This window comes from Lontra canadensis, unplaced genomic scaffold (assembly GCF_010015895.1).
Source record: "Lontra canadensis isolate GAN:19392208 unplaced genomic scaffold, GSC_riverotter_1.0 scaffold1, whole genome shotgun sequence".
NCBI classification, from domain to species: domain Eukaryota; kingdom Metazoa; phylum Chordata; class Mammalia; order Carnivora; family Mustelidae; genus Lontra; species Lontra canadensis.
Window position 1 is genome coordinate 75,633,258 of NW_022630995.1, and position 72,089 is coordinate 75,705,346.

The window sequence follows — 72,089 nt, forward strand, 5'->3', positions numbered from 1 at the left end:
ACGTTAGTCCAAATGGATTTTTTGTAACAAATTTATTAATGATATTGCAGTGAGAGACAGTAAATATCATAGTTTATAAATATCGATTTACAATCTTCTCCAATTAATTATGCATATACTAGCACTTTTAATATAGATATTATTATTGAATATGATTAATATTCAAAGATGAATACATCATAATTGCAAGACTAAGTTCTATCATTAGTGAGATTTAAATACTGAACATCTTGCTACACTTGATTTCACATTGTCCTGATATTTGAGAACATCATAAAACACAATTCAATGAACATGTACTGAGATTCACATGATTCACATTATCAGAATCAATTCATTGGTTTTTCTTTTTTGCAAGTTGTTTACTTGCTGCAGAATGAATTATCACAAGTAGGAAGTGCTGTGAGATCAGAGCCCCTTGCAATTTTGTGTAATATACAGATGCAATTAATTTATTTGTACAACAAGTACTTGAGATTCTTTTATGCATAAAGAAAATATGCATTGATAATGACACTAATACTGTGGAAATCATGGTTTGGTAGGAGATAAAATAAATAGGACCTTATAATTCAAGGCTAGGAAAGAGAAAGTAGTGTTACAGAGGTTAGTTAAGGCAAAGAAAATCTTGGAAATTTTTGTAAAGCAGTTTTTTTTTTTTTTTAAACAGGCTTTAAGAAATAAAATACAGCATGAGAAAAAGGCAATGTAGCAAGGTTATAATCAGCAAAAATACCAGAGAGTATCATAGATGTATAGAAAATGATAGATACCTTATTTTTTTTGTACATATGAGGAAGAAAATTCTGGAAGAAAAACCTGGGAACTAGATTTTCAAGAGTATTTATTTAGTATTTATTATTTTTTTAAACATACTTTTTAACTAGAAGACAAAATGGAATCAGCTTCTCATCAATGTTTCAGCACTTAACAATTGGATCTATAAATCTTGTTTAATATCAATGAAAGATTATTTTTTCAAAATTATTCGTTATTAATAAACAAATAAACAGTAAAGTTCTTCCTTATATGTAAAAGCTCCCTCCCAGGAACATAAAGATACTAGCCACACCCACTTAATACAAAACACTATGAAAAAGCAAAACCAACCATTTGTTAATTCTTTGCTTTTTCCCATCTTGGAGCATGCAAAGCAAGATTGTCTTTCCTGACAATCCTAATCTGTATCTATGTAGGTATCTATATATGTTTTTTAAAGTTTATTTTTTATTATAACTCGCGTTTAATCTTTCAACAACTGTCTATGTAGGTGAAAGGTGGATAGACCATCGACAATACTTGTTTCCCCTTAGCCACGGGAACAAAGGCAGAGTTCAGACTGGGCTTCTGACTCCTGACCCAGACTGACCCCCCTGTACTGAGGTCCTAATCACAGAAGTCACACTGTTGTGGTAACAGGTTCCTGGACAGTCTCCTAACATATTTTCAGTGATTGCATGGCTTCTTTCAGGCTGCTCATCACTATGGTTCAGAGGAAGACACCAGAATGAATATTCTCTCTTTCAAGAGAATTTGTGGTTTCAAGGCTAAGGATCACATTGCCTCCACAACCTTTCCTTCAGGGTTTTGAAGCCAAAATGCGAGTCAGACTTTCGGCACTCTTCCTGGCACCAACGTTTCCCCATGATGGAGATTTCAACGTTGCTCTTGGAGTTGGGTCCTCTCATCCAGAGCAGAATTTTGATCTCCCGTTCGAACCCCGGAAGGAGGACTCTACTTGGACTGAAAATCTTTTCCACCAGCCGTTCTTCCATGTGAAGCACTGATGGTTTCAGAAAGTGCTTAAACCTACACCTGTGACTTTGAGAGTGCACAAGGGGCCAGTTTCTGGAATCGGAATACTTCTTGCTGGCGCCTGGGCTATGTGATCAGTCCAGGGTCTTTACCCTGAAGGGTGCTGTGTGATCAGTGCAGAGTCTTTACCCTGAAGGGTGCCATTAAGCTTTCAGGAGTGTTTAAAGCTAAGCTAAAGTTGGGGGAGCATATATTTGATTTATTCATAGAAGAAATTATATTTTTAGAAGAAAGCATTTGTATATATTAGGTGCAACAGTTCTCTGTCATGGTAAAAAAAAATGAGATTTTCACAAAGCTATCAAAAATGAAAGAATTTTTAATCAAAATGATATTTCTAACAGTAAAATTTGAAAGCATCTTAACTGTTTCCTGTATATGAATGACTAAATGCCACCTATCCATATGGAGCAGTATGTTCTTTTCAAAAATGGCATTTTTCAAGAATAATAATTAATATGGAAAAGTTACCTGATAGAAAACTAAGTCAAAGCAGAATATAAAGTTATATGTAGATGCCTATGGTCAACTGATTTTTGACAAGCATACCAAGACCATTCAACAGGAAAAGAAACAGTCTTTTCAAACAAATGATACTGGATCACTGGATAGCCACATGTAAAAGAATGATATCTGGACCCTACCCTCATACCACATACAAAAATTGACTCAAAAGGGATCACATACCTAATTTAAGAGCAAAGATTGTAAAACTTTTAGAGAGAAAGATATGGGTAAATCTTCACAACCTTGAATTTGGCAAGAGATTCTTAAATATGGCATCAAAAGCATAACAGATGCAAAAATATATAAATTGAACTTCCTCAAAATTTAATACTTTTGTGTTCTAAAAAATACAATTAAGAAACTGAAAAGACAACTCATAGGATAGGAGAAAATATTTGTACATTGCATATCTGAGAAGGGACTTGTATCTAGAATATATAAATGTCTTATAATTCAATAATAAAAAATCAATCAAAAAGTAGGCAAGGAATATGAATAGATATTTTTCCATGGAAGATACACAAATGGTCAATGGGCACATAAAGAGATGTTCAATATTATTGGTCATAAGGGAAATGCAAATAAAAAATTATAGTGAGATGCCACTTCAAACCCACTAAGATGGCTAGAGTCAAAAAGTCACATAACAAAAATGTTGGCAAGAACATGGGAAAAATCAGAACCCGTTTTACACTGCTGGTGAGAACCTAAAATATTGCAACTGTACTGGAAAAGTCTGGCAGTTCCTCAAATGATTAAACATAGATATTACCATATGACTCAATAATTCTGTTAGGCATATATGCAGGGGAAATGAAAGCATATTTCCATTAGAAATTGGTGTGTGAATGCTTATGGTTGCACTCTTCATGATAAGCAAGGAGTAAAGACAGCCATGGTGTCTGTCAAAAGAATGGATAGACAGATGTGGTGTGTCCCTGTATGGAGTATTATTTGTCAATAAAATGGAAAGAAATACTGATACATACTACAACATGGATCAACTTTGAAAAGATTATGCATACTGAAAAAAAGTCACAAAAGACTGATTTAATGATTTAAATTCCCTGACATTCCATAGATTAATATTAACAAATATTGATACATACTACAGCATGGATCACCTTGAAAAGATTATGCACAGTGAAAAAAAGTCACAAAATACGTGTCATCTGACATTCCACAATGGAGACAAAATAAAAACACACTTTCTGTCGCATAAAATTTGAAATTTTAATCATCTCCCAGTTGGTAGTGAGAGGGAATCTCTTTCACCTTAATTCATTCTGTAGACTTATGAATTTGTAAGGGATAGTTTTGGGGTTTTTTTTTGTTTGTTTGTTTGTTTTATTAACCCTTGCTATAAATTTATAACTATCTCTGCAATTTTTCTCTACCTGCTTCCTGATGATATCAGACAACTTCTCCTTGAACATTCTTCATTAGCCCTTTAACATTTCAAACTCCCATTGCAAAAGCTGAGAACTTATAACCAAGACAGAATTAGGTTAACTGGTGCTCTAATACCAATCTATAATTCAAAACATTTTCCCTTGTTTAAAAAGTGTAACATCTTTAGGGGCGTCTGGGTGGCTTAGTGGGTTAAAGCCTCTGCCTTCAGCTCAGGTCATGATCCCAGAGTCCTGGGATCGAGCCCACATCGGGCTCTCTGCTCAGCATGGAGCCTGCTTCCTCCTCTCTCTGCCTGCCTCTTTGCCTACTTGTGATCTCTGTCTGTCAAATAAATAAATAAAATCTTAAAAAAAAATAAAATAAAAGTGGGGGCGCCTGGGTGGCTTAGTGGGTTAAAGCCTCTGCCTTCAGCTCAGGACATGATCCCAGGGTCCTAGGATTGAGCCCCGCATCGGGCTCTCTGCTCAGTGGGGAGCCTGCTTCCTCCTCTCTCTGCCTGCCTCTCTCACTACTTGTGATCTCTCTGTCCTGTCAAAAAAATAAATAAAATCTTAAAAAAAAAAATTAAAAAAAAAGTGTAACATCTTTAAATGAAATTATACTATAAAAATAACTAATGCATATATTTTGTAAATAAAGTTTGTGAAAATTACTTGATCATTTTTCCTTTTAAAACTGTTTTAAGAAAGTATTCAAAAAAGTACTGTAGAAAGTTATATATTAAAATCTTTCTTCATAATATTATGGTTTTATTATATTACTTGGCTGAATATATTGTATTGTTTAGTAGGTGGCTTTATTATTAACCTTGGTGGAGATGGTGGATGGTTATTAGAAAGGAGGTGAAAAGGAGTAAAAGAAAGGAAACAGCTTGCTGAAAGAATAGCTTCTAGCTACCATCTTTATCAATGTATCAATAACATAACCATATGTGAGCTAGCACATTACTCTACATGGTAGTCTGTATCTTTTTTTTTTTTTTTTTAGATTTTATTTATTTATTTGACAGACAGAGATCACAAGTAGGCAGAAAGGCAGGCAGAGAGAGAGGAGGAAGCAGGCTCCCTGCTGAGCAGAGAGCCCGATGTGGGGCTCGATCCCAGGACCCTGGGATCATGACCTGAGCCGAAGGCAGAGGCTTTAACCCACTGAGCCACCCAGGTGCTCCAGTAGTCTGTATCTTGAAATAATATATGTAATACGTAAAATAGTTAATGTCTCTCAAAATTAAATTTTAATTCTGTAAAAAGTAAATATTTTATGCATAAATTTTTATTCCTTTGTAATTGGGCAAAATGAACTGATTTCTCAGTTTGTCCTTGGTTCATACTATGTGAAGAGAATTGTCTTTTTTGTGTAATACAACTAAGTCATTCAACAGCTAAAATATATTTGAACTCAAGTTATTTTAACATATTTGTGGGACTGGTTAAGTCAGTTATATTATCATTTTGGGAGTGCTGTTGATTGTTTTTTCTCAGTCGCCCAAACAACCCTACTTCTTCCTTTGTTGGCACTTTACATATCTGTGTTTGCCAACTCTCTTCTCACTTTGTGTATTTTCCTGTATTTATAGCATTTATATTGCCTGATGGTTCCAAAATTTACATCTTTAGCCAAATCTAATAAAAGTAGAGTTCTGCAAGCCTGTATTGGGTTCAAGAAATTGTGATTTCTGTAGAGGTGCGCGAACCTGGCAAAATTGACAATTTCATGTGGTTCAACCTAAAGAAATACAAAATGTTTATTGAAATTGGCTCTTGTCTCCCAGTACATGTTGAACATTTTAAAAGTACATATTTCTCAAATCTGTTGTGTGTTTTTCTCTATTCCTGCAAATGCTTGAGGAATTACTTTATTGAGATAATGAATTTGGCAATGTATAGTGAAATTAATGAAATTCAAATTCAAAGAAACTTCCAAAAGAGATGTTTGCTTTTGTTTCTATTATTACATATTTTAACCAGAGGAAAGGACTTTGCTTTCATTTTTTAATGTAAAATCGACAATAGTTATACAAACTCAAAGATGAGAAAGTAGAGGCAATCCTTCATCTAGCCAATGAGGAAGAAAAGATAAAAAATACAAGTACTGGCAATAAGCATTTTAGGAGCTACAACCTAATTTAATATTATAATTTTCAAGTTCCTCTGAGTAGTATTTCTGTCTCAGTCATTGAGTCTCTGAATCCTGATCTCATTTCAAGAGGACTTAAAATATTTCCAGCAATATAGGGAGCAATGATTCCTGTTTTTAATGTGTTCTGGTATTTCCCTTTTCAAGTTATTTCTGTTTTCTTAATTCTAGGCATTATTTCAATAAGGTAGACACTAACATATATGTGTCAGTAGCTATTTTCAAATGGCATGTACCAAATGGTAATGAGTTGTTGTTCATTTTTCATCGTGTCATACTTTGGCAAGTACTTTAGTTGATTTTGGGTCAAAATGTTTCAAACTTTCTGAGTGAGAATTGTACCAAGTCTTTCAGGAAATATTATTATTATTTTTTTTTTAACATGGTGCTCCTAATGTCCTCCATGATATTCCTTATGTTCCACAAATAAGTGAAACCATACGATAATTAATTTTCTCTTCTTGACTTATTTCACTTAACATAATCTCCTCCAGTCTCATCCATGTTGATGCAAAAGTTGGGTATTCATCTTTTCTGATGGCTAAATAATATTCCATTGTGCATATGGAGAAAAAAGGGAAAATGAAGGGGGGGACTCAGGTGGGACACAAACCATGATAGGCTATGGACTCTAGGAAACAAGCTGAGAGTTTTAGAAGGGAGGGGGGGCTGGGGGTATAGGTAAGCCTTGTGGTAGTATTAAGGAAGACATGGATTGCATGGAATTCTAGGTGTTATACACAGACAATGAATCATGGAACACTACACCAAAAACTAATGATGTACTATGTGGTGACTAACATAACATAAGGGGGAAAAAATAAGAAGATGAAACACACACACACACACACACACACACACACACACAACATGGTGCCTATAACCATATATCACATGTTAGAATAAGTACAGTATTAAGGAAAAAATTAGATTGTGATTCAGGAGAACCAAGTGTTTTTTGTGCCACTGATTATGTTTTATCAGCTACTTACACACCTTATTTTTCCATATAAGCAATTTCTTTTTAAAGATTTTATTTATTTATTTGTCAGAGAGAGAGAGTGAGCACACAAGCAGGGGGAACAGCAGAGGGAGAGGGAGAAGCAAGCTTCCCGTTGAGCAGGGAGGCTGATGCGGAAATCGATCCCAGGACCCTGAGATCATGACCCGAGCCGAAGGCAGATGCTTAACCGACTGAGACATCCAGGAGTCCCCAAGCAAATTTTCTTAAACCTGAAAAAGAAAGACATTAAGTTAACCCATATTCAAGGTCAACAGATTAGGTAAAAAAAAAAAAAAATAAATAAATTAAAAAAAAAAAATATATATATATATATATATATTATATGTTAGGTGATTAGGTACACTTAACCAAACTGAAATAAAATTTAATTAAAATATCGTGTGTCTAACTATTACATTAACCTGTAAAATATTTGACGGTGCATGATATGCTTTATTTATTTTTCTATCCTCAGTATCTAGTTTAGTACCTGGCTCATAATAATCTCTAGGTATACATCTAATGAATTTAACAAGCACATATAAGAAGGAAAGAAATGGGGTGCCTGGGTGGCTCAGTGGGTTGAGCCTCTGCCTTCAGCTCCGGTCATGATCTCAGGGTCCTGGGATTGAGCCCCACATGGGGCTCTCTGCTCAGTGGGGAGCCTGCTTCCCCCTCTCTCTCTGCCTGCCTCTCTGCCTACTTGTGATCTCTATCTCTCTAATAAAAATAAATTGGAAAAAAAAAAGGAAAGAAGTAAGAAAAAAGAAGTTGAGAAAAATATAGGAATGGATATTGCAAACGTGAAATAATTTGTTTTTTTAATGAAAATATGTCACTAACTCTGTTGTTAGTTGAAAATAATGAGAATAAAATAGGGGATCAAATGAGTGTATTTTATCTCTCATAATCCCTATTTTGAATTTGCCCGTTTCTCCATATCAAGAGTCAACTTCCATGAAAACAAATATTATTTAATTAATTCCTTCATGTGTAAAGAATACTCCCACCAACCATGACTAGACCATAACGTTAATTCACATTTAAAGAAAAGGAATAGAATCTAAGAGATATTCTAGCCGAGACATAGAGTAAAACAAAAAATTATCGTCACTTCTTTATTAGTAGAATTGGGAAGAATTTAGATAAGAAAGGACATCAGAATGCCAGTATCATATCTCTACTAGCTGAATTTTCAGGGGGATGGAGCAGAATTGAATATATTGAGCAAAAGCCAAAAAAGCTTTGTTTGTGTCCCACTCCCTATTTAGAACTCTGGGTGGATAGCATTCTGCAGGGTGGTTTTGATGCAAGCACAAAAAATTTGCAGCATAGGTAAATACTGGTGGCGAACTATGGCAGGCCACAAAGAACCTGCATTTTATCTTTTGAAACCCCTTAGACCTCATTTGGAATGAAAAGAGTGAGACATTTCTAAAGTGCTCAACAGTAGGGGCAAAATGTAACTGAGATGGCATCCTGAAGACCTGCCAAATTTTGCCATAGTGACAGATTCTATAAACTCTACAGAAGCTGTGATGAGAAACAACTAGCTAGAAGGTGGATGGAGAATGTGGCTAGATTCAGTGAGGTCTGCAGAACAAGGGAGGGTAAACATGGAAACAAGACATAAGGAAGACCACCATCTTGTATTTGACAAAAAGAACAGACCACAGTTTCACTAATTGCAGTCTTTGCAATGACACAGAGCAGCCAGACTGCAGCAGGTGCCAGTAATTACCTAACCACTGACGTGAGGCCCTTTCCTCCCACACCTTCTGGCAGAGTTGTTGAAAATTTATCCCACATATCTGAGATATTAGTGGAAGCGTAGGGAACGGATGGAAACCTGAGGCATAGTGAATGCTTTTGAAAGACAGAATTATGCAAATGAACCTGACTTAAATTCAAGATGCCACTAATTCACAACTTTATAAATCCTCAGATTCCCTTTTCTCTACCACCAGCTACTCTCTAGATTAAAAACACAAGAGGCAACACTAGCTCAGTTACTGAAAATAGAGGAGATACCTTGTATAAATATTTTATTCGGCTATGTGTGCTACACATGGACAATATTTTTGTATTTTGAAAACTCTACCCAAACCAGAATTATAATCTCGCTCATTAATATCTTCTCTATTCTCTAAAGTGTCTTTATCATCTTCTTTCCTTGTCACATACACTTTACAACTCAATTCAAGATTATTGATTTGGGCACGGTATGGGATGAATTATGTGCCCCCCAAAGACTCTGAAATACTAATATCCTCAGTGCATGTGAATGTGACTTAATTTGAAGATAGGCTCTTTGCAGATGATCAAATTACAATGAAGTCATTAAAGTGAGGCCTAATCCAATATGACAGTATCCTTATAAAAGGTAATATTTAGGCAAAGAGAGAGACACAGGGAGAATACTATATGAAGACTGGAATTATGCTACCATAAGCCAAAGATCTACCAGAAGCTAGGCAACAGGCCTTGAACACATCTTTTCCCATGCAGAGAAAGCATGGCCCTGACAAACACCTTGATTTCAGAATTTTAGTCTCAAAGAACTGAGCCAATTAACTTCATTTGTTTAGCCACTCAATTTGTGGTATATTGTGACAGGAGCCCCGGGAAACCAATATAGATACTGTACTAAGCTATATCAGTCTATGCAGGGAAACTGGGAATATGAAATGATACATGAGAAACTCTTTACTTTTATTTTTTTTAAGGATATTGATAATTTTCTATTTGTGTATAAATGTTATTTGTTTGTAATAATAATATTTTATTTGTATGATAAAAATAATTGCTAATATATACAGGCATGGAATTAAGGCAAACAATGTGAATATTAATGTTAAAGATATCCTGCACTTCTCTTAACACTCAAATGCTTATCTTCCCTTATATACCATCAAGGTGCTGCAGATGGTGTCTACTACAGTTATCCAGTGCCGTAGTAGCTTTTTGTGACTACTGAAACCAATTACCACAAATTCCATGGTTTAAAACACAGAAATACATTCCTCCAGAATTTTGGAAACCAGAAGTCTGAAATCAAGGTGTCAGTGGGGCCATATTCCTTCCAAAGCAAAGATAGACTATTAGAATTACATCAAAATAAGCTTCTGCACAGTGCAACAAAACTAAAACTAATAAAACTAAAAAGTAACCTACAGAATGGGAGAAGATATTTTCAAATAGCATATCCAATAAAGAGTTAATATCCAAAATATACAAAGAACTGATACAACTCAACACCCAAAAAACAAATAATCCAATTAAAGAATGAGCAGAAAACATAAGCAGACATTTTTCCAAAGAAGATATCAAGGTGGTTAATAGGCACATGAAAAGATGCCCAACATCACTCATCATCTGAGAAATGAAAATCAAAACTACAATGAGATATCATGTTACACCTGTCAGAATGGCCAAAATAAAAAATACAAGAAACAAAAGTGTTGGCAAGGATGTAGAGAAAAGGAACCCTCTTGCACTGTTGGTGGGAAAGCAAACTGGTACAGCCACTGTGGAAAACAGTATGGAGTTTCCTCAAAAAATTAAAAATAGAATTACCCTATAATGCAAAGATTGTGCTTATCCCCAAAATACAAAGCATTAATTCAAAGGGATGCATACACACATATGTTCCTAGCAGTATTATTTACAATGGTCAAATTATGGAAGCAGCCCAAATGTCCACTGATAGGTGTATGAGTAGAGAGGAGGTGAGAAACACACACACACACACACACACACACACACACACACACACACACATCATTCAGCCATAAAAAGAAAGAAATCTTACCATTTTCAATAATGTGGATAGAGCTAGAGAGTATAATGCCAACTGACTCACTTCCTTCAATCATCAAAGGACCAATTATATCCACCGCATTTTCTTGTTTTCTGTATTCTTTCTTTTTTTTCCTGCCCTAGAAAATGAGGCATGTATTCTGTCCTGTAAGCACCTGTTTTCTGTATTTTTGATGCTCTGGCACTTGGGGATTTTATAGACCTGGGAGCTAATCCCTAAAGATACTAACAGCTTGCCTATGGGCAAGCCTTTCATATGCAGACCAACCAATCCTGAGTCTCTAGCTTTAGCCATCTTCTTATCTAACTCTGACACACCAAGCCAATATGTGCCCTGCCCTAAATCATTCCAAGGCCAGGTACCCAGCAACTGGAGACCACTCCTACAGCCCAAAGCACTGGGGAATTATTCTAACTAGCCAATCCCAAGCTGTAAATCCATACACTCTGTCCTGCCTTGCATTCGCACAGAAGCCACAATAATAATTTTGACCTAGGCTTCCCCCTACTCCTGCTTCTGCCTCCTGCTCAAACCTAGTGCATCTCTTGTGGCCCTGCATGGTGTAGCATGCCTCCCTTTCTCAGAAAACATAAGTGATAAAAGCAAATCTTCTTTCAAGGGCATTGGCTTCTCCATGTCATCACTCAGTCACCTTCCTAAATTAAAATCTCATGAGTAGAAATTTTAAGACATCCTTCAATTTTTATTTCTGTGATGCTACCTGTAGTGTCAAATAATAATATACAGAATTCTACAGGACTGTGGAAGAAGATATAATTAAGGGGAGATGAGGGATAATAATAAGAATTAGACTAAACTTGACTAGAATAGGATATTTTAGCCAAAATTTTTAGAATACTTTGTTCTGATATTTGACATATTTTATGCTATGAGAAATATTTTCAAGCTGCTATTTAAATCTAGCCTTTCTCTCCTCTTCCCCAGCCCCCCAACCTTCCTTATCTGTCATTTGAATTGGTGGCCAACTTGGCTTGCTGTCAGGAGAGAAAATCAGGCAGTAGTGTGAGGCTCTACTGGGACTGTCAAAAAGAGAGATAGTGATGAGGATGTCAGGAACTTTTTTTCTCTTCCTTAGAATAATATAATCAAGGGCTTTTCACCTAGAAGATATATAAAGCAATCATAAGGAACAATACTGCATGGAATATTCTCAAAATTCGTCTAGTACAAACTGATAAAACAGTATACTTCAGAGTTGCTCAAAATACCATTTTGAAGGAAACATAAGATAAAGTTAGTAGGAAATGGTTTGGGAGACTAATAATTCAGTGTATTGCCTTGACCTTCCTTATATCTTACAGTAATGACAAGAAATGTAAATGCAGTTGCCTCAGTATATATATATATATATATATATATATGTAAATGTGCTATATTTAGAATTTTATTTCTCTTCACCTATATCTTGAGTTGTTTCCTCCAAAATTTCCTCTTTGATCCTTTATATTGCTTTTGCAAATGTTTATTTTTAATCACTGAATTGTGTTTTAGTTCTTTTTTTATTTCATAAGCTGATTTAAACTATAGTACTATAAGAGGCTTTTAAAATTCTCTCATGGTAGTTGTGTCGATCTTGATAATGAAGATTCTTTATACTCTGCTATTAAATATAAGATTCTGTATCAGTTTCCAATATAAATGCCAAAAGTGGCACTCTGAAAAATGAAGTAAAATACTGAATAGGCAATGAATAATTAAATAAATAGAAAGAGTAATAGAATAAGATATTGACTAGTGTTATTTCCACAGGTATGTCATTTAGATGATTAGATGGAGCTGTCATAGCTCAAATAAAAATATGCCCAAAGCAAGCATTTTCTGTAAGTGATGTTTCAGTGTCAACTAGAGCTGAATGTCTGATGTTGTGACATCACTTCAGGCAATCTTTCATGACGGACTGTAATAACATGGCAGCTTTTTGCAATCTTGAATCCCCTTAGGAAAATCAGGTGTCAGGATGATATACATACAAGTAGAAAGTCAGGTTATTCTCATGTCCAAGTTTACCAGTACTAGAAAAGATTTTGCTAAAATTTTGGGACAAAAAAATGTAAAATGAATAAAGGGCATCTTAGGAAAATGTAGTTTGGCGGTCCCTTTTCTTAAAGATTGATCCCAAAGTATTTCATGTGTAAGTATATTACATTGTGGGAGCCAAACAATGTGTAAATAACTATCCAATTCAACCAGGTAGCTATTATACGGTCTAAAGAAAAAGAAATGCTCATCATCACTGCCAGCATACTCTAGGGAAAATGTCATCTGTGCCCCGTTGGACATATGAATGTAAATCTCTGTAGAGCGCCCCTAAAAGGATTCACTCGTTTAAATAAAAACCAAAATAAGCAAACAAAAACTGTGCTCAGTAGCACGAAATAAATGATAGGTACTGACCAAAATCCCAAGGAAAGGATTATAAGCAAGCACAGAACAGACCCCATTTTTGTTTGTTTGTTTGTTTTGTTATTCTTCCTTTCTTTTTTCTTTAAGAACACAGCCAGGCATTTAAATTTGCTTAGCCAAGCCACTTGAGACTTAATTCTTTCTGTTATTTCATTTTCTCATTTTTTCTGCCTGCCCTTCGGCTTTTTTCCCTTATATGTTCTACAAGAACTAAAAAGAAATAGAAGATTCCTTTTCTCATATATAAAGAAAAATCTACATATGCACATTAATTCATTTCTAACTGTTCTTTTCTAATCTTTTGCCTTCCCCCAATCACACCTGTAATGCAAACACACTGTTTGATCAGCACACATTTTTTTAAATTTTATTTTTCCTCCAGCACCTGCACCCTAATCTCTACTGACAACCACTTCCAGCCCATGCTGATGTATACAACACTGCAGCATTGCTCTCACAATGCAGGCTACTGCTGTCATAGCCTCTCTCTGCAATTCAGAGCTATGCCTACAGGGAGCTTTCAAGCTTTCAGGTCTAGCTCATGATTGTCCACAATTGTCACTCAGGAAATTGATCTATAATACCATCACCAATCCTGATGATGCCAAGTAATTCCCTGCATGTGTTTGAGGATATCGAACTAAAACTACATCTTCCTTTGCCCTCTAGTCTGCTTCTTTTTGTTGCGGCAGTATTTGTCTTAGGACCTGTTTCCTTTTACAGATCACTTCCGTGATTATAGGTAATATTTACTGGCTTTCGTAATTAGAGTTAGTTGCCTTTGGCTTTTCCAAACAGCAATTTCTACGTGTATTTAAATAATATCTCATCCTGCCTAAAGTTATTTTAGAATGCTACTCAATGAGAGAGCTTCCTGAATTCAGTGGTGAAAAGCTCAGAAGCATAAGTGGTATTTTGTATTACAGGATTTAGTGCTTTTAATGCCTGCAGGCAAAAATCTCCCCAAATTTCTCGTGGATGAAAGCACCTGAGAAGTTGAAATTACTCAAGGAACACTTTTTTGCATCTTAGAAGGGGATTTGGAGGTTTCTAAAAGCTAAGAAAAACCCCAAATCCATTCTGAAATATTTATATCTTCTCTCTCAGATAAATTCCTCTCTGAGCACTCATTGATTTTTATTGCATGGATCTGTTTTATGTGTTTTAAAGATAAAAGTTGGGGTAGTGTATATATCTATATTAACTCCAAGGACATAAATGTGTAAAACTATTGCATTCTATATAGAATAGCTGATTGTCCATATGCATTTTCTAGAGGTAGTTTCTCCCAGGATAACTGGGACTTAATGTTCATCTGATCTTTAATCTAGTAGTCTAATATTAGTTATTAGTCTAATTAATCTAATAGTCTATAGCTCAATAGCCAAAAAAAAAAAAAAGAGAGAGAAAGAGAATTTAAATGATGAATTGTTGCACTGCAACAACCAGGATGCCTTGATAGATATATATACACATACACATACACATACACATACACATACACATACATATACACATACTAGGCTGAATGATGGCTTCAAGATGTCCATGTCCTAATCTTCATAATCTATGATTATACATTAACCATTACCAAAATACGAAAGGATTTTGCAGATGTGACTGCAATTAAGGATCTTGATTATCTGGAATTATGTGGATTGTCTGGATGTGGCCATTGTAATCACAGAGCCACGACTGTCAATCTAAGGAGGTATGATAATGAACACAGAGTCAGAGAGAGTGTTATGCTATGCCGCTGGTTTGAAGATAGAAGAGGGAACCACAAGCCAAAGAATACAGACAACCTCTATAAAGTAGAAGATGCAAGGAAATTGAATGTACTCTTAAAGCCTTGTGGTGGAAAGCATCCCTGCATACTCATTTTATGTTTCCATCCTCAAGAATTGGAAGTTAATAAATTTGTGTTTTAAGCCATTAGGTTTACTGTAATTTGTTATCTCCACTGTGTTGTATGTGTTTGTGTGTGTCTACAGAGAAATGTTTCAGATACCAAGAATGTAAAATAGTCCTTGCACAGATTAGCATCCTAGCCCCCTGTCATTTGGACTTTAAATTATCTGTTGTCCCAGGCAACTTCAGGTATTTAATATGGTAGCAACATATTGCATGAAATGGAATTTACTATTCTATTTACTATTTGAAGGATGATATTACTAAAATAGACATTTAATTATTCAAAAAATGTTTTTTCTTCAAACATAAAGTCTAAGAAAGTGATAATTGGGAATATTAAAGAAATAATTACCTATAAATAAGTACCACCAGAGAACTAAATGACAACAGGAATAAACCTTTTTACCTTAAAAATAATTTTTACATTGACATTATTATATAATTATATTCACAATTATTAGTCAAAATATGAAACATTGTTTAAACTTTCCCCATGAGTTTTTCTTTATTCCCTAAAACATTAAGTTTTCCATTTTTTAAATCTCTCATTAGGTTGAACTTTCAATCTATTTTCTTCAATATATATTTGGAATTGTAAGTAAGATATTTAAATAAGATAGTTTCTGAATTCAGGCATAAACAAAATGACTTCCAGGTATGTATTGTCAAACATGAATAGCACTCCTTGCTCAGTTAGAATTCTGTACACAAGCTTGTCCTCTTCTAGACTTGGTAAATACCATTCTATAGTACTCTGTTATTTGTACTGAGAACAGAAGGTTTGATGTTTTGCATTACTCTTTGGTAGGAATTCTGCTTTTCTCTCTGGGTTTATCTATGATTTTTAAAAATCTTACATTGACATTAAAAACCTTAAGATAGGATTGTATTTTGAGATGGATCATGGTTACGTTTATATGCTTATATATAGAATTTTTCCTCTAATGTTATAGGTTCCTTTTATCATATTTTTCAGCCTTAAGCCCAATATTGCATTTTAAGGAGTTCTTCCTTGACCATATTATTTAGAAGTACAAATCAACCTCTCCCCTTCCAGCTCTTCTCTTTTAACTTGTTTATTTATCTCCTAGCATCTGCTATCTTCTAATATATAACTTACTAATATATCATGTCTGCCTTTACTGGGATTTAAGTTTCATGGGGATAGGGAAATTGATCTATTTTGTTCACTGACCTGTTTTCAACATTTAGTATATTTGGTGAATAAACCAATACCTGAATGGATGATTTTTGTGAATTTCTTTATTATGTTTTTCGTGTATTGCTTTAACATTGTCAGTCTAAAGGCCTAAGTCTTTCTTTGGGTCAATGAAGCTTTATTCTAAAAAAAGGGTGGCCTTTTTATCTCTGTCTACATATTGTTCAGTATGAGGATGTAAAATGTATGTTGAGATTTTTGGATTCTTATTCCAATACTTCTTTTAAATTAAAGAAACTGAAAATAATGTTATATTTTCTGGGTTATACTTTGTAAACCAACATATCCATTAGTCTGCAGATGATCAAGACAAAATTGAAATCAGTGAGTGCCTGATTTTTAATATCTTTGTCATTTATTTGGTATGGGCCCTCCAGTTAGGTGAAACAGTAATCCAATTATTTGCCTGGATCCATTTGCCTAGTTCAAAATGAGCTATAGCTATGCTCCCATTCTATTATTGTGTAACTGCCCAAGTGAGCTATAATCTTGGAATGAATTTTCCATGGCTTCACCACTCTATGTAGCTTTTGGGTTCTGTTGAGGTTCTTAATGATCACACTGGAATCCGTGGATGACGTAAGACTACTTTATGACCTGCTTAATTGGTTTCTAAACAGGGCTCTTGAGCTCAGTTTTGGATGAATCTTAGTCTCACACACAGGTTTTTGGATTGAGCTTTCAATATATATATTTTTTAAGGATAAGTATCTCAATTTTTGCGGCATGCAATTTTTCAACATTTTCTAGTTTGTATGGAAATGTTTTGTGTTTGTTTCTTAAGCCCTAGTACATAATGACAATAGCTGCATGTGATCTTATCAGATGTAATAAGAAGCAAATGGGAATTTCAATTCATCAAGTATGTAAGTGTATGAAATTGTCTGGTTCAGCTTACATGCTTTAAAGACACATTCTCAGCCTGGAAAATTATATCAAACCATGTATATGCAGGGTGGCCTTGCGAGTAGTCATTTTCTGTGGAGTTAATTCTGTAATGGATCTTTAAACTTATTTTTATTAGCTTTTCAAACTATGCTGATATCTTCTTTTTTAAACCAGTACACTTAACCATTTTCCCCATTTTAAAACTATTTTAATTTTCTCTTTTCCCTAGATTCTTAAGACAGACAACCTAATGGCTGTCATATTTACTTTTGTTTGCAGACATAATTTCTTTCCATTTATGTATGTTTTCTCAAGTTTATAAAATATAATTTTCTAAGTTCTGCTATGGCTAATATTTCCTATTATCCCTATTAGACACTCAACCATAACAATTTTGTCATCAGAAATAACATTAAATGCTTAATTAAATAGCCGAGCATAAGTCCACCTGCTATGTGATTTTATTTTAATTTTACTTTTTTCTGTGTGATTTTACATAAGCCACTTAATCTCTAAACTCAAGTTTTTTTATGTGTAAAATATGTGGCTTCAACTAGATAATATCAAGCTTCATCCAAACACTAAAAACTCATGACTTCCTTGTCACCTACCAACTCTTTTGTTGTTGGACGAAATTAAGCTAAAAATAAAAGTCCTTTTACACTGACTCATGGGGATATTTAAGATTTTTTTAAATTAATCTTGCCAACATTAATGCAAATGACAAAAAAGAGGTTTTTAGGTGATGTGGGTTTTTTTAAATGACTTACAAAAGGGAAGATTCATAATCATAGAAAAATAAGATTTATCTGAAGATTTCTCTGAACTTCAGAGAATAAGTGTAAAAAGAAAGAGGCAGAGAATGGACTGGGGTTTGTAAAAAATGCCAACAGAACAGATAGTTGTATTCGTTTTTATTTGATTTTGGAGAAAGGACATTCCTTCTAGATACTGTTTTTTGAATGGATGACTGACAAAAGCAGACATTTAGATTGCCACTAAGGAAAATGATCTTTATTCTGGTGATTTAAATCTTAAAGGAAATTGAGCTTAAAAATATTATGCTACACACACACATGTGTGCCCACGCATATGCACACAAAAACTACAACAGTTTTAAGAACAATCAGACACTACAGTAGTCTGGTTGCTACCATGCTTCAATAAATTTCCAGTGTTGCAGCTGAGATTAAAACAAAACAAACAAACAAACAAAACCACCTGCTCATTTGACCTTTAGACTAAGCTCTGAAATCAATCCATTTACTAAAATTTTATTTGTCCTAGGCTACCAGCTTGGTGGTTCAATAGAAAGTTGTGATTGATTTCATTCTGATCTTGAATCTTGATTCTCAGAATCATGTGTTGTGAATAGGGTGCTATGTTAGAACTATCTCTTAAATCAGCAAGCACCTACTTCATGTGATTAAAAGCCATAAAAAAAAAATCATATACATTAACCTTTAAAAAAAATTAATTATCTCATTTCTAGAAACTTCTACCCTTTTTTTCGCTGCTAATGTATATGAAAAGAATAGATAAAAAAAATAATATTAAAATACTATTTGGAATGCCAAAATTGGTGTTCTTGAAGTATCTTTCTGGAGTGGAGAATTACTACTGTATAGTCACACTGCAACTCTAACCAAAGTGTTTTCACCCAGCTCAAAACCTGGATTCACAATAATCACTTGCATGCACCCCCTTTAATGTTTACTTCTTAGTTTCTGTCCTCTGACTTATTTTTTTTTAAAGATTTTATTTATTTATTTGACAGACAGAGATCACAAGTAGGCAGAGAGAGAAAGGGAAGCAGGCTCCCTGCCGAGCAAAGAGCCTGATGTGGGGCTCCATCCCAGAACTCTGGAGTCATGACCTGAGCCGAAGGCAGAGCCTTAACCCACTGAGCCACCCAGGTGACCCTGTCCTTTGACTTATTTAAACAAAGACTGGGATTACCCAGTTAGGTTTTTCTCTGTTCACATAAAATATTCTAAATAACTAATAGTGAAAAATAAAATATTTTTTTCCAGTCATTAACCACCTGTGGATGCTAAGAAAAGGTCAGGATTTCTTTTTTTTTTTTTCCTCTCTCTCTCTCTCTTTTTTTTTTTTTTTCTTTTTCACACTTAGCACCATGTATTAGATGGGATCCAAGGAAGCTAAATATTTTATACATGTATGGAAACCTAAGAACTGCTTTTTTAATTTTTTAAAATTTTTCAATTTCTCTTAATTTCCTTTATTAAGATGGAAGTGGAAGCTCCTTAAGACTAAAATCAATCTAAAGTATATTAAATGTTGCATTATGCACTGAATTAAAATTAAGGAATATGGTACCTTCTTCTGATAACATTTCCCAAAATTTTTGAAATTTAAAAACTTAGTGGATAAATGAGAGAACATGGATCATGGGAAAGAATCACATATTTTGATATGGAAATTATAAGGTACAATCACGTTCTTTAAAAACTGCCCCTTCAGAGATGTAATAATTTGTGGCATACCTCTTGAATAATTTGTGGCAACCTCTTGACTAGGTTGGACAAGTCATTTGCTTTTAGATGCATTTTCTTTAAAGATCTTAAAAGCTGGAAAAAGTTTTAGTCATGCCTTCTAAATTAAGGGGGTTGGACCTGCCAGATATAAAGTCTCTGCTGACTCCAAGATGCTATGCTGTTTACTTTACATAGCAGGGGCCTATAGTGGAATTAAAATGAGGAGGGCAGGGATGATAAATACTTTACTAATGAGGTTAAAAAAAAAAAAAGCTTAGGGAAATTTAAAAAGGCATAAAGTAATATTTTTGTTTTTATTTTTTATTGTGTTATATTAGTCACCATACAGTACATCATTAGTTTTTGATGTAGTGTTCCAAGATGCATTGTTTATGCATAATACCCAGTGCTCCATGCAATCAGTGCCCTCCTAAATAGCTGTCAACTGGCCAACCATCCCCCACTCCCCTCCCCTCTAAAACGCTCAGTTTGTTTCTCTGAGTCCACAGTCTTTCATGGTTCATCTCCCCCTCTGATTTCACCTCCTTCATTTTTCCCTTCCTTCTCTGAATGTCCTCCATGCTATTCCTTATGCTCCACAAGTAAGTGAAACCATATGATAATTGACTTTCTCTGCGTGACTTATTTCATTCAGTGTAATCTCCTCCAGTCCCATCCATTTTGATACAAAACATTCATCCTTTAAGGCCTTAATAGCTTTTATAAATTATTTCTTTTATACCTATTTATATTATAAGTAGACTCTAAGTTCATTGAAAGTAATGTCTATAAATGTTACTATTTCCTTTTTTCACTGCAGCCAGTTAGGGTATTTAAAAATGTTTGGCAAAATAAGCTGAACTCTATTTTTTTTTAAAGATTTTATTTATTTGAGAGAGTGAAAGCATGAGCAATTGGGAGAAGCAGACTCCTGGCTGAGCACAGAGCCCAATGTGGTGGCTGGATCCCAGGAACTTGAGATCATGACCTGAGCCAAAGACAGGTGCCTAACAACTGAGCCACCCAGGCACCCAAAGCTGCAGACTTTCTTAGCTGCATCTGTCTCCTTGGTAATAATGACAAGCACTAAAGTTGTCAGCAAGTTCGAGATCATTTTGTGGATCTCAAATTACCTCATTTTCTCTATTTATCCCACAACTCATTCAACTCATTTTGATCATGATGTTTTCTTCTGCAAAGGACAGAGACCTAAGTTAAAAGTAATTAAAGCAAAAACAATAACAACAACAAAATTATTGGGCCTATTTTATTTGAAAAGGTCAACGCTTTAGGCATAGCTATGTCCAGGTTTTCAAAAACAATGAATTCAGGGATCTTTCATTTACCATTTATCAATTCCATACTCCTCTGTTCTGGAAAAATTCTGACAGGTTACCATATTAATGTTAGAAATACACCCTTTAGAATTAGAAAGCTTACATAATGTTCAAACTCATGATCTCAGGAAGAATCTCTTGATTGATATGAATGAATCCATGTAAAAAGAGTTTGATTGGCTCTTTTAGGGTCACATGTCTAACATTAGTGCCCATTCATTTGTGCTCACCCAATATGTCTCCTGCTTGTATCAACCCAATTTGCTCATTAAAACAGGTATTTGGATTTATTATCTTTGGAATTATTTTCTTCTCATCCTCAATCTATTAATCCTAGTTTCTGATTTTCACAATTTGAGTTCCTTAGGTAGAGCCCTTGATATTAAGAAGGGAGAAGTGGGAGAATTCTAGATAGATGTGCACAATACAGTTCAGAAGTAACTGCCACAATTTGGGGTGCAAAATAATAAACTGAAGAGACTTATAAAACACCAAAATAGTGCAAGGAGAGATACAAAGGAAATTAACAAATAGATCTTAGTGTTTTCTCTGTGTTCTTGATGCAGGAGTCATGCTGTGCATTACAAACATCTATTTGCATCAGAATTTTCTTAATAATACAGACAGATAATTAAAATTATATTTTCTACATCTGTTTACCTAGGCTGAAAATTATTAATAATAGTAAAAAATTCAGTAATTTTAAGCACAGATTTTTTTTTATTATTTACATTTTACTCTTCTCATTTTAAATTGAAAAGATGGATATCAAAAACTCTTTGCGACTATCATCAAGAGAACAAGAAGGGGTATAATCTAAAGTCAGACTATAAGCCATTCATTGGTAAACTGGTGCTGTTTTATACGAATGTAGTTCCAGAAACTCATTGCTCAGTTTGCCCTTTAATGTCAGGTAAATCACAGTATTACTGAGAAAATAGCTTAGATCAAAGAAAGCCAAAACATTCAAGTCAATTAATTCATGAACTTCAATAGCCGGTGGATGGTAAGTCTCTAATTTATTTTAAAATGTGACAGTTGAAGCAGAAGGACGCTGGTTTAGAAGTTGTACATGTGAGGCATTAGCTGAAAGAAGTACAGATTTTGACTGAAGCACCAATTTTAGAATACTTTAAAACTCCATTCAGCAGTATTAGAAAGATAAATGAACAAAGAAAAATAAATGAAGGGGAGATATAAATTAAGAAAAAAATCTGATAATGTAGAAGATTTAAACTTCATTGTTGTAATATTTTCTGATTCTCTTTAATGTGTATTAGAAGAAGTTGTATTATTCATCAAAAGTGAAAGGGATTGAATTAAAATTAATAAGCCATAATGCTCCTTATCGGATTCATGCTTTAGAAGTTTAATGCAATAGCAATTGAATGGTCATTTCTATAAATAAAGGAAGAGAATTATTCTAAACCCTATGTTAAGGGCCACTTCAATGCTACCAATTCTCAATTATTTATTAAATAAAGTTTAAGACAGAGCTTATATTACCCTGCCAATTTCTTATGTAATAATATGGTCTACTCATTTGAAATACAAATGTAAGTATTATGTGGTTGAATTTAGAAGTTGCATCTTTAAAATAAAGATAAATGCCATTTCAGTGTTTTCATCTAAAAGTAAAATAAACTGTGTGCTATCAGAATACCTTTAGTATTTATAGTGACAGGTATCTTTTGCGTAATATTACAGGTAAATAATCAAAGCTAGAAATATTGAACTCACAGGATCAATGAGGGAAGGGAAGGTCTTATGACCTTATGACCTAATTTAAGATACTAGTCCATGTTAGTGGAACAAGCTATTTACATATGGCTGATAATGAGAGGGAAGAAATCAAGGGTAATGCAGTCAAATGTCCCCCACCAGTCAGTATAAGGAGGTCTTGGCAAAGTTCCAGATTGAGGATTCTGTGACTATCAGTGTTCAAAACCATTAGAAAGTGTATCAGGGCTGGTTAATATAAGGAGGCATGAGAGGACAATGCTCAGGCTCAGGCTCTTGAATCAGACTACATAATTTTGGATTTTACCACTTACTAGTACTATAACTGTGAGCAAAATAATCAACTTCCTGAGTCTCAACTTCCCTATCTGTAAAATAATGAGAATAGAACTGTCTTCCGTGAGGCATCTGTGAAGATCCAATGACATAATATGTGTAAGGTACTGTACAGAGACCTTCAGTATGTGTTGGCTTTATTACATATTGCTGTTATTATCATTGTTGTCATCATCATTAAAATGGCTTACAAAAGATTTGTATTTAATAAGAATTCTCCCCAGAATGATGTTTATTTCTGGTACTATCTCAAATGGAGTAGAAATCTGCAAGATAGGAGAACACCATGATATGTATACATTTAAAGTAAGAAAGAGAAAAGAGTATGTAGAGAATACAAAATCAACTTACAGAAATCTGTTGCATTTCTGTATACCAGTAATGAACCAGCAGAAAGAGAAATCAAAGAATCAATCCCATTTATGATTGCACAAAATACCATAAGATACCTAGGAAGAAACCTAACCCAAAAGGTAAAAAGTCTGTACTCTAAAGTAAAAAAAATTGAAGATGACACAAAGAAATGGGAAAACATTCCATACTCATGGATTGGAAGAACAAATACTGTTAAAATGCCTAACCTACCCAAAGCAGGCTACACATTCAATGCAATCCCTATTAAATGTCAATAGCATTTTTCACAGAGGTAGAACAAAAAATTCTAAAATCTGTATGGTACCACAAAAGACCCTGGATAGCCAAAACAATCTTGAAAAAGAAAAGAAAAGCTGACTGCATTACAATTCCAGACTTCAAGTTATATTACAAAGCTGTAGTGATCAAAACAGTATGGTACTGTCACAAAAACAGACACAAAGATCAATGGAACAGAATACAAAACACAGAAATGGACCCACAACTATATGGCCAACTAATCTTTAACAAGGCAGGAAAGAACATCCAATGGGAAAAAGACAACAAATGATGTTGGGAAAACTGGATAGCAACATGTGAAATAATGAAACTGGATCGATTTCTTACCCCATGCACAAAAATAAATTCAAAATGGATAAAAGACCTAAATGTGAGACAGGAATCCTTCAGAATCCTGTATTATATGACAGTAACCTCTTTGACATAAGCCATAGTAATTTCTTACTAGATATATCTCTGAAGGCAGGGGAAACAAAGGCAAAAATAAACTACTGGGACTTTATCAGGCTAAAAAGCTTCTGCTCAGCAAATGAAACAATCAACAAAATTAAAAGGCATCTGATGGAATGGGACAAAATATTTACAAATGGCATATCTGATAAAGGCTTAATGTCCAAAATCTAGAAAAAATGGTTCAAACTCAACAACCCCTCAAAAAATAATTCAGTTAAGAAAAGGGCAGAAGACATGAATAGACATTTTTTTTTTCCCAAAGAAGACATATAGATGGCTAACAGACACATGAAAAGGGCCTCAACATCACTCATTATCAGGGAAATGCAAATCAAGACCACAATGAGATATCACATCATACCTGTCAGAATGGCTAAAATTAACAACACAGGAAACAACAGATGTGGAGGAAGGATATGGAGAAAGAGGAACCCTCTTACACTGTTGGTGGGAATGCAGACTGTTGCAGTCACTATGGAAAACAGTATGGAGCTTCCTCAAAAAGTTAAAGACAGAACTACCTACCTAGTGATTGCACTACTAGGTATTTACCAAAGGATACAAAAATACTGATTTGAAGGGCTACATGTAGTCCGATGTTTATAATAGCTTTATCGACAATAGCCAAAGCATGGAAAGAGCCCAAGTGTCCAACTAATAAATGGATATAAAAGAGCTGGTATATATACACAGTGGAATAGTACTACATAGTGGAATATTACTCAGCCATAAAAAAGAATGAAATCTTTCTATTTTTAATGACAGGGATGGAACTAGATAGTATTATGTTAAGTGAAATAAGTCAGTCAGGGAAAGACAAATACCATATGATTTCACTCATGTTTGAAAAAGAAAGGCAAACCAAGAAACAGACTCTGAACTATAGAGAACAAACTGAAAGTTGCTGGAGTGGAGGTGGGTGGGGGCTGGGTTAAATGGGTGATGGGTATTAAGGAGGACATTGGTTTTGATGAATACTGGGTATTGTATGTAAATGATAAATCACCAATTCTACACCTGAAACTAATATTAAAGTGTGTGTTAACTACCTAGAATTTAAATAAAAACTTGAAAAAATAACCTAATCATGTTTTTTAACACCTTTCCCAACTTTCTCAACAAATTTTTGGAAAGGGATTTTGGCTATCGAACAACTCAAGAAAAAATAGAGATACTGTGAGGGTATTATTCAGGGTATTTATAAAAATGACACAGTTGGGGGGCGCCAGGGTGGCTCAGTGGGTTAAAGCCTCTGCCTTCGGCTCTGGTCATGATCCCAGAGTCCTGGGATCAAGCCCCGCATCAGACTCTCTGCTCAGAGGGGAGCCCACTTCCTCCTCTCTCTCTCTCTCGGCCTGCCTGTCTGCCTACTTGCGATCTCTATCTGTCAAATAAATAAATAAATCTTAAAAAAAAAAAAAAAAGACATGAGGGGACTTTAATTCATATAACTCCTTTTTTTGAATATCTGCATCATGTCTGCTTCCCTCTACAAGGTAGAATAAAATGCTTTTCATGTTTTTGGAATTCATGACTGAATGGAACTGAATATATGCAGCTAGTTAAAAGCAAAACCATGTGACTAGTTGAATCTAAATGGTATTCTTTCAGGTTCAAAGCTTAGAATTAAAAAAAAAAAATTGTCCAATATTCTTACATATCTCTTTGGTTTCACAAAATAACAGGTACAGGGGCAGCTGGGTGGCTCAGTGGGTTAAAGCCTCTGCTTTCGGCTCAGGTCATGATCCCAGGATCCTGGGATCGAGCCCCGCATCAGGCTCTCTGCTTGGCAGGGAGCCTGCTTCCTCCTCTCTCTGCCTACTTGTGATCTCTGTCTGTCAAATAAATAAATAAAATATTAAAAAAAAAAAAAAACAGGTACATACATGGGTATTGGCTAGAGGTGATGGCTGTGTTTTAGGAAAACTTCATACTTAATATGATTAAGAAAATGTTTAAAAGCTTTTAGAAAACTGTTTAAACAATCTGTGTACTATTTACTGAGGGAAGACATTAAGTTTGATTTTGACCATTTTTTTTTAAAGATTTTATTTATTTATTTGACAGACAGAGATAACAAGTAAGCAGAGAGGCAAGGCAGGCAGAGAGAGAGAGAGGAGGAGGAAGCAGGCTCCCCACAGAGCAAAGATCCAGATGTGGGGCTCGATCCCAGGACCCTTGGATCATGACCTGAGCTGAAGGCAGAGGCTTTAATGCACTGAGCCACCCAGGCCCCCCAGATTTTGACCATTCTTAATTTAAAAATTGAATATCAACTCCGTTTCAAATTTTTTTTTTCTTTTGCCTAAAGGAAAAACTGACTTTCAGAAACAAGCTGGAACAGAGATTATTCCAATGCATGTTTCCATGTTAGCAGTAAATCTCTCTTTTGATATCTTTTTTTAATAGGAAAAAGTCCTTTGTAAGTCTAATTGTTCACACACAAAATAAGGGGCCTTTTACCTCTCTTCAGGTAGTTTACTATTATAACTTAGAGTTATTTAATAATAGCTTCAAGGTTCTTACCATTTTGATTTTTTCTGTTTTATTGGCCAAATCAATAAAGTGACTTTTAAAAGACATTATTCACTTATTTATTTTTTCCTGGAATATAAAGATGTTTTAAATTGGCTATTCAAGAAATTCTTCACTTTCTTTCACCATTCCTTCCTTTATCTCCTTCTCCTGTTATTTCTGAGTTTCTTTCTCTTTCTTTTATACTTTGTCTTCTGTGTGATTTTAAGAAGTGTGAAGATAAGCTCTCTTCCACCTGGTCCCCTGATCTATGGAAAAGTGGATATTAATCAAATGTCAGTTTTAAAACTGTAGCTTGAAAAGATAATGATAAGGAAGATTTTCTTGGAGAATTGACTCACTCCATGTGCTTCAGTACATCATTTATAACATGGAATAACATATACCTCATTTGCATTATTATAAAAAGTGCCCCATACAATACTTAACGCAGAGTGATAGTTGGTAATTGTTCATTCCTCTCTGTGATAGAGCATCTTTGCTTCTTATCACAGCTTTTGATGTACTCTCTGAGACATAGAAAAACTACATGAATGTTACATGTCAGAAAAAATAATGCATTGATTAGACCCAATATCCAACGGAAAAACAATGGTTAGCTAATATGTCTTTGATATTTACTTTCAGTGAAGACTTTTTTTTTTTTTTGCATTAAGATGCATAATGCTTATGCATCTATTTAATGCATAAGCATTAAATAGATTTTGGATATTTATTATTCAATTATGTCTGTATGGTGGTGTGCAGTTTATAAGTTTAACACTTCCAGTGTGTTAGATAATTACAGCTGAGTAAAGCTAAGATTCAGGTTTGCCAAGTTATCACAATAAGCAGCTCTAGATATCTACTCACATTTAGGCTTGAGAAGAAGTAGGTTTTTGGAAGATTTTATATTTGGGCACACAGGGCTAATCCAGAGAACTAGAGGGGCATTATAATGTTGTTTCCCAAATCATATATGCATAATGACCTAATCTTATCACTTTAGGGAGAGTATTAGAGCACACAGAGCAATTGGGAAATATACAAAAATAAAGCTTATGAAAGAGGCATGGGATAAATTATGAAGGTGCTTTTTAGACAAAAAGTGCTTAGATTCAATCATAACTTAAGTGGAAAGCCATTGAGGATATTTAAGCAAAGGAATGATTATACATATTTACATTTTTAATCTGTGTTTTAATTTTATTTTTTAAAGATTTCATTTATTTATTTATTTGATGGACAGAGAGAGAGAGCACAAGCAGGCAGAGTGGCAGGCAGAGGAAGAGAGAGAAACAGGCTCCCCCAACCCCTGAGCAAGGAGCCCAATGTGGACTGATCCCAGGATCCTGAGATCATGACCTGAGCCAAAGGCAGCTGCTTAACCGACTGAGCCACCCAGACATCCCTTTTTATCTATTTTTAAAATGTTTTATTTATTTATTTAACAGAATGAGAGAGAGAAAGAGCACAAGCAGGGGGAATGGCAGGCCAAGGGAGAAGTAGGCTCCTCACCGAGCAGGGAGCCTAATGTGGGGCTCAAGGTGGGACTCGATTCCAGGATCCTGGGATCATGACCTGAGCCAAAGACAGATGCTTAACTGATTGAGTCACCCATACACCCCACATATTTGCTTTTTTAAAGAAGAGCTAACAGATACGAATTAAGTAATCTCAATTCAGTGATGCCATATATTTAAACAGTAATTAAGATCAACATTAATATTTGAAACTTCATTAATTAGGTATTAGGTACAAGAGAATTTATATGCACCAACAAATGGAATCTCAGAATTTACCAAAACTATGTTCAACCCATGAATTTTTCAGATTTTAAAAAAGCTCTAATTTTGGATAAATATTCAGTGAATTTTAAATATTATCTCTTGCTTCTGTCATGCTGAACACTTCTCTAAGACCCAGGTTATTACGGGCTTCAATAAGCTAGGAGAAGGGCAAAGGTGGAAACAAGGTTAGACCTAGTTTCCTTTTTAATTCTCATCCTCACTTTTGTTTTGCATAGACCTGGTGTCTACTGCAGAAACAGGGAATGGCAGGGGGAGGAAATACCAGAGAAAATATAAGCCTAGATAAGAAAAACACAGTTTTGCAAGTTTTCAGGCTCCTCCCTTGTTGGTTATATATTCTTTCCTTCTAACTGCTTTGCCATTGGCTTCCAGTGTGCTATTGGTATCCACTTACTCTCTCCCATGGGGTGCACTTGTTTTTCAGGCTGTCACACAATACCCCTTCTATACAAGTCTCTAATTTTGGTGAGCCAATCAAGGTGGAAATGTGCTTACCACATTCTTATAACTCTTCTTCTATCTCATACCCACTTACTGCTGTGCTCAGTGCTCATTTACACTCTATGCCCCTAGAATAAACACATAGATCCTTTCCACACCAAGAAGTGGGAATCACAAGGCTGCAATCTCAGCTTTACTGTCTCTCTTCTTTTGCATGCCTGCATTGCAAAAGAAACAACAGTAGTGTGAAGGCTCATCAAAATTCAATGGAGTTTTCTCAATCTAGGAGCAAAAGAGAATGGAGAATTGGTAGCAGCATTTGACTCCACCTCCCTTTATAGGAAAGGAGGAGAAAAAGTATTAATACCTTATGAAATATTCTTCTTAAAATGACAATTCTCTCCTCTTCCTTCCTACAAAAGCCAAAACCAGTGTGGTTTAGTAGGAAAGTTGAAGTGGATTGATTATATAGATCTGGCACCACCTAGGACCATATGGGACATGGTGTCTTTTTTTGCAATTGTGTATTATTTTTACATCATGGCTATACCTTCTGCATGTTCCTCTACCAGGAATAGTAGCAGGGGCATGTCAGTCACATTCCTACGCACAATTCCTCTGGCTAGAGTTAGAAGAATGGGTGAGAAGGGAAAGAGAAAATAGGATGAAAACAGTAGGGAAGCTGTGGCAATAATCCAGGGGAAAAACAAGGATGGCTTCAAAGAGAGTCATAATACTGAACATAGAAATGGATGGATTCAATTTTAAAAAGAGAGATAGAGAGGTCAAATCTACAGTGCATGGTGATTTATGTCAGCTGAGAGTGGGAAAGGGGAAGGACTGAAACTTTCAAGAGTATTGTCTGATGAGCTAGGTGAGTGAATGAACAGATACTTATTAAATTGTAAAATATTTAAAAATGTGAAGTCATCATGACTTGAGGTTTGATTGGAAATGAAATTTAAGAGAAATAGGGAGTTGGTGATTATGAACTTTATTTTAAGAAGTTGATATGAGGAGGATTAGAAGTTTATAACGAATGAAGTACATACTTAAATTTGGAGCAAACTGAGAAGAGAGTAGAGCCAATAAGAGGAACTAGTTGATGGTAAGAGAGCAAGACCATAACGAACAAGTCAATGGTCAGTTTATGGGAATGGTGAAGAGTTTGGTCTTGAACAGGTTTTGATTTTAAAACCAAATAACTGATAATAGTTTTTACATAAATTGTAGTTCTGGTGATGGAAAAGAGGAAAACAACACTATGAAATGTGCTCATCTTCACCTATTTTTTTTTTAATTCAGTGGGAAGCAATAACTGAGCAGCAGTTACTTGTCTATTAGACCAGTAAGTGAACATATGCTTGTTCAGCTATTTGTTTATTTATTGAGCAGTGTCTATGGCAATATAATATGTCAGGAACTATGTTAGGAAAAAAGTGTAAAATTGTAACAGGATGATACAATCCTGGATATCAAGCTACCTACAGCTGGTTGTATGATTTGCAAAAACATGATCTTAAGCCCCTGTATTCTAGCATTTAGGAACATGGGGTTTGGGGTAAAACACCTGGTTTTTAACCTTAGTTTTTACTTATACAATTCATTGCCTTGAGAATTTACATTCTTTCTCTCTCTGCTTCAGTTTTCTTTTCATCTACAAAATGGTGCCTTTGAATGTTTAAAACAGTTTAATAATTAATCGGCAGTACTCAAATAAAGAAGAGCTGCCATTATTATTATTATTAATTATTACTATTATTATCAGCATATAAACTTCTGAAGACCAGAATCACTTTTTTTTTTTTTTTTTTTTACAGGCATCTATGTTTCTCCTCCCAGGAATACAGCCTGACACATAATAATTGTTAAAAGTATTGGTCCAACACACAAATATTGATTGTTGATAAAATAATGAAGTCAACTATCTTTAAGTTTACAAACTTTGAGTTAAACAGGATTAGTGTATGGCTACCAGATTTCATAGACCTTCTATGATGCCACTGTATATTATGCAATTTAAAGGTATTTCTTACACTTGATCACACGACCTGTGTCTCGCATAGCAGCTCTTGACACTATTTCTCTGATAAAGGATGACTTCGGAAATTGCTGGTCCAGTGTGTGATAAATAAAATATTTAGTGAAAAACTACCACTATTTTTTGTTTGGGACTACAAAAGAAATCTAGAAAAGAAAAACATGTGAATATATATTTTTAGATAATCATTACACTTAATATTCATGTATGTGTTTCAGAGGTGTTTCCTATGAGATTTCACAAAAATATACTTGGCCTCAATTATGTATTATGAGAATATATTTTTATTGAGGACAACTTACTAAAGCAAAAAAGATATTTGTCAATAGGATATCCTATTGATGAGTGGAAATCAGAATGCTTTTAAAAATTTGTATTAATGAAGAGAATCATCTTCAATATTCTACTTTAATCAAAAGAATTCTAAATATGTTACTAGTGATTTATTTAAAAATATGAAGTAAATGTGAGTTAAATGATTTTAATATTTTTAAGAGCTAAATTCTTGGCTCTGGGATACTGAGAAGAATAAAAGTCTGAGAAATGTCCTAAGAGCTAAATGCATTTTAAAATAAGAATGGAGAGGGAGGTTAGATTCGGGTAGGAGGCAGACAGAGAAAGAAAGAGACAATTTTAATGTTGACAGGCTTTATATACCCTGAATATAGGAACTATATTAGGCTCTAAGAGCTATTAGAAAAATTGGACAGGGCACAGGCTTTGGAAAATTATATCTTAGCATGCGTAAGTACAGCAGTTTTCCCTTTAGAATTCTACAAAGAAGAGAAATGGTTGGGGGGTGGCAGGGATTATAGTTTAATTTAGGAAGCATTTGTGGGAGGAATTTTTAGGAGACTTAAAACCAGTTATCTTATTTTCTGAGAAAGAAACTCAAATATTAGACATTAAATATTCTAGCTTGGTGATGAAAGCTTTTAGAAGTTCAATAATTAGCACTATCTTCTAAAGCAGAATTTTATTCCTTAACTTGGCAATATGACTTAATAATGAATGAATATTGAGGGCTATCACAACAGACTCTTTTGGGAAGACAAATATTTTTCCATACATAAAGGAATAATTTCCTGATTTGAAACATCTCATTCAGCATAGCCAAACAATTTATTACACACCCTATTAGTTCATTGAGTGGAGAATAAGCTTATTTAAATCATGTACTTCCTATAAAACTAAACACCAAAAAAAAAAAAAAATCAAGTTAAAAACTGGGCAAAAGACATGAATATACATTTTTTCCAAAGTAGACACATGTAGTCGCATATAGATGACTAACAGATACATGAAAAGAGCCTCAACATCACTCATCATCAGGGAAATGCAAATCAAAACCACAATGAGATATCACCTCACACCTGTCAGAATGGCTAAAATTAACAACACAGGAAACAACAGATGTGGAGCAAGGATATAGAAAAAAGGGAACCCTCCTACACTGTTGGTGGGAATGCAAACTAGTGCAGCCCCTGTAGAAAACAGTATGGAACTTCCTCAAAAATTTAAAAATAGAGCTACCCTATGACCCAGCAATTGCACTACTAGGTATTTACCAAAGGATACAAAAATACTGATTTTTGTGTACATGCACCCTGATGTTCACACCAGCATTATCAACAATAGCTGAAATATGGAAAGAGCCTAAATGTCCCATCAACTGATAAATGGATAAAGATGTGGTGTGTGTGTGTGTATACACACACACACACACGTGTATATATATACATGCATATGCATACATATGTGTATGTATACATACATCCATACACACACATATACACATGCATTTATATTTGCACACACATATACACATGCATTTATATTTTGCACACACACACACACACATTGGAATATCGCTCAGCCATTAAAAAGAATGAACTCTTTTTTTTCTCATTCTTTAAAATTAACATATAATGTATTATTTGTTTCATGGGTACAGGTCTGTGAATCCTCAGTCTTAAATAGTTCACAGCACTCGCCATAGCACATACCCTTCCCAATGTCTATCACCCAGCTACCCTGTCCCTCTCACCCCCTCCCCTCCTACAACCCTCAGTTTGTTTCCTGAGATTAAGAGTCTCTTATGGTTTGTCTCCCTCCCCAGTTCCACCTGTTTCATTTTCCCTCCCTTCCCCCCACCCCTGCCCTGCCTCTCAAATTCCTCATATCAGAGATATTACATGATAATTGTCTTTCTCTGATCAACTTATTTTGCTTAACATAATACCCTCTAGTTCATAGTTGCATAGTATATTATATTAGTTGCATACTAGTTGCACAGTATATTATATAGTATAGTATATTATAATTATAATTCCATATGAAGGAATACTATGCAGCCATCAAAAGCCCAAATCTTGCCATTTTCAACGACGTGGATGGAACTAGAGGGTATTATGTTAAGCAAAATAAGTCGATCAGAGAAAGACATTATCATGAAATACATATATATGTATCTCATAATTATATATATATATATATATATATATATATATATATACCTCATATCTTGTTTGTCCATTCATCTGTTGATGGACATCTAGCGTAAAAGAATGAACTCTTGCCATTTGCAATGACAAGGGTGGAGCTAGAGAGTGAAATAAGTCAGGTATGGAGAGAGAGACACCATATGATTTCACTCATATGTAGAATTTAAGAAACAAAACAAATGAACATAGGGAAGTTAAAGAAAGAGAGAGAGAGAAAGAGAGAGAGAGAGAGATTGGTGAACCAAGAAACAGACCCTTAGCTATAGAGAACAAACTGATGGTTACTGGAGGGGAGGTGCACTGGGGGGAATAGGTTAAACAAGTGATGGATGTTAAGAAGAACACTTGTACTGATGAGCACTGGGTGTTGTAGGTAAATAATAATGACTAAATTCTATACCTGAAACTAATATTGCATTGTATGTTAAGCTGCTGGAATTTAAATAAAAACTTGGGAGGGAAAAAAATAAAACCACAGGGAAGGACTAAAACAAGGTCATGCCCACTCTTTTATAATCTGTATGAGTACTCATGACATCTGGGCAGGTCCTCTGTAGTGAGCCACAGTATTTTTCCTCTTCTGGATAGTTCTTTCCTGTTACAGAAACAAAACTCCATGAGAAAAGTGTATTTTTTCCATCTCCTTAAAACAAATGAGATAATTGCTTTAAAAATAAGCAATAGTTGAATTCGCTCCATTTTTACAACTTTGAAATAAATTAAGTGTAGCTAGAAATCAAATGTTAAGTGTTTTATTTAATAAATTGATAAACCGGGGCGCCTGGGTGGCTCAGTGGGTTAAGCTGCTACCTTTGGCTCAGGTCATGATCTCAGGTTCCTGAGATAGAGTCCCGCATCGGGCTCTCTGCTCAGCAGGGAGCCTGCTTCCCTCTCTCTCTCTCTCTGCCTTCCTCTCCATCTACTTGTGATCTCTCTCTGTCAAATAAATAAATAAAATCTTAAAAAAAATAAATTGGTAAACCTAGTAGCTCTACTATACAAATAACTATCACGATTAATGATCATAGTGATAAAGCAATAAATCAGAATTTGCTACATATGAGCTGGGTTATTTACATCTCTTAAATTACTTCATTTAATACAATAATCATATAAGGATATTTTATTAATGCTTGTTTTGCAATGGGAAAACAGATTTAAAGAGGTGAAGCAGCATATTCACAGTCATACAAAATATATGTAGGTCACTCAGCTGGTAAGAAGAACAACTAGGAAGAAGTCAGACTAACCCACAAATTGTTCTTAAACTTGATACTATAAATATTATATAATTTCAGCTTTATTAAAAAATTGTATGACTCATACATTTATTAAGTAGTTTGACTTTGTTGTTTTATGGTTTGATTCTAAAGATATCACAAAAATTACTTAGGTAAAAAAACATCTACTCCCAAATCAATTTTTCTAAGTGTAAATCTCTTTTCATGCTCAGGATCTAGTCTTTCTTACTTTTAAAACCTGAGACCAGTGCTCTGTATTCTTTCCAATCCACTTTTTTTTTTTTTTCTCCTGAAATATTGCTCAAATCTGTTAGCTCAAATGTTTCTGGTATCTTCAAGAAGTCTCACCATTGTTGCCAGTTGTTTTCTGTCTTCTGAAATTTTACCAGTTCAGCCAAGAGGAGGTGAGTTGGTATATGAGAAACGTGAGTTGAGATCATCTTTCCCAGATTCTATCCATGGTTCTCAGAAGGACAGGTAAAATTACAATTAACCCACTTTTAGTAATGTACTTATATATAAAGACATACTTTAATCCTGGACACCCCATCCCCCATGGTGAGTGGTCTTTCTATTATTTTATTACATGTGGCCAAAAATGCCTCCAGAAGTTTTCTTGGAATAATCATGAACAGAGGCCAAGTACTTTACATATAACTCTCTCTCTCTCTCTCTCTCTATATATATATATATAATTTAAATTCAATTAGCTGACATATAGTATACCATTAGTTTGAGTTCAGTAATTCATTGGTTGCATATAACACTCTGCTTATCACATCATGTGCCTTCCTTAATGGCCATCACCCAGTTACCCCAACCCCCCAACCGCGTCGCCTTCCACAACCCTCAGTTTTTCTCAGAGTCAAGAATCTCTGTGGTTTGTCTCCCTCTTTGATTTCTTCCCATTTAGTTTTCTTCCCTTTCTCTATGATCCTTTGTTCTATTTTTTATGTTCCACATGTGAGTGAAACCATATGATATTTGTCCTTCTCTGATTGACTTATTTCACTTAGCATAATACCCTCCTGTTCCAGCCACATCAATGTAAATGATAGCTATTCATCCTTTCTGATGTCTGAGTAATATTCTATCATATATATGAGCCACATCCTTTGTATACATTTGTCTATTGAAGGACATCTTGGCTCTTTCCACACTTTGGCTATTGTGAACATTGCTGCTATGAACATTGGGGTGCAGGTGCCTCTTCTTTTCACTATATCTGTATCTTTGGGGTAAATACGCAGTAGTGCAATTGGGTAGTTCTATTTTTTAACTTCTTGAGGAACCTCCATAGTGTTTTCCAGAATGTCTGTACCAGCTTGCATTCTCACCAACAGAGTAAGAGAGTTCCCCTTTCTCCACATCCTTGCCAACATATGTTGTTTCCTGTTCTGTTAATTTTAGCCATTCTAACTGGTATAAGGTTGTATTACATTGTGGTTTTGATTTGTATTTCCCTAATCACAAGTGATGTGGAGCATTTTTTCATGTGTCTTTTGACCATTTGTATGTCTTCTTTGCCCATTTCTTGACTGGATTATTTGGTTTTTTTGGGGTGTTGAATTTGATAAATTCTTTATAGATCTTGGATACCAGACCTTTATCTGATATGTAATTTGCAAATATCTTTTCCCATTCCATAGGTTCCCTTTTAGTTTTGTTGACTGTTTCTTTTTCTGTGCAGACCATTTTATCTTGATGAAGTCCAGTATTTTTGCCTTTGTTTCCTTGACTTAAGAGATGTGTCTTGAAACAAGTTGCTGCTGCTCTAGGATTTTGATGGATTCCTGTCTCACACTTAGATCTTTCATCCATTTTGAGTTTATCTTTGTGCATGGTGTAAGAGAATGGTACAGTTTCATTCTTTTGCATGTGGATGTCCAATTTTCCCAGCACCATTTGTTGAGAAGACTGTTTTTGTTGTTTTGTTTTGTTTTTGTTTTTTGTTTTGTTTTGTTTTTCCCATTAGCTACTCTTTCCTGCTTTGTAGAAGATTAGTTGACCATAGAGTTGAGGGTCCATCTCTAGGGTGTCTATTCTGTTCCATTGATCTGTGTGTCTTGATCTTTGTGCCAGTACCATTCTGTCTTGATGATCACAACTTTGTAATATAGCTTGAAGTCAGGCATTGTGATGCCTTCAGCTTTGGTTTTCTTTTTCAACATGGTTTTGGGTATCAGGTACTTTTTAATTTTCGGGTATACTGGGTATTCAGGGTCTTTTCTGGTTCCATACAAATTTTAGGATTATTTGTTCCAGCTCTGTGAAAAATGCCAGTGGTATTTTGATAGGGATTGCACTGAATGTGTATTCTTCTGGGCAGCATAGACATTTTAACAATGTTTATCCTTCCAACATATGAGTGTGGAATGTTTTTCCATCTCTTTGTGTCTTCCTCAATTTCTTTCATAAATATTCTAAAGTTCCTAGAGTGTAGATCCTTTACCTCTTTGTTTAGGTTTATTCCCAGGTATCTTATGTTTTTTGATGCAACTGTAAATGGGATCAATTCCTTAATTTCTCTTTCTTCAGTCACATTAGTGTATAGAGATGCAACTGATTTCTGTGAATTGATTTTGTATCCTGCCACATTGTTGAACTGCTGTATGAGTTCTAACAATTTCAAGGTGGAGTCTTTGGGTTTTCCACATAAAGTATCATGCCATCTGTGAAGAGAGAGGGTTTGACTTCTTAACCATTTTGAATGTCTTTTATTTCTTTTTGTTGTCTGATTGCTGAGGCTAGGACTTCCAGTATTATGTTGAAAAATTGTGGTGAGAATGGGCATCCCTGTCTGTTCCTGATCCTAAGCAAAAGCTCTCAGTTTTTCCACATTAAGAATAATAATTGCTATGGGGTTTTCATAGATGACTTTTATGATATTAGGTATATTCCTTTTATCTCTACACTTTGAAGAGTGTTAATCAAGAAAGGACATTACATTTTGTCAAATGCTTTTTCTGCATCAAATGAGAGAATTATATGGTTCTTGTCTTTTTTATTATTATTAATGTGATCTATCATGTTGATTAATTTGTGAATATTGAACCACCTTTGTATTCAGGAATAAATCCCACTTGGTCATGATGAATAATCTTTTTAATGTACTGTTGGATCCTATTGGTTAGTAAGTTTCAATATATTCAAATTTTACATAACCCACTGGAAAATAAGTCCCATGAAGTTTGTGTGTATACTTGTTCTCTCAATGTTGTATTCCCAGTGCCTAGTACCATGCACATAATAGATACTCAGTAAATAATTGTTAAGTGAATGAACAAATAAACAGCTTAGACATTCAGAAATATATCTTTGACTCCACAGCATTTGTTTTTATCATCTTAGATGAAAATAGTTTATTTTGTTATATGCATTTTAAACATTATTTTCAGTTATTTGTAATTGTTAAGTGTCTTGGAAAAAAGTTTTAAGTTGTTCTGAATGCTTCAGAAACCATTGCCCCCAAATGAGGAAAAGAGCTCTAGCCAGTCATTTCCCTATGCCCAGATCCTTAGGATATGCACAATATAGCCTCATTTACCTGGACAAATTTTAAAAGACCTGAAGCAAAGTTAATAATCCATACCCTGGCTCTAAGTATTTGAGATTCTTGGACTTTACAGTTCTGTCTGAGAGAGCAAATCATTATGGTTGCTGACTGAGAGATACAAGCAATGGAGAGGACCAGAAACTAGGAATTATTCTTAACCAAAATTATGGCTTCACCTTAAACTTTTCTGAGATAGCCAGCATCCCCAACTCACTGGGGGGCTACAAAGCCAGAGCTCTGGGCCTCAGCTAGAGATAACTTGAAAGGGCTATACCAGCTACAGGCCTTCCATCCAGTTGCTCCCTGCCATCCCACTTCCCTCCCTCTCTCATATTTGTTGTTGCCTAGAGCATTACTACACACCTTTCTTATGAAACAAGCTCCAACTTCGTGTCTTTCTGTGGAACCCAGTCTGGTACATCAGAATCTTTGGATACAGGAGCCTATAAAATAAATTTTATAAATTTATTCTGTTGATTATAATGTACCCACTTTGAAGTAGTCACTTCTCTAAGCAATCTTGTGTTTGAAGATTACCAGCTAGCAAAAGTTGGTAGAGGCCAGATTAGAAAAGAGCAAGACTGGGTCTAATTCTGTGATTACTGGGGAAAAGTCCATGGTTTATTAGTGGCTTATCTTATGAATGGAAGGAAGAAGCAGATATTGGAGAAGGGAAGAATGTCTCATCTAGAAAAAATAATAAAAATATTAATGAGTCTCCATTGGCCTAATGAATCCATGCTTGAGAGTGTACTACAAACCTTTAACTTTAGCAGAATGTATTCACTGTGTATATTACTGGATATTTTTCAGGACAGAGAACACAATCCTTTACTCATTGTTGTTCTCTTTTATTTATGACAAATGGCAATATCTCTCTGGTATCTACACATATGTGTTTAGATCGGTGTAGCAGTAAAGCTATCATCAAAGGGATGACATATAAGTTTCATGTCATAAAACACTAAAATGAACCAAAGACAAAATGCACTTAAAATAACCAGAGTCAGTGAATCATAATAAAGAAATAATCTCACTTACCAATTATTACTTCTAAAAAATGTTTTTAGACCCAGAAACTTTATATTCAAAAAAGAGGTCTAAAAGTCCAAACAGCATAACCAAATTATCTTGCAAACCAAATAGAGACACATATCTCGCTTATTTTTCACTGTTGAAATTCAATGAGTGTCTGAAACCCAGTATAAATATTTAGGTAAGGGAAGTTTAAATCACAGAGCAGAAAACTACAGCTATTTTTATTGGAGTTTTATTTTACAATGTGTAATATGAACACACACCTGCAGGTATCTGTTCCCTTAGCTGGCATGGAAACCAGATGTATTAAAGAAAACTTGGATAATACACACAGAAGATAGCTGCTTAAAGTTTTTGATCTCAGTAGCTGTATTTGGTTTATGTATTTTTCTTTTTTGACCTTATGATGTTTTAATAGATGAAATAGATTATGACTGTAGTCTCTAGCAAGTTGTGTAGACTACTGTGCATATATATGTATATGGTTGACCAATTCAATGAATTAGCAATCTCTGTCACATGCTTAAACATGAGTTAAGTCCTCATCTTGTTTGGAAAGCTCAGGTAAGCCGAGAAAAAATGGTGACAGAAATATTCAAAAACAGAGATCAAAAGGTAACATATATTTTATAAATGTCCTCTCTTCTCTACTTTGATGATGCTAAAGCCCTTCCAGAGCTTTTACATGTTTGCAGAATAGCAGATGGCATGTTCTGCAGAAAGGCCAATGGTGATATAAATATAGCCCAACCTCAGATAGGAAAGTATTTCAGTTTATAAGTTTTTCTGGAATACTGCCTATAACACCATACCAATCAACTTGTTAGCATACCGTCCTACAGAAAATATTCTTTAGATCAATGATTCTTATTCTCAAGTTTAGTTCAGTAGTTTTGGTTCACATATTCAAAATAAGATGTCAGTTAGGCTATTTAATTTCAGAACCTTACCACTATATTATGTGCTAAAGGAATTTATAAAGATTAGATTGCCAGGAAATAAATAAATAAATGTTTTTTTATAATGGTTCTAATATTTTAGAGCCATTATAAAGCCATACTTAACTCAAACATATTTAAAATGTGAGGCTCAATATAAATAATTGCTTTTTTTCCCTATTTTTCTTTTAAACTATATATAGTCTTTTCTTTTTCTATATATGTCTCTCAAGAGCTTATTAACACTGTTTATTTTGTTCTTTGTGGACTTCCAAGCCATGTTTTATGGTCTAATTTTTAATAGAATTGTTTATCTAGACTTAGGCCTCTAAACTAACAAAGCATAAAGCATTTCGGAACACATAGCCAAGATTAATATAAAAGGCAAAGGGGATGGAAAAGATGGGACTACTGTTTTGGAGAAGATATGACAGTTGGGTAATACTATCATCAAATCATTAAAGAGCCCATCTTACAGGATAATGAGATGGGAATATAGACTATTCAGATCTCCTTTCAAGGAATATCTTCTTTCTATAGCTTTTAGGAGTACCATTAGCAAAAAGCTATCAGCTGTCAACTCCTTTCTGGATTGCCTCTGTTGAAAGGACAGTGTCCCCCAAAGTCACACTGTATCTGGGAGAGAAATATTCAGTTGATTAATAAGGTGAGGGTGTGAAGTCCTGGTGATTTCTGCTCAACATAGCATAATAATTTTAAGGCCATTTTAGCCTTAGACTCTCTGTTGAGTCAGCTGGGGCAAGTATCAGGCCTTTCCCCAGCTTTCCTCCCTCTTCTACCTCCTCTTTCCTTGTGTGGCTCTTAAGGAAACAATTTAATGAATACCCTTAAGATTAAACTCCCCTTAGAAGTTGCTTTCTACAAAAGCAACCTGCAAAGGGAATTGTCCAATTTTTTTTTCTAAAATTACAATAGATGAGAAAATCCAAAAGAGGATTATATTGTAATGAGTTGCTATTTTAAGGGCTTTTAGTGGAAAGTTAATCTTATTATCCACTCATATTTCCAAAATCTGATTTGATTATTCTATACTTTAAAACCCTTCAAGAAGATACCTGTCTAACTTCCTGTGGCAGTTTTTTGTAGTGTGCTTCTCTGTTCATTAGTCCCGTGAGTTTTGTCAGGATCAAAGGGTACAGTTATATGTCTTTTTTAGACCCTAATTTCTCTTTCTCTCGGTGATTCTTTATTTGGGTGAATTCCTTACTTATTTCTCCTTCTCTCCTTTCTGTCTCCTCAAAAGAGCAATAAAATTCTTTCTTTACCAAAATACTGGTTATTCCCCCTCTGCTTACTACTGTCCATCTTTCACTGATCACATCTTCATTATGTAAAAAAGAATGGGCTTAATAGATGTTCTCCACATGCGAGTACAAAGAGAGACAGACCAACTCCCAGGAGGTAGGAGTGTGTGTGTTGGGGCATAGTCTGTTTGGAGTGGCAAATACTAATACTATAGTGTTCCTCCCCATTAATGTTTCAGATCCCAGAATCTCTTTTATTTTAATTATAGCTATTATAATCCTACAGAAATACTGTATAGATAATAATTTTGGGCGGAAGGAGGGGTGGAACAGGAGATATTGGTATGAGCTAAATTCCAAACATTTCAAGCATATCATACAAAGATAACCACCATTTAGCATTGAACAATTATTTACATCTATTTTAAACTATATTTGAGCCATCTGCATCCGGCTTCATGTTTCTGTAATTTTACACAGCTTCTTCCTTATCCACATTATCTTGCTTCATTTGGTGTGCTCCTATTCATCGTTCAGGTCTCAGGATAAGAGTCATTTCCTTAAGGAAGTCTACTTTCATCCTGCAGGAAAACTAGACAGTTCCTCTTTCTGTTTTCCCATGGCATATTTTCTATGTTTACCTCAACACTGATAGCATTTAATTATGTTTTTATTTTTTGGCATACCTCTCTTAACGGTAAGTTTCTTTAAAGATATGGTTTTAGTTATCCATTTTGCATCCAGGGAATTCAAGATGATTCTTTATATCTGATTAAGGATTTATATTTTCTTATGTTTTTCCACGTGTTTTGCCTAATTTGTAAACATATGTTAAAACATATGCTGATATTAAATCATAGTTTACATAAAACTGTGATCTAGTTTAACAATTTCATCTCAGATATTACTGCTTCCATCTATAATTTGACTGATTCATGTCAATTGCTTTAAAAGTTCTATATCTTCTCTAACATTATTTGTGGTTTAATTACAAGGGCTTATATTTTACATCATTGGGTTGAATATGATTCTAATGATTATGTCAAGATCATAGAACAGTCCTCATTTGGTTTACCATGCACAGCTCTATATCTCATATTAGTTTAAAACTAAAAAGTAGACACTTTGAGGTCACTGTTGGTACAATGACTGAAGTCATAGATGATAATCCACTGTAACAAGCTGCAAAGATACAAAAAGACATACATAATTTGTGTATATTTTCTGAAGCTGTTTGTTTGTTTGTATGTTTAAAATAGGCACAAAAAGGGCATATTAGCATAATATTCTGATAGGTACCACACTCAATCAGAGGCCCATCTGTTTATCAGATTGGCATGGCATATATTATTCAGGTACTTTTGAACACACAGTTTGTTTGATTTTAAATCTTTTGAGACAATTGATAAAATCCTGCATACTTGATAGCCTAAGTGAAAAGAAAAAAAAAAAAGAAAAGAAAAAAATAAGATTAAAAAAAAGGAGAGATGCCATAATTATTAATATTTTACTGGACAATGTAGACATCAGAAGCACCTGGGTGACTCAGTCAGTTAAGCATCTGCCTTCAGCTCAGGTCATGATCCCAAGCATCTTGAGATGGAGACCTGCATCGGGTTCCCTGCTCAGTGGAGAACCTGTTTTTCCCTCTTCCTCTGCCACTCTTCTTGCTTCTGCTCTCTCTCTGTCTCTTTCTCTGTCAAATAAATAGTGAAATCTTAAGAAAAAGAATCTAGAAAATGTGGACTTCAAAGGTCTTTTATTGCTTTGGCATTTCATCACTAGGAAGTATCACAACATATTTCTTGCACCATTTAAAAACATAAAGTAGTCAGCTTCATTTGAAAGCATGTGCCTTTAATTTATGTCTTTACTGAGTTCACTGAGGCTTCTTATCTTTTCATGAAGAGATAAGCTCATAACTCGGAACTGTATGAAGACAAGTGTTTCCAAGCATCCAGTATTATTTACCCCAAGACATCTACCCCACACTTCATTTTGATGTTACACACAATAAATATTAAAAACAGAAGAAGGAGAAAGAGAAAACATGTGATAAGCAAATGCTGCTCCATTTAGGAATGTCCCAGCAGATGTCGGTTATGGACCAGTTAAGGAATTTCAGGTTGAGAACATATTGAAGATACTGCAAAGTTGGAAGGAAACAGTGATAGAGCAAACATACTTGGCTCTGCTGAAAATGGAATGTGAAAATAAGCAAAGGGATCCCAAGTCAACCTGATAGCTTCAGTCATGTTACCCTCAGGGGCTTTGCTTTCATAAACTGCTTCCACTCTGACTCTTTAGGATTCAGTCTTATGAAATAAGACAGTCTTGAATTTCCATTTCTTTTCTCTTTCAGCCCCTGCTATTAGGCAACCTTTAATTACAATTTAGAAACACATGAGAGATGATAGAACACCTGCAACATAACATCAGGAAGAGGAAAGAGATTATCTCTGGAATTATTTCTTTTTCTTTTATTCGTATGGTACACAATAGTTCTCTCTACTGTCTTCAAATATATTTACATGCACATATTCACATCTTCCCAATTTTCTCCTGCCTCAATTAGATAAGTAGAACTTATTCTGTTCTGGGATTTTCCTTCTAATTGTGTCATCACTTAGAAATCTTTGCTTTATTATACATCGGTCTTCTTTTCTTCAGTTTCTCCTTTTCCTGTTGTACATCCCTTTTATTTTTATGAACACATTCATGACCCTTTGTTAAATTTCATGACAGCCTTATACATTCCTTTCCTTTCAAAATAAGGTTTTTACAATAAGTAGTATGCTTTACTGTTTCTCCCTCACGATATTTCATTCTCTGTGCATCCCATTGCAACCTGGTTTCTGTCCTTATCACTTTGCTGAAACTGTTCTTGACAAGGTCGCCAAAAACCTGAAATAATGCTAATTCCTTTAGGCACTTCTTTAGCTTTATTTTGTTGATCTCTCTGTGGTATTTGATGTTGTTCGTTAATCCCTTCTTTCTAACATTTTCTTTTTCTTTGGCTTCATAGTATTCCAAAATTCTAGTCAACTTTCTTCATCTTTGGTTATTCCTTTTTTGTTTTTCTTTTTCTTTTTTTCTTTTTTGGTGTTCTTTTTTAGTTTCTCTTGTTTTTATTGGTTTATAAGTGGGATTTTTCTCTGTGTACTGTTTAAATTAACTTCCACTCATAACGCTTCATATATTTTCCTTTTACCCAAGGCAATTACAAATTCATAAGGCTGCAGATATTTCGGCATTTTGATGACAAATATATCTATCTTTAGAAAAGATTTACTTCTAGGAACCCCTAAGTGGCTCAGTTGGTTAAGTGTCTGTCTTCAGCTTAGGTCATGATCCCAGGGTCCTGGGATTGAGCCCCACCTCGGACTCCGTGCTCAGCGGGGAACCTGCTTCTCCCTCTGCCTTCCATTCTCCCTGCTTGTGCTCTCTCTCTGACAAATACATAAGTAAAAACTTAAAAAAAAAAAAAAAAAGAAAGATTTCCTTCTTATGATCAGACATAAACCTCCACATATTTTATATGTTTTTAATGTGCACATATGTGTGTGTTCTTCATTTTCTTCTAATATCTTCACTATCTAAACTTCTACCAGTGTTCTTCATTCTGCTAATGATACCACTGTCTCCTAAATTAGAAATATAGGAATCATCCTAATTTCCTACACTATCTTTCTTCCTAAGTTCAGTTGGTCACTAACTTTTGGATATCCATAACATAAATATTCATCATTTTCTCCATATCCTATTTAAAAAAATCTCAGCCTCTGCCCACATTCAAGTATTAAAATCCTGGTAAATGCTCTCTTCACCTTTCTTACTGCTCTCACCTGAGTGTAGGCCCCCATTATCTGCCACACTGTGCTATTATAATAGCCCCCCAGTTTGTCTCAATGTCCCCATTTTTCATTATTTCTACTCCTTCCTCAACTTAATTTGAACAATCATCTTTTTTTCCCCCCTGCCAGAGTGAGAAACCTAAACCAACAGTCTGAATTGTGCTACCCCTCTAATAAGTATCTATCAACAGCATCAGGTAAGCCAAAGAATGGAGTCATTTTCTTAGTCTGGCAAGTAGGAGGCTCCAACCTCCTACCCTTTGCCAGCTCCAACTTAATTTACTACAGTTCCCACCTGGCAAATCATACACACAGACCAACTAAAAGTAATTAGCATTGCTATATACATTGCCTCCACATTATCACACAGTCTTTTTTTCTTTGCCTACAGGGTTTTTTCCTCCTCTTGTTGTGAAGTATCAAGACATAGATCATGCTCATGTGTCTCCTTCATTAGCATTCATAACTCCCTTCTGTCAGAAGAGACAACAACTGTGTGACCTCCGGGCTTTGTGCTTTCCTATTTCAAGAGCGTTTCTACATTGTTTTAAAAGACTGTAAAACAAACAAACAAACAAAAACAATGAAAGATTGACTGACTTCAGACTGTGGAAATGTGTGTTTTTTTTTCTCTTTATTTCCATATTTTTCAAAATTTTTTATAATGATCATATATTACATTACTAATATAAGGACATGGTATATAAACATTAGAACTTTTATAGTTATATTTTTTAAGTAGTAACATGCATAAACATTCTTCAGTAGAGAGTAAACTTCTTATAGATAGACTTTTCATTTTTTCTTTTTCTTTTTCAAAAATGTTTTACAATTTATCTCTCTTTCAACTGGGAGATTGCTGACTAAATTATTATTACAAATTAATAGCATGGTGTGCCAAAAGAATGAAACGATGACCGTAACTTAGAATATTAAAAGCAAATGAAAACACAATATGGATGGCTAGCCTAACATGAAGAGCTGAAGGACAAATGACGTTTTAAGATTTTTCTTTTTACATTTTAGATATGTTTTGGATCATTGGTATAAATACACTATTTTGTTGATATTAAATGTGCTCTGTACTTAATCCAATTTCTAAATTTGGGATATATTTTTGTAAAACATGTTTGCTTCCTTGTATATTTTAAAGTTGATTTGTTTCATAATGTTGTAGACTATTTAGTTTATATGTATTCATTTTTTATGTGTCCCAGTCCTCTTTGTTTCATCACAGTTTGCTTATCTAAACCACCTTTCTAGGTACTTTTCATATTCATCCCATGGTTCTTGGTCTCATATTGTTGCCTCTCACTAAGGAATATTTAATTTGATCCTCTTCTTACATCTTTCATACTCACTCCAATACAAGAATTTTATACTCGAAGATCTTCTTTTGGTACTTTAATGTTCATTGTTTCATCAAAAAAATCTCATGACATAGTAATATTTTCACTGTTGGCTTATAGGTATTAGAATATGATTTTGAGATAGTCCATAATGTGTATTTTCAAAGTAGCCTTATGGATGAGTTTCAGCACATCATTTTACTGTATCATTGCCCTCTCTAACATTAGGGATACCATTTCAAATAAGAATTTGTTGTAACTTATCAACGGGGAATACATCACAATTGGGTCTTTTTATCCTCCTTCAAAATACACACCATAAACATCAGATCATTCTTGTGTTTTCCTAATACAAATGCAGAGAAATGGTAAATTCATGAAATCCAGGAGAAAGGATAGGTATGATCATGATAGGTTTTTTGCCAAGAGTTATATTGATCATTTGTTTTAGAGAATGATGACATTGTCTGTCAACTGAAAAAAGAATTATTGGTAGGAACCTAAGTATCATAGAATAACAACAACAGACTCTAATAAAATAATTCTGTGTCTAATGGCTCATAGACAAGTAAAAAACGACCAGAACTGTTTGTAATACATTTAATTTTCAGCTGAGTGATGTTATTTAATCATGTTTGAGAAAAGAAAAGAAAATATTATCCTCTTTGATATCCAAATATTTCATCCACAGTTTTGTCATTCTTAAAAGAGGATTATTTCATTTTTTATTATATTAAGAATAAGAGAAACTAAGCAACCTCATTTAATTTCATTCATACTATTTTTTTTTGCAAAAATGTATATAATTGAAAGGACTTGACTATGAAATATTTGTTTTTTATGAATATTTGAAATATTTGCTTTTCAGCTCATTGTGTATAATCTATAAATTTAACTATAATGTATAATTTTTTTTCAATCTATGACACTTAAGTTCTGTGAGACTTTAAAAAATTTTTTTATAAACATAAAATGTATTATTAGCCCCAGGGGTACAGGTCTGTGAATCGCAGGTTTACACCTGTGTACAGGTTTACACACTTTTGTGAGATATTTGTTATAAATAATAGGGCTGCTTAATATTTATGATTACTGGGAAAATAAATATCTTAAAAACCTTTAGTAAAATAACTTTAGATTGTCTTCTCAGAGCCAATAAATAAAATTTTACACACTGAGCATATCAAAAGTGTTTCTCAATATGGAAAATATATAAATATGGTAACAATATGAAGGATAAATTGGGAAACATAAGATACAACTTTGAAAAAAACTAATCCTAAAAATTAAAAAGAAAACAATACCTTAGAAGAATAATAAAGTAATAGATCTGAAAATTTTTATAAGGTAAATGTAAATGATCAATAAACACATAAAAAGCTTTCAACCTCATTCATAAATAAGTAAATTAAATTTAAAATGGAACAGTTTCCACCTAAAAATTAGACAATATAAAAATTTTGATGTTTCTCATATAACGTATCACACTTCCAGGAGCAATATTTGACAATTAAAACTAGAAATGTTATATCCTTTGATGAATGTCTATTGTTTGGAGTATCAGCAATTTAAGATATAATTAAAAATATTCCCCAATATTTATCAATAGTCTTTATATGGTTTGCCATTTATATCAGAGTCAACTCTGTACATATGTTTTTGAAATATTAATTTATTTAACTCTCATAAAACCTTGTGAGTACTTACTATTAAAGTCTCCATTTTATAGCATGCTCCTAGAGCTACTGAGTTTCATATTCACCTAGTGAATGCAGTTCTAACACTCAAACCGCAGACCCTAGTGTGACCCTAGAAACTGTGTGCTGTATCACTATACTATGCTGCTTCTTGGAATGTGTGGTGAGTTGTACAAATAACAATTCATCCGTGTAATGTTATGTATTATGTAAGAAGTAAGGTAAATCTGGGTATGTTGATAGGAAATAGCTCCAAAATTCAATATCATTTGCAAAAACAAGGTGCTGTAGTTATGTATAATATGAGCATATTTTTAATGTTAAATTGAAGAGAGTGAAATAGAGGAGAGATTGCACAGGGGGAGAGAAGAGAAAGAAGGAGAAGAAGGGGGAGGTGTAGGGAAGGAGAGAAATAACAGGCTCAGAGTCTAATCTGGAATTTTAACACTATCTGGTCTTGAGCAAGTCACTTTTCTTACTCGGGCCTCAGTTTCTTCATATATAAATTTGGGGTGAGAACAGAACGAACTTTGTTGTTGTTATGAGGATTAAAGGAAATAATGCTTGTAAAATACTTAGCACAGTACACAGAATGTAATTTGAATTCTGGAATTGTTAAAATTTTTGGTTTTTTTCAATAGCACAGGATTATCCAATTGTGAATTATTTTTTGTGCTCTTTTGCGTTAAAATAAACCACTTTTAATTTTTTTATAATTAAACATTAAATCTTGACTCTCTCTTCAGGAAAAATGAGAATATATCACAACTTTAATTTATGGTGGAATATTTATACAGTATTATTCTATTTTACCTGACCTTCATAGTGAATTCCCAAAGTTAAAATCTGTTACATGTAAAATATACACTTTTCCTCTTGAACTTCAGGGAGTTTTTACCCTAAGTTGGAATTTTTTTTTAAATGTGGTATTAGTCTCAGGAGTGTATTTAAAACTGTACTAAGATCAGTCTAATGCAGTATCTTACTAATAAGAGAAATATTGATCAGTGCATGGCCTGAATTTGAATTCATTCAACTGGCAAACACTGAGTACACCTGCCACCTTTAGATGCACAGGGGCTTTCCTTTTTTTGCCACGGTTCTCATCATTTCCAGTTTTATTGTTGTCGCTGATCTTAATAGTCAGCTCTTACTTATCATCATAAAACCAGCTTCTTCTTTTAGAGATTAATATCAGACACGTTGTGGAATATGGAATTTGTGAAAACTGTACAAGTATCTAATCATTAGGTGAGCTCTGTGACCCTTTTTCATTACTTTTTGTGGTTCTGAATAAGTGATAAAAACTTCAGTTGATCTACCTTCCAAGTACAAAGACAGGAGTTTTCCATATGATTTCAGAGGTGAAAATATGAAAAGAATTAAGCAAGTTATTCTGGAAGAAAAAAAAATCAAAAGATATCGCACAAGGCTTTAATTTAAGGACATCTTTCAGTGTGATACTACTTTACATTTTGACAACATATTCTCAACTTCCTGACTCAAATTGTGCATATTTTTTTGTCTGAAATATAACCTGTTTTGATAAAATCTGTGTACTCCTACTTTCTATCTTGGAAATCATTCCTACTGTGGTACTTGCTTTTGCTTTCCAAGTAGACATACAAACCATGTATAATAAGACGTTTGGGAAAAGGTTAGAAGAAAATAGTTTCTTTGTAGCTGAAATATTTTTTTTTAATCTTGTTAGATGATATTAGCACATATGCAAAGCTGCAATGGTGTCATTTACTTGTTCCTGTTCCTCCCAGAACAGCACACTGTATGAATGCTTTGGCAACTGTTTTGAGAATTTTGTTACCATAAAATGGTCATGAAAACAAAAGGTCATAATTCAGTTCTATGTTTCATCAACGTAATTTTTTTTTATTAAGATGAAGTTTTCGGCAAATGTACTTGAAAATATTCTGCAGAAATTATCAGAATATATACCTAAGAATCTAAATCTGAAACAAAACAAAACAAAACACAACACCCTGGGAAACGTATTCTGCTGATAAATTGGAACTTCTGGAACCACCTCCAAGAATAGTTGTGGCACCAGCTGTTTAACCTGAACCACAAAGCTCTGATAAATGTTGATGGAAATGATCGTCCTCTTTATTTCAAGTTAATCAGTGAGCAACACAATTCACTTAGTCAGCACTGAGGGTTGACATGCCAATAATGGAATATAGCGTTCTATGCAAATACTCGTCTATTACTCAATCATAGTTTGTAGAAGGTGACAGTAAAGATCGATGTGCATTCAGTGTGTACCTTTTTAGTTTAATAGCAGGCTTGGTGCTGAAGGACAGATTCTGCTATTTATATAAGTTCAATTTGGAAATTTCTTTCCTCTCTCTCTCTCAATTCCTTTTATTTTTCCACCACCCATAAGGAAATTAATGAACAGAATAAAAAATAGCCAGCAGAGTATTTATGATTATTATTTTAAATTAAAAAGCTATGCATCTTTTCAGGATAGAATCTTTAAAAATATAGGAATGGATTTGATCATTATTAATCTACTAGGTACTAAGCAAAATGCTAGCATTTCACATCCATTTAGTTCTATAGAAAATATTATGAATTAAGTGAAGGGGTTAAAACTGTGAGCTTAGGAGTCAGATCTCTCCTACTGTTTCTTCTGTGCTACTTTTTTGCTCTGTGACTTTCAGTAAGGAGCTTAGATACTCTGTGTCCCAGATTTTTAATCTGCTAAAAATGGGAAAAATTGTTTCTAGATCTCATATTGTTTGAAAATTTAATGAGAAAAGTTTATAAAATAATTATCATAAGTCAAAACAAAAAGAACACACCACATAGAAATTATTGTTAGTGTCTGCATTCAACAGTTAAGGAAATGGAATTTCAGAAACGTTAGAAAATTTGCCATAGTAACAAATCAAATATTTTAGACTGGATTTCAAGGTAGTGTGTTTTTTCAAAGTCTACAACTTTTATCTCCAGAATATTTTTGACAATTTCTTTGGAAAGAGATAAAGGGAAAACCATTGCATTTTTAGGTAAGTATAATAAATTATATCAAACTCCAAGGAAGTGTCTCCTCCATCTCCTTGCTCTCTTCTCATCTTCTTCACAAAAATTTGAACTTTTGATACACATTTTGTTATAAATAAAGTACAACGCAACACTTTACATGGAGTAGTAAATTGCCATTGGTTCACTTTACCCCCCAAGGGTTTTAAGCACTCTTCTGGAGAGATTTATAACTCTGTATTACATATTTTCTCCCAGCTACAAAAAGGTCATAAGTTCTCAGTTAAATAATTGTTTGGTTTTTCTTTCTAACATTTTTCCTGAATGAAAACATTAATTACAGTTAATATGTAGAAAATTCTATATGGTAATCTTTTCTGTATTCCTTAATTACCATCTCCTTCAGGCACTGCTGGTTTTTCAGGATATTTTTCTGAAACTGTATTCCTTTTAGCAATACCTCCAAGGCAACTTTATTCTAAAATAATAATGTATATGTACAATTACTTTGTTGAAACTCTACCTTTCTAAAAGGGAAATTTTCTTTCTTTTTTTGTTATTCATATCATGTCACCCTTAGGCTTAACATTTATACTGTAACACGAGAAATAGACATTAAACAATAAGTCTATAAAAAAACAGCCCATAATTTAAGTGAGTTTGCTTGACAATAGCTAATGTAGAAAAATAGTGGGGCTATCTTCACCATGGAAATTGGCAAATGCTACAAATCAGGGCTTATCTTTCAAAGAGCCAGGTGTTAAAACATTAGCTAGCATACCAATTTATACAAATAAATAAAATCTTGCTTGCCTTGAGGAATAAAGAAACGAGTGAGCAATTTCTGTAATGATCGTTTAGCAGTGATATTACCCCCTCTTCCTACATAACGAGCTGTCTAGACATGTCACTGTTCCTTACCTCCCCCCACAACCCCCCCCTTTTCTGGCCTATCAGCTGAGAATAAGTGCTAATGGACCAAAACAAAATCAATATATGTGACTCCTGGAGAGGGCTCAAATAACTAACCTAGGCAGAAATGCATTTTTTTCAAAAAGAATGCAAATAATAAGACAACTGGAAAGAATTAAAGAATTCTTATGGCCAACCAGGGGAATGTCATTTAGGCCACGTGGGATCCTGGTGTCCTTCTTCAGTTTCTGCATAAGTTTACAATTTAAATTCTGCTCATTTTACTAGAACATTTGAAAATATGTATATAGAAAACATTCATTTAAAAGAACAATATTTTGAAAAAGGAAATGTGGTGGCTTAAACATCTTATACAAATGACTTTTCTGAATATATTTTTCAATGTCAAAGATGATATTCTAATTTTTGAGTAACAATAAACCAAAGTTGATAAATATAGAAATATAAATATATATGTATATTTTTCAAAACTTTTTCTTTTAACTTTTAATGAAAGGATGACAAAATAATTTGGAAAAACAACACATAATATTAAATTTATATGTATATTTTTACAGTTCTAATAAAATAACTAATAGTTTTAATTATTCTCTCTTAGAAGAGATTAGAGCAGAAGAAAAATTTTCAAAACATGTGACAAACATATTTTCTTTCTTTAACTCACATTGGATAAAGATGAAGCCATGTATTTTTAGTACTTAATATATAGTATCATTCATTCAATAAATATTTATTAAGAAGATACTATATTTTATATATTTACTAGTCTCTGAAGCTACCTTCTGTCATTTACATTCTTTTTTCTTTTTCAAGATTTTATTTATTTATTGGAGAGAAAGTGAGAGATTGAGAACACAAGTCATGGGGGAGAGGCAGAGGGAGAAGCAGACTCCCCATTGAGCTGGGAGTCTGACACTGGGCTCGATTCCAGGACCCTGGGACCATGATCTGAGCTGAAGGCAAACACTTAACCAACTAAGCCACTCAGGTGCCCCTGTCATTTACATTCTATTGATAAGCTATTTTAATTCTACCACTTCATAAGTTAGAAAAAATAAGATTCCTCTCATCTCCAGCATACTTAAAGACTGTCAAAATTTTCTTTCATTTTCTCCTTTAAATTTAAACAATGAATAATTTTCATCTTGCTTGATTTTCATATTTCAGAATGTTAATAATCATCATTGAGATTCCTATTTAAATTTTCTAAACTTTGCAATAATCACACCTTGGATAAACCTCATTGGCTGTATACAGTACTGCCACTGCACAAAGCTAAATTTTCTAAACTGTTTCAGAGCTTAGGAGTTGATGAGTATAGTCTAATCTCACAAAATCTGAGGATAATTATTATTCAAGTTAACTTTTTTCTTTTCTTTTCCTTTTTTTTCCGTAGGCTCCACACCCAGCGTGGAGTCCATTAACTTCTTATTACATTCACTAGACTTACTTTTGGATGGCACAAATTTGTATCTTATGTTAAGAAACTTCTTTAGAAACAAACAAAAATCTGCTAAGCAAACAAAAAACTTCATTCTTATTCATATTGAAGACTATTCATTAATATCCAGAATGTGTGAAATATATTAAGTATAAGCACAACCAGCTAACTTATGATTTCTAAATGAAAAGCCCCCAGACTAGCTATCAGAATTCTCTGTGTCCCAGAACTACCTAAAATCTACTAAATCAGATTTTCTGTGAGTGGTGTCCACATAACTGTATTTTAAAAATACTACTCCATGGAGAAAACACTATCTAGAATTTAGCTGTTGATCCACACATTAAAAGTCATCACCCACAGCCTTTCAGAACTCAAAGCTAATTATTTTCATTACATCCAATTTCTTCACCAGACTATTAAAATCAAGAGGGGATAGTTTAGATTGGTGCTGTATATTAATTCTGATTTTTACAAGCCATTATATATAATACTAAATGTTTAAAACTGGTTCCCCTCCCCTTTGGTCTTCTTAATTTAAATATTCACTTCCTTAATCTGTTCTTTGTAGATGAGAAATAAGTTCATTTGGAAACAAAAAAAATAAGTAGATGCTAACTAGAACTTTGACCCGGTGAGAAAATGTAAGAAAAATTGTTAAGTTTAAGTTTGATCAGTTCACAGCAAAAGTTGATGAAACAACTCACCTTAGAACAAAGCGTAGATATTTAATTTTTAGGCTTTACTTAAATCATTGTGTATTTTAATGTATCTGACAAGAAATATAGTGTGAGTATTTATACTGTCACCGTACTTTTCATTTGCATTGTAGTAAATGCTCCGGATTGAAGTTTATTGTTACAAGCATGTGGTAGTTACATGTGATCTTTTATTTTTCATTTGAAAATACTATTTATGGGACACCTAGATGTCTTAGTCAGTTGAGCATCTGACTCTTGTTTGACTTATGTCATGGTCTCAGGGTCCCCTGATCAAGCCCTGCACTGAGCCCTGTAGACTCTCCAGGAGTCTGCTTGAGGATTTCTCTCCCACTCCCTCTGCCTTCCTCCAGTTTGTGCACTCTCTCTCTCTCTCTCTCACACACACACACACGCATAAATAAATCTCTTTTATTCATTTATTTATTTATTTAAGATTTATATTTATATTTATATATTTGACAGAGGCAGAGAGGCAGGCAGAGAGAGAGGGGGGAAGCAGGCTCCCTGCTGAGCAGAGAGCCCAATGCAGGGCTCGATCCCAGGACCCTGGGACCACGACCTGAGCCTAAGGCAGAGGCTTTAACCCACTGAGCCACCCAGGTGCCCCAATAAATCTCTTTTAAAAAGTACTATTTATGTATCTGTATCCTTTCCTTGACTGTTTCTATTCATCTCTTCATAACTGGAAATCATAACTAGCAGCCATCCACTCTCTACTTTTTTCTTTTTCCAGTATAAATTCACTGGTTCTTTTTTCATCATAAGTTACTTTGTACTACAATTATAAATCATGATATAGAAGGTCATCACCTATAGTTAGGAACCTATCACATTTTCTAAGGTTCATCTTATTATAATTTATTATAAATAAGTTGCTTCTTGGGGCACGTGGTGGCTCAGTTGGTTGAGTGTCTTCTGCTCAGGTCATGGTCCCAGGGTCCTGGGATCGAGTCTGGTGTTGGTCTCCCTCCTCAGTGGGGAGCCTGTTTCTCCCTCTGCCTGCCACTTACCCTGCTTGTGTTCACTCACAATCTCTGAAAAATAAATAAATAAAATCTTCAAAAAAATAAGAACAATTTTTGTAATAATATGAAAACAGGATGATACATTTGATTATATAATTCTAAATAAGTGATATTGTTCCTGATATATATGCAAAAATTGCTCACACCAAATAAACTAGAGCAAAATAACTTGTCATAAGTGTTGCCAAACAAATACTAAAAAAGAAAATTCCTGAAAGCAGGAATTTCTTTCTCAATGCTGGCAGCTGACTTGAACAGAAAATAAGATGCCCACCACGGTGTCAGCAGGAGAACTGGTAGAAGTCTTCATGGGCTGTGGTCCTAAACACTTAGAAGAAGCAGAGCTTAAAGGCTTTAAAGAGTTTGAAAGCAGATGTAAAGTACTGTGGGTTTTTTGACTTCGTGTGTGTGTGTGTGTGTGTGTGTGTGTGTAAACTTACCTCTGTGCTTTTGATAAATGTTGCGTGATTAGTAGAATTACTGAGTAAGTGGATGACAGGATATATTTTGCTTGACACGAAGATTTTATTTAGCACTTGCCATGTTGAGCTAAAGACAACATAGCTAAAAAGATTCTTTGATTTTCTTTGCAGTTATTCACATTCTGTTTCTTGTTGAATTTGGGCAAGGTATCGAAGCTTAGCACAAATCGATGCATCATCGTTTTCAACTCGAAGTGTTAACTAAAGACACTTTGAACTTCGTTTCCCTTGGTAAGCCATTCAGAACTACTAACTTTAAAATACTCTCGATTCTGAATGAAAGTCAGAATTTGATAGATGTTCTAAAGTTTTTTTTAGAAAACTCTAACACCACTGTTCTTAGATGAACTTTTTTATTTCCATTATATTTAGATCACACTTGAGGACAGATCCATAGCACTTTAGTTCAACACATTTCTGAAAGAATTAAGAATTGGACTCCTCTAAAACTTTTTGTCTAAATAAGACAAACTACTAAAATCACCATCAGGCATAAGTGCATATGATTTAATTTGGGTTACTTGAGAAAATCCTAGCTGTATAAAATGATGACAGCTTTTTAAAAGTTGTAGCTAAAGTAAGATTTAATATTTAGGTTTTCAAATATAAAAAGTTTCTTAAAACAGCATCCAAAATCATAATAAAAGTGAACTTAAGTTAAATTACACTATCACAACTAAGAACAGCCCTGTTATGGTGGAAAGGAAGAAAATTCTAATGTTATCCTCATCATTATTATGTATACAAGCCTAACTAATAAAAAATCAAGGAAAGATTAGCACAAAGAGTATTAGACAACAGCAAATAATTCTCCATTTACTTTTTCAGAGATCATTTCTTTTGGATCTGGTGAGTACCAATTATTGCTGTTTGGACTTTGGAAAATAAATTAGTTATTACGAAAATATACTACCTGTCAAGGTAGAGCTGAGCTGTAGAGAGCTGAGCTGCCAGGTTGGAGTAGCTGATTAAAGCAACAAGACCAAATGGAAAGAACAGTTAAGCCTTTAATCACTGCAATACTATAACCAAGAGGCTAAGCTGCAAAAACTCCTCCACCTTTCCATTTTCTCCATGGACCAGTACAGGGTCAAGGATCTGTGGGGGACTAGAAAGCATCTCACTGATGAAGGAGGCCCAGAAAGAAAGTGTCCTGCTCAGGGAGGGGAAGGAAGGGAGGGGAAGGGGTAGACATGAAAATTAGTCAGTAATGAGTCAGAATAGAGAAAAATGTCTTTAAGATTCCCCAGCTTTCCCAGTGAGAACTCAGCAGAGGCACCTGAGGAAGATGTTGGCCAAACACCTCCAAGAAGGAGGCCTCCAAATAGAAGCACCTGGGCTTGGAATACAGCTATGCATGAGAGCCTCATGAGCCAGGAGGGCCTGAGTCTTTGACTGCAATTGCCTTATGAGAGTGCAATTCACTGGCTGTGCAGCAAAACAGATGTGGGAAGACAATTTTCCTCCCTGTTGAGGCATGCTGGGAAAAGGCTCTGTGGTTGCCTATAGTGGGGCCCGAAAAATTTTGACCTAGGGCTAGACTTCTCCTTATGCATAAGAATCTAAATAGTAGTTTTTGAAAGAAACGTAGAGAAATATTTTAATTCCTTATATTTATTTCACTCATTTCCAAGAATTATACATAATGCTTTTTAAAAAATAAGTTGGTAAAAGGCACCTGGGTGACTCAGTCAGTTAAGTGTCTGCCTTCAGCTCAGGTTGTGATCCCAGGGTCCTGGGAATGAGTCGCTCATCGGGCTCCCTGATCTACTTCTCCTTCTGCTTCTGCCTCTCTCTGTGGGGAAAAAATAAAAATAAAAATAATAATAATAATAATAAATAATAATAATTAAAAAAAATAAAAAATAAAAATAAATAAATTGGTATAGACAAATAGATCACTGTAGATGAAATTTAAAAAATAAATGTAGACAATTATAATTCAGAAATATTTTATAAATATTTGTAAATTAAACTTAGTAGAATGAATTGATGGAAAATTGCATATGAAGTAAAAGGTACTAATGAAGCCAAAAGACTGTGACTGCCTTTTAAAGTTATTCAACCAAAAAATATTGTCTCAATGAAATTTCAGAGCCTCAAATAACATGTGGCAATTAACATATACTAAATTCCATTTAGTGTGCAGTGGTTACACATCATTGCTTTTTGACTCAAATAATAAATAAAAATGGAAAAAAAATATTATAGCTTGATTGGAAAGCCAAAAAATGAGTGTGGAAAATAGCATGTGGCACTAATAGGATAATGAAGAAGCCAAACTGGATAGTAGAGAAATGCACCTTTAGAAGTACTGTATTGATTTTGGGGAGAAGAGCACTAAAGGATAGAATGAAAATTTGAATTTTATCTGAAAAACAAGTTGAAGTCGATAGATATCTTGTTTAAGGGAGGCAAGTAATAAAGTAATAAATACATATATATGTGATTAAGTACCTAAGGATATGCATCCTTATGGAAATAAAAGATATATCCAACTTCTACTCTTTTAAAATAGACAATTTGTAGTTTTTAGTATATTCAGAGTTGTGAAAACCATCACCACTGTTTAATTTTAGAAAATTGTCATTCACGGAAATTAATCTGACAGCACAATACGTGGGTGGAAGAAATTATAGCAGGTCTATTAAAAGTGATAGAAACCCAATTCCAATGGGCCTTGATATTAATGCCCATGAACTGCCAGGAGAGGTTGCACATTTGTGGAAAGGGCAGGAATTTGCCTGGGTTTCAGCAACAATTGGCCTTTAGGATTTATGTAACATCGAGACTTCTACCTTCAGTTCTTCACTTCTACGTCTCTGTTTACTTAGTAAAATTTCTCTTCTTTCACTGCTTTGTTGTGGCTTCCTCCATTTGGCAAGATTAGGGCTGAGACAGGGCACATGATGTATACCTTAAACTGAGAGACAGACTGACTGACTGAAACCCATCTTTTCTTTTGCTGTATATAAAAAAACAAAACAAACAAAACAAACAAAACAAAACAAAACAAAAACACCTCAGTGGAAAGATGGACGTTGTGTAATGTGCTAGCAATGATAGGACCTGTCCGTTATAGGTAAGAGCAGCATCATGTAAGAAAATGGCAGAACTCACAGGACCCTCTTGATGAAGTGAGATAAAGACCAGCTTGGAGATCAAACCACAGGTAGTGGATAGCTCAGATAAGTTAATAAGCTGTATTCATGTCATGAGCTTTGTGAAATGTGTATGTGAATTCACAAAAGACTAGAGTTAATGTTAGCCATTAAATGTTTTGATTGTTTTTAGTTGTAGAGGAAATTGACAAGTACATTTCTACAGTATTAAAAGAAACATTGATCAGTGAGATTGACATTTTGACTAATTCTTAGAATTTTGAAAAAAAAAGGGCTAATAGTTTGGAAAGCATTAAATTGGTGTTCAGAAAGACTGATGATGAGTTAGGATATGGTTATTGGGTGACCACAAACTCTAATAATGGCAGAGAAAACAGAAAAAAAGAGTCATAAAGTTAATAATAATAATAATAATAGCCCATTCAATAGCATTAAATAGGTGTAACAAATAATGTCAAAATGAACAAGTTAGATAATGAGTTGTTGAGTTGGGGTCCCTTGGCTAGACATTTAGAAATGATTATGAGAAACTAGTAACACCTAATTTGTACTCCTAGAAAAGTTAAAAAAAAAAAAAAGGCTAAGATTGTCACATGAATAATTTGAAAATGTGTTATTCCAGGATGTTCAAGCAGGTTTTTCAAACCTTAGTTTTACTTTTAATATATAAAATATGAATAGAGTACAAATCTTCAATTAAAAAAAATCTAAGTTATTTGATAATTGTGGAGGTCACAGAGTGAATCAGATTTGTGGCCGTTTGCACTAAAATGTGGACTCCCATGTATGTTTAATATTAATTGCAACTGCTGCCCAATTCTGTAACAGAAATAAGAAAAGAGGAAGATCTCTTCTGGTAGTGATTTTCTGAACATTTATGTCTTGTGCAAAGTAACAACTCAGAAAACATTAATAAATTGAGCTTAATAAAATGAGTTTATATGAAACTACATATAAATGTCAGGGCACTGAAGGAGTCAAAAGATACAACTGTCTATTAAAATTACTCTACAAAATGTATTGTCTCTCTGACTGAAATTTCAAAGCCAAAAATAACATGTGGCAGTTAACATGTACTTAATGCTACCAAGCGTTCAGGAGTTTCACATCTTTGCCATTTGATTCATTTAATAAGTAAAATGAAAATAGAAATGCCTGCTGCTTTGATCATTCTTTGATAAATATTTAGCTTATTTTCTTGAGTCCTCAATTTATTTTGAGTATGTTTAAAAAATAATTTCTATGTTCGATTGCTTTGGAAAACATGCTATTATAATTTAGTCTTGTTAAATTTATGTTTACAAGTGTTACTATTTATGTCAAATTTGCTTGTTTCCTTAGCACTTCTTCGTTTAAATAAAAAAACAAACAGCTTCTTTTATCCACTTATTTAAATTTTTATCTATGTAGTGCTAAAACATAAACATTTAACACTTCTGAACTGATGTAGGTTGCTTCCAAGTGAAAAATAAGCACATAAAGGAATTGCAATTTATTCTTAGTTGAGAAAGTTTTAGTGGAAGAGAGGTGGGAAAACTACTATTTTGTTCAGATCTGAATAAGAAATCTGACCACATAACAGCAAGCATCCATCTCTGCTGTACACACTGATCTGGACCAGTTCTTGTTTAGAAAACACATTTTGGTAGTCTTTAAAAACAGGGATATTTTGGTGAAGAGGTATTTCAAAAATGTACCAGTTTTTAAAAGCTGTGCTTTCTTTAGAACACTTCCAAATTTCACAAATTTGACTTTTTTGTATTGCTGGTATCATTTCCAGCTGAAGCATTCCTAAGTAGAGTAAGTGATAGACTGGGAAGCAAGCAACTTTGCACTACCTCATTGGGATAATCATTTTATAAAACAGATATTTTGACCTATAAATTTCTGTGAGGTGGCAGATTTAGGAAATGGAGTAAAGAAATTACTTCCCAATAGTTTATATATAGCATACAGGAATTTTATTTTTTATAATTTTTTTAAAGATTTTTATTTATTTATTTGATAGACAGAGATCACAAGTAGGCAGAGAGATAGGTAGAGAGAGAGGAAGGGAAGCAGGCTCCCCGCTGAGCAGAGAGCCTCAATCCCAGGACCCTGGGATCATGACCTGAGCCAAAGGCAGAGGCCTTAACCCACTGAGCCATCCAGGAGCCCCGCATAAAGGAATTTTAAAATATGCATATACAATGACAATATTTTCTCAGGTGCACAAGAAAAAAATCGCTTAAATGCCAGGAATTAGGAACAATGGTGACAGTTAACATCATCAAAAGTGATTAAGCCAGATCATCTCCAGATTTTTTACTTTATTTTTTCTTTTTACATTTTTTGATGTGATTGCTGATTTGTAGGCAATCCAGTGGTCAGTTCAGGATTATGCAACTATATATATTCTCAAAGATATTTCAGAGTTTAATAATAAACCAGAACTATATGTTCTATGTGTACCAAAATTCTTTCAGATGTCTCAACTGAAAAACAACAACAACAAAAAGCAAAAAAACTTTAATCAGCTTAGTTGACTCCTTTATAAATAGGCAAAGAGTCTTATGAAACTGTTACATATCCGTCTAAAAACATTTCAGAAATGCACAGTTCTTACATATAAAAAAACGCATTTTGGTTACACTTTGGAATCAAGGTGTTAAAATGTACAGCTAGTATGACTTTAGTTTAATAGGCTGTCAACTGTCCAGGCAGCTGGAGTACAAAGCTAGGCATGTCTTTAATATTCAAAGAAAAAAAAGGAAAGAGAATAAATTCAGCTATTAGCTTGAAGGTAATAACAAATGAAATGATAAGGTGAAAGCAAACAGTATTAGATTCCTTAGGTTTTTTTTTTTTCCTTACAAATACGAAATTATATTATCAATGTATGGCGAAATTATATTATCAATGTATGTATGTATGGCATACCTACATACAATGTATATGTATGTGTGTGTGTATGTGTGTATATATATACACATACACAAGTTATATGTATGTGTGTATATGTATATATATATACATATATATATACAGAAAATACCATTTTTCTAAAGATGAATTCTATAATAAAGTAACTTATTAACAATAGAATTGTTTCACAATTTTGAATATTTAACCTCAATATCTATTTTGAGCATATTTAGATTAATTTGATTGTTTGAATTTTTGCCCAAGAAAATAAATAATTCTTCATTTTTGTAACCTGCAGAACTTTTGTATAATTTCGATGTTGCCATGAAACTATTAATAATTATGTTAAACATTATTTCTGATATTCTTGTGATAGAGATCTCTGGCTTCTCTCTTTCAAAGATCTTTAAAAAGATTTTTAAGTCTTTATTACACTGTCAGTTCAAAGACTATTCTGGTTTTTTTTAGTTTACATATTTCTAGTTAATTCTTTCTTTAGATACTAAATACATGCTTTGAATTACCTAAGTAATGCATGCATTCTTAAAAAAGAATATTTTTATTAGCTGTATTATCCAAGATAAGCTAATTTTCTTCTAAATATTTTCTATTCTGTTGGTAGTCTTTTTTTTCTATTTTTTCTTCAAATTAAATATTTCTACATTTTATTATAACATTATTTTTATATTTTTAATTTAAAAATTTATTTTATTAAAGAAATATATATGCATATATTTTAGTCCAATAAGTTTACAGAGCTACTCCATCCCCCATATATATTTTTATTCCTAGATCAAATTTATTCTAATATATTTACATGTTTAGTATTTTTTTTAAATGTTAGCTAAAGAATTAGAAGGATGGATGGATGAATGTTTGGATAGATAGACTGATTTTTGACCGAAGTAAAATTTACTCATTTATTTTTTTAAATTTAAATTCAATTAGCATATAGTGTGTTATTAGTTTCAGAGGTAGAGTTCAGTGATTCATCAGTCTTATATAACACCCACTGCTCATTACATCACATGCCCCCCTTAATGTCCATCACCCAGATACTCCATTTCCTCCTCTCTTCTCCCCTCCATCAACCCTCAGTTTGTTTCTGATGATTAAGAGTCTTTCATGGTTTGTCTCCCTCCCTAATTTCATCTTGTTTTATTTTTCCTTCCCTTCCCCTATGATCCTGTTTTGTTTCTTAAATTTCACATATGAGTGAGATCATATGATAATGGTCTTTCTCTGATTCACTTATTTTGCTTCACATAATACCCTCTAGTTCCATCCATATTGTTGCAAATGGCAAGATTTCATATTATTTTGATGGCTGAATAGTATTTCATTGCATATACATACATACATACATACATACATACACACATATCAACTTCTTTATCCATTCATCTATCAGTGGATATCTGGGTTTTTTCCATAGTTTGGCTATTATGGATATTGCTGCTATAAATATTGGAGTGCAGGTGCCCCTTCAGATCACTACATTTTTATCTTTGGGATAAATCCCTAGTAGTGCAATTGCTGGGTCATAGGTAGTTTTTTGAGGAACCTCCATACTATTTTCCAGAGTGGCCGCACCAGTTTGCATTCCCGTCAATAGTGTAAGAGGGTTCCCCTTTTTCTGCATCCTCACCAACATCTGTTGTTTTATGACTTGGTAATTTCAGCCATTCTGACTGGTGTGAGGTGGTATTTCATTATGGTTTTGACTTGTATTTCCCTGATGCCAAGGGATGTTGAACATTTTTTCATGTGTCTGTTGACCATTTGGATATCTTCTTTGAAGAAATGTCTATCCATGTCTTCTGCCCATTTTTTGATTGGATTATTTGTTGAGTTTGATAAGTCCTTCATAGATTTTGGATAATAGTCCCTTATCTGATAAGATACTGTTTCCTTTGCTGTGCAAAAACTTCTTATCTTGATCAAGTCCCAGTAGTTCATTTTTGCCTTTGTTTCCCTTGCCTTTGCTGACCAAGTAATATTTATTTCCTTTTAGCTTGTCTTCAGTAGACTCAAATTGCACACATACACATTTTTTTCTTCAAATTTGTCAAGAAAAGTTATATCACATTTTTTTCTTTACTTGGATCTTCATGATCTCCAGGTGTTTATATTTGTAAATTTTATTGTGCTGTAGAAGTAAAATATAAGCAATTTTGTATAGTTTTGTTATACTTCAATAACAGAAATTACTTAAATTTATGAATGAATAAATTAAGTGGTTTGCTTTTAGTGAATCTGTATTTATGCCCTAATAATCATTGTTTAAGTGTAAAGCAAAATTTACAATAATTAATTGTAGAACAATCATTTTTTTTAAGATTTTATTTATTTATTTGACAGAGATCACAAGTAGGCAGAGAGATAGGCAGAGAGAGAGAGGGGGAAGCAGGCTCCCTGCTGAGCAGAGAGCCTGAAATGGGGCTCAATCCCAAAACCCTGGGATTATGACCTGACCTGAAGGCAGAGCCTTTAACTGAACCACTCAGGCAACCCGTAATTGTAGAACATTTAGTAGTACTCTTTAGTTTCCAAATTTAAGTCCTTCAATTTCTAGTGTAAAAATGTACTGTACAAAGTTTTTATGTGTCCTTTTAATGACATTTAGACTACTTTATTATTGCTCAAAAAAGTAACACTTTCCTATTAAAAATATTTTCAATATTCTCCATTCTTATAACGTTCAGACAACTTAACATATAATTCAGTGTCTAGACTTTCTGAAACTGCAGACCACTCTTCTTTTTTTTCCCTGCTCCACTGGACAAATAAAAAGATAACTAGATAGTTACAAGACATTACATAATGAATATGGGAAAGGGTCAAAGAAAGAAAGAAAGAAAAGCCACTGATATATTTCCAGGTCAGTGGTACCCATCAACCTACTTCAGTTTAATGATGTTATGTTATCTCTTTTACTATGTCAGAGCATGCTTTTTTGAATAACAATAATTTATTATTGAATAAAAATAATAATTTATGAATATTTATTGTTTTGTATATCAAACACTTATGGATTTTTCTCTTCAGTGATAACTGCTAAAAGTTATGTGGTCTAACTTTTATCCATTTCCCAAATACTCTTACAGGTTTCCCTGATTCTCATTTGTGCTTCTAGTATCTCTTTGAATTTCTGAATTAAAATATGTCATACTGCAGTTCAATTATATGTTTATAAGTTTATATACAAAATTAGTGGGTAAGTGCTTTGTCAGCAACTACATTTCTAAAATACAACAGACTCCTTAAAACTGTATGTTGAGTTGAAGGATTAATGAATAAATGAATGTCCCATCACCAATTTGCTTTTGTCCAATTCTCAGGTAAAATATTTTATTCTTGGGGTGCCTCGGTGACTCAGTTGGTTAAGCGTCTGCCTTTGGCTCAGGTCATGATCCCAGGGTCCTAAGATCGAGCACCATGTCCAGCTCCCTGCTCAGCTGAAAGTCTGTTCCTCCCTCTGTCTCTGCCCCTCCCCCTGCTCATATTCTCATTCTCACTCTCTCAAATAAATAAATAAAATCTAATATATGTACATATAATAATAAAAATATATATGATATATATGGAATATATATGTATGTATTTATTTTTTCCTAGTTAAGACTGTCAATTTTAACCACTATTACATTATTTTTATTTTTCCTTCTATGCATAGCCTGGTAATATTCCTCCCTTCTTTTTCTGTGTTTCATTTATTCATTCAGAACCATTCAGAGTAGATGTTGGCAAAATCAGGTTGAGTCAGATTCGTAAGATCTCTGCCCCTATAATCTTAAGTGTGAGAGACAAGAAGCAATCACATAGGTATGTGTGTATAAATTTTAATATGTTTTATTAAGGAAAACTGCAGAATTATAATAATAACAACAGTGAGGAGACATAATTTATCAGTTACCATATTATGCAGAATCTTGTGTGTTAAATTTTTGATCTTTCTCTTATTAGCACTGAGATCAACTTAATATTTTTGTGAGGTGATAGGCTCAGATTGTCATTTTGAAAGATAACTCCAGTTTTAATATATAAAACAGATTGAAAGCATTAAAGTAAATGTAGGTATACAGGAGAATATTGCCTCACTACAGGAAAATAGTAGCTGGGTTTTAAGTAGTCTGGATGGAGATGGAGAGAAGTTCATACATATAGGGGTAAAACTGACAACATTTGATGTGGGATTAAATATGAGGCTATAAAAGAAAAAGAATTGGCAAGGATTGACTCCACCTTTTGCATTTTGGCTTCAACATCTGAACAGAATGGTCTGATGGAATAGATAATGAGCCTACATATGCAGATGAATTTTGTGTTCCTTTCAGGCATTCAGGTTTGTAGATACTTAATAAGCAGTTGGATGCTTTGGTCTGTAATTCAGTAGCTTCTCACATATGTGAGAGAAATTTGAATACTAGAAGACTCCAGCTTCAAAAAGTAACAAGAATCAAAGTAATTAATAGTAATTAATGGAGCATGATTAAATGGGCAAAATGAGTTATGTAGTTTTAAAACTGAGTTCTTCCTAAAATAAATAGTTATCTAATTATTTATTAGATAAATAATTATCAAATAAATATCCACATGAAATATGCAAGAAAAGTTAAAATACTATTTTAGCATGTCTGAATTTTTTTTAAAGATTTTATTTATTTATTTGACAGAGAGATAGAGCACACATAGGCATAGGGGCAGGCAGAGGGAGAGGGAGAAGCAGGCCCCCCACTGATCAGGGAGCCCAATGTAGGGCTCTATCCCAGGGTCCTGGGATCATGACCCGAGCCAAAGGCAGTCGCCCAACCGACTGAGACACCCAGGCGCCCCACATGTCTGAATTTTTAACAAAGATAATTTAAATTTAAAGCTTTGGAGTTTATTGTGATTTATTATGTTCAAGCATTAGCCCACCTTTTTTTTTTTTTCTTTATGCTTATAAGGCTTTAGCCCATCTTAAATGATCCCTCCTGCCCTTATTTGGATTCCATAAATATAATGAGTTTGTGAATACAAAATGGTTTTCAATTCATGGTACATTGGTGGGAAAAAAAGAAAAGTGAGAGGATTACATGACATAACTCAATTTAGAAACTTATAGATAATTCCATTTCATTTTGTGTTAACTTTTATTTGAGAATTGAATCCAGATATGACCAGTCTCTCTCTCTTTTTTTTTTTCCATGTAGAATAATTCAAAGAATTCCTCAAGCAGAGATTTGATGTTTGTTCTGAATCAGCAGAAAAACATTTCATTCAGAAGTCTGAAGTGTTCTCTCACTTCTGTTACTTCTGGTTGCTGTCTTACAATATCATCCCCCTTCAGGAAACATTATATCCCTCTAAGCTGGTGCAGTAGGTAATAATGCAAAAATATATGTGATTAAAAATGTCAACTAGGGGCACCTGGGTGGCTCAGTGGGTTAAGCCGCTGCCTTTGGCTCAGGTCATGATCTCGGGGTCCTGGGATTGAGTCCCGCATCGGGCTCTCTGCTCGGCAGGGAGCCTGCTTCCCTCTCTCTCTCTCTCTGCCTGCCTCTCCATCTACTTGTGATCTCTCTCTGTCAAATAAATAAATAAAATCTTTAAAAAAAAAAAAAGTCAACTAGATCCCTAAAAAGTAAAAACAAAAACAAGACTAACTTTTTCAATTGTACAATTTCCCATACATACAGTTTTTATCCAAATTGTTGATAAAGTTTTAATAATTTGCTAAAATTTAAGCTCATTGCTCCATATGATGTCTACCTAATTTTTCATATCAGAAGGAAATAATTTCTTCATTAAGGGTTTTATTCATTTAGATTTCTTAAAGTGGCTTTTAATCTAAATTGCTTTTTGCTTTAAAGAAAAGTATGTATCTTCTTGATGATTTCATTTTAATTTTTTTTGCAATTACATAGAATTCATTTATCAATGTCCAGAGAATCGACTTTATGATATTAAATCTTTCAATTGTATATACATGGTACTGTATATCTGTATATACATTCAGATCTTTAATGTTTTATAACTTTATAATTTTCCCCATAAAAGATCTTTCCCATGGGGCGCCTGGGTGGCTCAGTGAGTTAAGCTGCTGCCTTCGGCTCAGGTCATGATCTCAGGGTCCTGGGATCGAGCCCCACATCGGGCTCTCTGCTCAGCAGGGAGCCTGCTTCCCTTCCTCTCTCTTTGCCCGCCTCTCTGCCTACTTGTGATCTCTCTCTGTCAAATAAATAAATAAAATTAAAAAAAAAAAAAAAAGATCTTTCCCATTTTTTTAAGGTTTTTTTTTTTCCTTGGGACCTGGTTATCTTAATGCTGTTAAAAGTGAGATCTTTATTTGATTATATTTTTGTTTGGTTATTGCAGTATATAGGAATATTATTAATTTTGTATCTTTTTAAAATTTTTTTTATAAACATATAATATATTTTTATCCCCAGGGGTACAGGTCTGTGAATCACCAGGTTTACACACTTCACAGCACTCACTATAGCACATACCCTCCCCAATGTCCATAACCCCACCTCCATTTTCCCAACCCCCCTCCCCCCAGCAAACCTCAGTGCTCCATATCACTTGGCATCAGGGAAATACAAATCAAAACCACAATGAGATATCACCTCACACCAGTCAGAATGGCTAAAATTAACAAGTCAGGAAATGAAAGATGCTGGCGAGGATGTGGAGAAAGGGGAACCCTCCTATACTGTTGGTGGGAATGCAAGCTGGTGCAACCACTCTGGAAAACAGCAAGGAGGTTCCTCAAAATGTTGAAAATAGAAGTACCCTAAGACCCAGCAATTGCACTACTGGGTATTTACCCCAAAGATACAAACGTAGTGATCCAAAGGGGCACGTGCATCCGAATGTTTATAGCGGCAATCTCTACAATAGCCAAACTATGGAAAGAACCTAGATGTCCATCAAGAGATGAATGGATAAAGAAGATGTGGTGTATATACACAATGGAATACTATGCAGCCATCAAAAGAAATGAAATCTTGCCATTTTCGACAACGTGGATGGAACTAGAGGGTTTCATGCTTAGCGAAATAAGTCAATCGGAGAAAGACAACTATCATATGATCTCCCTGATATGAAGAAGTGGAGATGCAACATGGGGGGTTAAGGGGGTAAGAGAAGAATAAATGAAACAAGATGGGATTGGGAGGGATACAAACCATAAGTGACTCTTAATCTCATTTTACATTTTAAGCAGAAAATAAAACAATTCACACTTTTTCAGAGTAATGGGATCTGTATTTAAAATATGAATCTTCTTTTCAAAAGAAAGCTTTTGCTTCTAATATATGAGGTCTCTGAGAGAAGAGACGTCAGCTAACATCCTTAATGGCCTGATATACAAGTTGCAGATTTTATCCTAGTCTCAGATATTTGAATTTAAAAATATATACTGCACAATTCATAACTGAAAATCTAAAGCTATGTTAGGAATAATAGGCAATAATAAAAGGCAATAAATAAAATAAAATAGGCAATAATAAAAGTGAGAATGCATTCTTGGAATTTAAAAAAAAGGATAAAGAATCAATAATTTTTGCTTAAAGTTTCTATGGCTGTCTAAAAATGACACAGAAAATTTACTTTTCTTGAAGAGGACTGTGAACTTGAAGGGTTAGAATTATGTGAAAATGAAAAGTAAAAACAGCCAAGAGGAAGAGGGGGCAGTCCAAGATAATGACATAAGAAGATTCAGAACTTACCTCCTCCCAAAGACACACCAAATCTATAGTTCTTCTACATGGAAGAATTCCCTTTAAAAATAAGATGTGAAAACTAGCTGAACAGCTCCTATACAACAAATAAAAGGGTCACATTGAGGTGGGTGGGGGAGGCTGATGGGGCCTTGTCATAAACCCTGTCCCTGACAGAGTGATCCACAATCAGGAGCAATCTTACAAATCTGGTAATTCTATCCACGGAGCTGAGGTTTTGTACCCCACATCAGACACCCAGTCCTTCACTTGTGTGAAGAGATGAGTCCCCAAAACTTCTGTCTTTGAAAACCAGCAGGGCTTACATCCAGGAACCCAAAGGACTATACAGAACCGAGATGCTACTCTTACAAGGTTCACACACAACCTTGGGAGTCACTCAACCTAGATTTCAGCACAAAAGCAGCAGCTTGAAAAACACCTAAGCTTTATATGAAGGAGATTCATTTGTTAATTTTAAAGTTCTGTCAGTGCAGCAGAGGCCCATTGGGACTCTCTCCAGCGATGGAGTGCCATTTTTTCACTCTCCCTCTACCTTGCTACTGCCAATGGGTGAATGCATTCCCTGCATACTTCCACTGTGTCACTAAAGCAGGTGGGCATACCTCAGCCTTGCACTATTCTCAGGGTGTGTCTTGGCCCTGTGTTCCCCCCCTGCCTTGTTAAAGCTAGCAGGCACATCCTGACCCTGTGTGTTCTCTCACTTCACTAAAACCAATTGAGCATGCAATCTACACAGGGATGCTCCTTGATTGCTTGGCTCTGATGGCCAGGAGGCTTGCATTTTTGGGTCTCACAAGACAGAAAGAATGACTGACAACTGGTGAGACAGTTTTTGGCAGACTACCACTCCCAGGACACTTCACAGAGCAAATTGAAACATACCCTTAGACATTCTGTGAAATAGGCCTATTTACTTGCCCAAGCTTCAGTCTGAGGGTTACGCTTTAGTTTTGTCACAAATCTAGAGGTTATGGAGGTGCTCTTGGGGAATGTAGGCCAGGAAACACCATCTTTTTGCTCTCCCTTGGTAAAAGTAAGTTTGTAGTAAAGTTAGTGGATTAATCACTTATAAAGTTAGTATGAATGTTAAAAGATAGAAGTAGTTAAAAAAGTGTAACTATAATAATTAGTTAAGGAATACACAAAATAAAAAGAATGACATCAAAAACATAAAATTTGGGGGTGGGTGGTGAAGATAAAGATGTAGAGTTTTAGAATGCAATCAAACTTATGTTACCATCAAGTTAAAATAGACTGTTACTTATAGGCTGTAATTTGTGAGCCAAGAAACAAAAATTTTTGTAGTAGATGCACAAAAGATAATTTAAGGGAAATCCAAGCATAACACTAAAGAAAATCAAAACACAAGGGAAGAGAGCAAGAGAAGAAGAAAGGAACAGAGAAGAATTACAAAACAGCCAAAAAACAATGAACAAAATGACAGTAAGTACATATCTATCATCAACAATTACTTTACAATGTAGATGGACTGAAGTTTCTAATCAAAACACATAGAGTGATGGAATGGATAAAAAAAATCAAGACCAAGATCCATTTATGTGCTGTCTATAAAAGACTCACTTCAGATGTAAGAACACACACAGACTGAAAGTGAAGGAAGAGAAAAAGATTTTCCATGCAAATGGAAACCAAAAGAACGCTGGGGTAGCTATACACAGACAAAATAGATTTTAAAGCAAAAACTATAATACAAGACAAAGTAAAGCATTACATAATGATAAAGGGGTTAGTTGAACAAGAAGATACAACATTTGCAAATATGTATACTCCCAACTAAATATATAGATATATATTTATATATATAAATATATATTATATATAATATATAATATACATATATAAAAATATATAATATAAGCCTAAATATATAAAGCAAATGCTAATAGACTTAAAGAAAGAAATAGATAATGATATAATAACAGTAAAGAAATTTAATAAACCAATTTTATAAATTGATAGATCATCCAGGCAAAAAGCCAATAAAGAAGTATTAGTCTTAACTGGTGAATTAGACCAGATGGACTTGATAGATATATAAAGAACATCCCATTTAAAAACAGCAGATACACATGATTCTCAACTGCACATTAAACATCCTCTAGGATAGATTATATGCTAGACCACAAAACAAGTCTCAATAAATTTAAGATTAAATCATATCAAACATCTTTTTTGAATACAAATTTATGATAGTAGAAATTAATTACAAGAAGAAAACTGGAAAAATCACAAATGTGGAGATTAAACAACACACTACTGAATAACCAATGAGTCAAAAGAGAAATCGAAGGAGAAAT

General features: G+C 34.1%; 1 pseudogene; it reads right to left on the reverse strand.

Annotated features, from left to right (window-relative positions):
* Positions 1 to 1,399: 1,399 nt before the first annotated feature.
* Positions 1,400 to 56,191, reverse strand: LOC116865882 (annotated as a pseudogene).
* Between the last annotated feature and the right edge of the window lie 15,898 nt (positions 56,192 to 72,089).